Here is a 72,089-nt window from a genome sequence, read left to right on the forward strand (position 1 = left end):
AACCATGCTAATTTGAAGGGTTGCCCCAAACTTGACCAGAACATCTAACCATGCATCTGGATAGGGTCGGGGCCATATGAACTGTACTAGCCCTAATTAGATCGGATTATTGAATCATTAAATTTTTTTAAAAAACCAATGTGGAGGCAGAATTGTTAATGCCTGAACACCGAGTAGCACTTTCAGCGTTAAATCGTTAATGCCTGAACACCGGGGAGCACTTATTTCAGCGTTAAATTGTCACAAAAGGGATAAAAAGGATGCCTGTGAACACAAAAGATTGTTATCAGTCAACAGTACAAATAGAGATCGTTGATAGTAAGTTTAACAAGGGGTTCATTTGGTTAACAGAGATCATTTATGTTGAGAAACGGTGGACCAATAACAGGGGTTTATTTATCTATTGTAAACGGTAAGTTTAATAGCAATCTAGAAAATAGAGATCATCAATAGTAAGTGATGTGGCATAATCTGGTTGCTCCTTGTTGGAGACGATCTGGCTGCCAGCAATGATGGGGACTGGGTAACCTGCGAGAGAGGAGTCAGAGATTCCGGTGTGGCTTACCCGGTAGGGACACTCCGATGACTAAGTTAGCACTCAATAGTAGTAGTAGAAAGCTTGAAGATGACATCAGTGAGTTAGAGAGCAAAGATTACACATACACACATACCTTCGCCCCTGGGGGGTGAAGTCTTTATATACTGGAGTCCTCGTGGGTTGGTGGAGCGATTCCTGGATCCTCGCTGTGATGGGATCCGTTTGCGTGTTAGGTGAGTAAAATGCCACCAACCGGTAAAATTGCCTGCTCCCGTCTGAACTGGGGAGTGGGTGAGCTAATATAGTCGTTACGATTCATAATCTCGTAAAATGCGGAATACAGTGGTGAGCTCCTCGAGGTTGTAATGCGAAAGTCAGCCTGACCAGGTAGCGAGCTGCTTGTAAGGTTCTGGATTGCTTGGTGACGAGCCGACTAGTGGTGAGTTTCCTAAGCTCATGCTCTTTAGATCCGACTTGATATGAATGCCGAAGTGCCTTGGGACCAAGGTGGTCCTAGTGTGACCTTGCGCCGAGGTATACTCATCCCGAGGTAGTCTTGACCGAGGTGGTCTATCTTTTCGGGTTCGATCTATAGTGAACTTGGTACCGTTATCCTGGTCGCAATCTGGTACTGAGACGATCTTAGTTCGGGATATCCTTAGTCCGGGGTATCAGGGTACCCAACGACGCTTTGTAGCGAACTGATCATGTTGAGCTGTCACTTGTGTCAAGTCACATCCACGTGCCAATCTAATCATGTTGAGTTGTCATTTATGCTGATTCTCATTCACGTGTTTCCCTGTTACAAAGTCGGGCCAAATTTCCCTTCATCAATTGCCCCACAATCCTCGAGCTAGGGGTCTTGACCTGTTTCGGGGAGTTCACGATGTGACAAGTGGATTTGGCTCAAAGTCCAGGCCTCTCTGTCAGATAGGGCGCGTGCGGTTCACGCACGGATGTCATGCGATCTATAAATTCCACGGATGCCAAAAAATGCACTAAACTGTTTTCGACCTCGAGGGTCATGCAGCCAGTTTTCTTAGGAGCCGTTAGATTGCTTCGATCTCAACCGTTGCTTCTCTGGTACAGTGGCTATAAATAGGGGGTTCACGACTCATTTTTCTCGCCATACCTTCTCAAGCCTGCTTTGAGGTCGTGTCGGAACCTCTCAGCTCACCACCCCTTCTTAGCTTTCCGAGGTCTCTTCCTTCTTTTCGGTGAGTCCGCAATTTTCTTAAGTTTGTATTTTCTTGGTTTAAGCATGTCTAATTCTAGTTTAGACAGCATTTTAGGTAGTGAGGTTGAGAGTGCCGCCGTGCAGACCGCAGCCCCTATGGGGGAGGCCAGCTCGTCACTGGGTCACTCCCCTCTTCGATCTCTAGAGGGGGTTTTGGTGCTCGCGGATGAGCCATCTCGGCTCGGGGAGACCAAGGTCCAGAAAGAGGGACCGTCCTCTAGAACAGAGGCCCCATCTTTTTCCCGAGGTCGAGACCCAGATGACTTCGGTCCCTCAACTATGACTTCAGACAGATTGATGTCCTTGGTAGCTCGCTATCACCTTCCCGATAACTTAGTTTTAGGCCTTCCTTTAGGTCAATTCCCTTGGGTTCATGATCATCATGAGCCCACTGTTTTTGAGAAGCAACTCTCTACCAGGCTGCGCTTCCCTCTCCACCCCTTCATCGTAGAAGTAATTAAGTTTTTCAATATCACTATCGACCAACTTCATCCGAACTCAATTCGGAATATAGTTGGTACGATCTCCCTTTTTCACCAGTACAATCGTCCCTTGTCCTTAGACATTTTTAGCTCAATCTGTGCCATTAAGAGGAACTCGGCTTGTCTGCGCGGGGGCGCCAGACAAAGCTACTACATCTCACCTCGGTCCGGTTTCAAAATCCTGTTCGGCTTCCGAACAAGGTTCCCTCCTGGAAAAGGAGGTATTTCCTCATTCGAATTCCTGAGGGATGGCCTTCTTCCAACTCACTGGAGGGTGGCAATCAAGGATCCCAGAGTGAGAATGGATGCAACAAATAGGGCAGTCATCAACTCGTGGAGGGACCTTGGCCTCGAGATGAAGGATTTCTTGGTCGAGGAGAAGCTTGTGCGAGCTGGTCTGAGCCCTCATGGTAGGTTTTCACCTTGGTTCTTTTATTTTAGAGTTCTTTTTAATTCGCGGCTAACCTTTTGTTCTTGCAATTGCCATGCCGGAGGTCGATGCCAGGAATCTTTTCAACAGTATGCAGAAGGCGAAGACGCCTCATCGGGAGGCCAACCCTTCAACCCCTACCCCGCCCAAGGTCCACACCACAGAGCCGATCTCCGCCGAGATCCCCCAAGAGAAGGTCTGCCCTCACCCTCCCGTGGTGGATCTAGATGAAGAAGAGGGAAGTGCTCGGTAGCAGGAACTAGAGAGCACCCCAGCGCCTGAGCCAGCAGGCACTTCCAGACCCCGACACGAGCCTCCGAAAAGGAGTATCATGACTCACTAGTTCAGGATTCACAAGAGCAAGGAGGCCATCTTCTCTGAGGAGGTCGCGGATTGGGCCAAGATGCCTACGGCTCGGCTTGGGGGTCGGGTTGCCAACCTCTGCATGGTGGTAGGTGCTTTTACCTTATACTTTTGTTTCTTTGTGAACTTTTCAAAATGTTCTTACCTCAGTTTTTCCTTGTCAGGTGAATTCCTTCATTCACGCGCTGATGTGTCAGTCGCAAATTCGTTTGAGGTAGTTTCAAGGAGCCAAGGAGGAGGCACAGAAACTGCATCGCGAACTTGATAAAGCTTGGGGCGAGGTGCTTCAGGCCAATAAGGTAGCTCAAAGTTAGAAGGAGCTAATTCTGTCTCTAACTGGGGAAAAGGAGAGACAGTAGGAGTAGATCTCTACGTTGACCGAGGAGAAGGGGAAACAACAAGAGCTAATCTCTGCGTTGACCGAGGAGAACTTGGCACTGATCGAGGAGAGAATGAGGCTTCGAAGAGAAGTTGAAGATCTCAAAGTGATGGTTCAAGAGCGAACTTGGATCTTCGAGACCGCTGTTGAAGAGGCACGAAGCCAAGCTGTTGAACACTTCAAGCAGTCTTCGGAGTTCCACGATCTCCAAGTTGAGTATGGTTCGAGCTCCTACCGCTCCGGCTTTAAATTATGCAAGTACGTGATGAGAAAGAAGTTCCCCACCCTCAATCTCAAAGCCATCTCCGCATCTAAACTTACTCTCGAGGATGTCGAGGTAGCAAATGCAGAGCCCAGCTCGTCAGACGAAGGGAGTGACGACGAGGTCCAAGAGGAGTGCCCCTCGAGCCAGGAGAATGCAGAAGATCATATAGAGACCGACCCAGCTGACGAATCTTAACCGTAATCTTTGAGCTTTCTTCTCTTTTCTTGTATTGAATGTACACCCCGAAGCTGTCGAGCTTGGGTTAGAACAAAATCTATGGACCTGCATCTTTTTGTAAATGAAATACCAATCTTTTGAGAAATCCTTTGTGCAAAAGATATTCTAAGTATAAATAACTTTCGATCTAGGCAACAAATGTGCAGATTACCCGAATTGTCAAGCTACCAAGCTGGACAATAAGTAAGGATAATCTTAATAGAAAATTTTCTAAGTGTTGGTTACCCCGAACTGTTTATGAAGGCTTAGTAGGGGTAACTCCACATAACGTACGCCGAGGTGAGCGACATCGCGGGGCATATACCCGTCCTGTTCACGCATAGGCTACTTATTTGGATGGCGGTTGTCCCTTATGGGTCCAACCTGCTCTTATGTGTCGTGGTGGGCAAGACATCGTAGGGCTTATGCCCGAGCTGTCTATGTCTTAGGTATTTGAAGCAACTTGCCTATGTCAACGAGGCCACCAGGTCTCACGTGGTGCTAAGGTCCTTGCTAGTTTGGTACTTTAGCCCTTAGGCTCTGGGAGCGACTTGTAGTCCACTCTCCTTGACTTTGCCCATGCCGAAGGGGCAAATGGGTCTTATACAGTATTGCGGCCCTTAGGCTTTGGGAGCGACTCGTAGTCCACTCCTGGATTTTGCCCATTTCAAAGAGGCGACTGGGTCTTATTCAGTATTGTGGCCCTTAGGCTTTGGGAGTGACTCGTTGTTCACTCCTGGACTTCTGGGAGTGACTCTCAGTCCGCTCCCCTAGTTCGATGATCACATGTAGTATCGCCTTAAATTGCTAATGTTCCAGCCTCAAGGTACCTGTTTTCCTTCTAACGTTTTGAGCTCGTACGTACCTTCCCCAGGTACCCGCTTTACTCGGTAGGGACCTTCCCAGTTCGGTCTGAGCTTACCTACACCGGGCTCAGATACCATAACTTTCCGAAGAACCAGGTCCCTGACACGGAAGTGCCGCTTTCTGACCCGGGCGTTATAATACCGAGCTACTCTTTGCTAGTAGGCTGCGGTCCGGATATATGTGAGGTCCCATACTTCTTCCACTAGGTCGAGGTTGGTGCGGAGCTCGTCACCATTTTCTTCTTCGTCGTGTGCTTCTAGGCATAATGTAGGTACCTCGATCTCAGCTGGGATTACTGCTTCCATGCCATAGGTGAGGTTGAAGGGGGTTTCAACTATGGCGGTCTTGACAGTGGTTCGGTAAGCCCATATTGCGCTGGGTAGCTCGTCTACCCATAGCCCCTTAGCTCGGGCTAAGCAAGCCTTCAGTCCGCGGAGTATGGCTCTGTTCGTGACTTCCGTCTGCCCGTTCGCCTGAGGGTGTGCTACCGAAGTGAAATTCTGTTGTACCCCATCTCGGCACACCAGTTCTAAAACTTAATATCTTCGAACTACTTACCATTGTCAGAGATGAGCACTCAAGGCAGTCCGAAGCAGCATACTATGCTCTTCCAAAAGAAGTTCTGTACAGTTTGAGCTATGATTGTTGCTAGGGGTTCTGCTTCTACCCACTTAGTAAAGTAATCCACAGCTACCACCAGGAATTTCCTCTGTCCTGTCGCTAGCGGGAATGGTCCAAGAATGTCAATTCCCCACTATGCGAAGGGCCATGAGCTGGTGAGGTACTTTAGGTCGACAGTAGGTTGGTGGTCGATGTTGGCGTGCCTCTGGCATTTATCGCATTTTTTGACAAGCTCGAATGCGTCTGCCTTCATCGTGGGCCGGTAATATCCTTGTCATAGCGCTTTCTGGATGAGAGCCCTGCCCCCCAAGTGTCCACCACACATGCCTTCATGAGTGTCGTGGAGAACGAGTTCAGCCTCTAAAGGTCACAAGCAGCACAAGTAGGGGAGCGTGTAGGATCTTCGGTACAGTCGTCTGTCTATCATGATGTACTTGGCTGCCTGTTGCTCTATTCTTCTGGCCGCGTTGTGATCTGCAGGTCAGGTTCCGTGAAGCAAGTAGCTCGAGAGTGGGTCAATCCAGCTCAGCTTTGCTTGTGCAATAGGAGCAACCTCTTTTGCCCCCTCGAGAATGCTGGGCCAAGGTAGGTTCTCTATGTACATGGTCTGCATGGTGTTTTTGCTCATGCTAGCTAACCGGGACAAGGCATTAGCCTCAGCGTTCTCGGACCTTGGAATCTGCCTGATGAAGTATGATTGGAAGTTGCGTAGAACTTCCCTGACCTTGGCTAAATAAGCAGCTATGGTGGGGTCACGAGCTTCGTAATCGTTAGTGACCTGGTTGACAACGAGCTGGGAATCGCTGCAGATAATGATGTGTTTCGATTGTACCTCATTCACCAGTGTGAGCCCGACTAGTAGTGCTTCATACTCCACTTTGTTATTAGATGTCGGGAACTCGAACCGAAGTGCGTACTCTAGTTTCACCCCGCTTGGCCCGTGTAGAATAGCGTCGGCTCTGCTTCCTTGTTGATTGTGTGAGCCGTCTACATGAAGGATCCAGGGCTCCTTGTCCCAAGTTGGTCTTGCTCTAACCGCGGCTGGTGCCGCATTGGTTGAAGCCTCCTCTTTGTGGTCGAGCTCAATCAGTTCGAGGCTGTGGTGTTGAAGGTGCATTCTGCCACAAAGTCAGGCAAGACTTGGGCCTTAATTGTCGTCCGAAGCTCATACCGGAGGTCGTACTCACTGAGTTCGATGGCCCACTTCGTCAATCTGCCAGATACCTCAGGCTTAAGACTTGCCTCAGAGGTTCGTTTGTGAGGACTACGATAGTGTGAGCTTGAAAATACGGGCGGAGCTTCCGAGCTACTGTGACCAGTGCGTACGCCAACTTCTCAATCTCTGGGTACCTGGTTTCGATGTCCTGCAAAACTTTACTCACATAGTAGATATATCGTTGAACCCGATCTACTTCCTTTATTAGTACCGAGTTGACTACCTCATCGCTCGCGGAGAGGTACAGCATAAAACATCACCCTCCTTGGGTTGGGTCAGAACCGGGATACTGACTAGGTATTTCTTCAACTCGTCGAAGGCGAGCTGACATTCTTCAATCCATTCAAAGTCTTTACTTTTCTTAATTGCCTTAAAAAAAGGTAGGTAGCGATTTGCTGACTTGGACATGAAGCGGCTTAGAGCAGCCATACGGCCATTCAGCCTTTGAACCTCTTTCAACTTGCAAGGTGGCTTCGTATCTAGGATAGCCTTTATCTTCTCGGGGTTTGCTTCGATGTCACGTCGGTTAACTATGTAACCCATGAATTTACCCGAAGTGGCACCAAAGACACACTTGTTAGGGTTCAATTTCATACTATACTTGCGCAGAATTTTAAAAACACATTGCATGTCACTTATTAAACAGTTTGAAAATTGGGTTTTGACGACTATGTCATCTACATAGCATTCAACCTTATTGTCGATCAACGGTTCAAATAGTTTGTTGACAAGTCTTTGAAAGGTCGCCCTGACATTTTTTAGCCCGAAGGGCATGACCTTGTAACAATACAATCCTAGCTCGGTTATGAATGTCGTTTTCTCCTCGTCGGTGGGGTCCATCTTGAACTGGTTATAGCCCGAGTATGCGTTCGAAAAACTCAGCAACTCGTGCCTTGAGGTCACGTCCACTAGACGGTCGATCTTAGGGAGTGGGAAACAATCCTTCGGGCAATCTCGATTCAGATCGGTATAATCGACACACATGCACCATTTACCATTAGCCTTTTTTACCAGAACGGGATTAGCCACCCAACTCGGGTAATGGACCTCCCTAATGAAATCGGCTGCAAGGAGTTTCCCGACCTCTTCATCGACTATCCTCCAGCGTTCTGGGGCGAGGTTGCATTTTTTCTGTCGAATTGCCCTGACTAAAGGATCAGTATTCAATTTGTGAGTTATTACTTTTGCATCTATACCGGACATCTCTGCCGCGAACCATGCGAATATATCTAAATTTTTAAGTAAAAAGCTTACCAGCCGAGAGCGGAGAGGCTCCTCGATTGCTGCTCCGATCTGGAGGGTCCTGGCTGGATCTTCTGTTGAGGTCGAGATGTGGATCGTCCCTTTAATTGGCATAGCTCGCTCCTCGAAATACTCCACAGGTCACTCTAGCTCGGGGTCGTCTGCTAGTTTGGCTTTTCCTTTGAGGGCGGCAACATAGCACTCGTGGGACTCGAGTTGGTCGCCTCGCACTGTCCCAACTCCAAAGTTCGTAGGGAATTTCATAGCCAAGAAGGTGTGCTCGAACCTTGCGATGCTAGGCCCGGTGCTGATCTCCACAAGTACTGAGATTGACCCTAGGGGCCTGACTTCTTCTTCGCTAAAGCCTACTAGTCGAGTGCTTGTTGGCTTGAGGTCGCCTTCCTGGAGCTGGAGCTTGTCGAACACGTCTTTGAACATGATGTCTGTTGAACTACCGGAGTCGACCAGGATACGCTTCATCTCGAAGTTGTTGACCCTCATATTTATAACTAGTGCAACATCATGGGGGTACTGGACCTCGCATGCATCGTCTTTCGTGAAGAATATCGGGTCTTCGGGCCTAGGTCACTTCGGCGGATTCTGCTCTTCGTGTTCTAATTTGCGAAGTAAGGACTTCCTTGCGGCTGAGGTGCATCCCGCAACTATGGATCCGTCGGTGATCGTGTTGATCATCCTGCAGATTGGTCTTTCTTCGGGCAACGGTCTTTGTAGTTGCTCGTTGCGCTGGCTGCTGGGCTCAGAAGCATCTCTCCTTTGCTCCCCCTGCCAATCTACTTGGTTTTTATTACTTTTTTGTACAAAATTTTTTAGGTACCTGTGACGGATGAGCTCTTCAATCTCGTCGCAGAGGCTTTTACAATCTTCGGTACTATGACCATGATCTCTATGAAAATGATAAAATACATTTTTATTTCTAGTGGCAGGATCTCCCCTCAACCGGGGCGGCCACTTTACAAAAGAGGCATCCTTGATCGCCATGAGGATTTCTCCTCACTTCGCGTTGAGGAGTGTGAAGTTCGTTCTTTCAACCAGGGGAGCTCGGGGATGAAAATCTGACATGTTCCCTCCCTTGGTTAGGGACCTTCTTTTCTTCCTTTTACCGCCACCGTTGTTCGAGTTGTGGTCTTCTCTCTTTCTTTTCTCTGTCGGGGCTTCAGTCCTTTGGTTCATCTCTTCTTCAGTCCTGATGAACCGATCAGCGAGCTTAAGGAATTCGGTGATGTCTTTGGGTTTGTTTGCCACCACATGCCACTTGAATTCCCTATGGGTGATTCCCTTTTTTGCTGCCGTGAGTCTTACAGTGGGGTCCAAGTCCGGGGTTAGCAAGCAAGTGTCGTTGAAGTGTTTGATGTAGCTTCGAATCGACTCTCCTTCCCTCTAGACTATACTGAGGAGGCTTTCTTGTGACCTCAGACACTTCTTGTTGGTGATGAAGTGCGAGGTGGACAATTGTACGAGTTGCACTCAAATTTTAACTGTCCAACGCGCGAGGTTTCTGTACCATGTGCGAGCTACCCCTTTGAAGGTTGTGAAGAAGGCAATGCACATGCGGGTTTCATCAGCCCTAGCAAGGTGCATTTGGGACTGGAAAGAGTCTACATGGTCATTGGGGTCAAAAGACCCGTCGTACTTATCCAGGGGGGACTCTGAAGTTCATCGACATCGGGGAGGCTAGGAGCTCGGAGGACAGTGGAGAGGGTATAGAGAGAGGGGAGCGGTTTTTGTGATTCCCGATCTTACCTCCACCCTACCTTTAGGCTGCTCAGGTCAGCTAGGTCTCGCGAGCTAGCTTGGGTCTACTGCTCGAGGTTCCTTAGCACGTCTCCTTCGCTGGTGCTTGATTGGCTCTGCAGCAGTGCTGCTGACCTATGCACTGTAAGACGGTGTCTTGGCCGGGAGTGATTCGGACTGTCGGCTACTGTGGACAGAAAGGCCTTGCTTGGAGTCTGTGGCTAGGACCTCAAACTGGTTTCCTACAAGAGTGCCTTCTGGTTGCGAGGACCGAGGTGGACTATTTCTGGTGGGTCGAGTATCTCTCGACCTACTTACTTGTTGGGAGATGGGAGGAACAACTTGTCTTTCCCTCCTACCGCGAGACGAGACCTGGGAGGTCTATCCCCGGCAAGAACGGCTGTTCTGGCGGTGAGGCTTGCATGGTGTGATAGGGCACTGAGGTGAGGTCAACTGCTGGTTCTACTACAGCGGTGGGAACTGCTGTTGGTACATGTGGTGCATAACTTGCTGTTGGTAATGCTGGAACTGCTGGACTTGCTACATTTGGGCTTGAATAGCCCGCACATAGTGTACTAGGTCACTTAGTTGGTTCGGTTCGACTCCAGGGGAAACCACAGAGGGTTCAATGGAAGTCGCACCCACTACAGGGGGAAGTGGGGCGTTCACAGTCACAGTTGGTTGAGGCACAGTCAGTGCTAGAATCCGACCCGCGGGGAGCGGTATGGTGAACTGACCTATGCAAACGGACGGGAACTGAGGTTGCCCCCGGAGATGTTTGCTTCGTTATGTTGTCCGGCGTTGCTGGAGGAAGCCATGGGTTTGATCTTGAGCTTGAGGTTTTTGAAATGGAGATAAAAGGCTTTTAGTAACGAGTTCCCACAGACTGCGCCAAATGATGTGGCGTAATCCGGGTGCTCCCTGCTGGAGACGATCTAGCTGCCAGCAACGATGGGGACTGGATTACGCATACACACATACCTTCGCCCTTGGGGGGTGAAGTCTTTATATACTGGAGTCCTCGTGGGTTGGTGGAGCGGTTCCTAGATCCTCACTGTGATGGGATCCGTTTGCGTGTTAGGTGGGTAAAATGCCACCAATCGGTAAGATTGCCTGCTCTCATCTGAACCGGGGAGTGGGTGAGCTAATATAGCCGTTACAAGTCATAATCCTGTAAAATGCGGAATACGGTGGTGAGCTCCTCGGGGTTGTAATGCGGAAGTTGGCTTGACCAGGTAACGAGCTACCTGTAAGGTTTCGGATTGCCTGGTGACGAGCTTCCTAATCTCGTGCTCTTTAGATCCGACCTGATATGAATGCCGAAGTGCCTTGGGACCGAGGTGGTCCTAGTGTGACCTTGCGCCAAGGTATACTCGTCCTGAGGTAGTCTTGACCGAGGTGGTCTATCTGTTCGGGTTCGATCTATAGTGAACTTGGTACCGTTATCCTGGTCGCGATCTGGTACTGAGACAACCTTAGTTCAGGGTATCAAGGTACCCGAGGTCGCTTTGTAGCGAACTGATCATGTTGACCAGTCACTTGTGTCAAGTCACATCCACGTGCCGATCTGATCATATTGAATTGTCACTTATTCTGAATCTCGTCCACGTATCTCCCTATTATGAGGTCGGGCCAAATTTCCTTTCATCAATAAATTTAATAGAAAGGTAGAAAACAGTTTAACAGGTAGTTCACAAGTTAAGAGAGATCGTTTATGGTTGAGAAAGGAGTATCCTTATTTACATTGGCAAGAACTTTGCTCGATGAAGGCAAGAGCAAGAAGAAATCCCTCCATCAGCCATCTACAATGGGATGCAAAACTAGTATCGATTATGAGAAGAAGAAAATGGTGTTCGAAAAGTTGATTCACCAGAACCAATGTCGATGAATAAGAGCCCTCAACGGTAGCAAGAGATGTGGAAGAGGAAGCTGTGTCTTTCATTATCATAGACGTGCGAAGCACCAGATCAAATTTTACCCGAAGTGGCAACTTGCCAAGTCGGGTAGCTGGAGCCACATTGGATTACCTTTCTCAAAAGGTGTTTCAGCTAAAAGGTGAAATTGAGAATTTTGAAAGCAAAAACGATTTATGACCGTTTCTAATCCAAGCACTATTTTTGTATCGATTCATTTATTTGCTGATGTATCTTATCATTCATATGTCATATCAGCAAAAACGAATCGATTGTGAAATGCACAGCGGCAAACACTTTATAGGTGATTCAATCCATTTCCAACCTTAAGTAAATGGGCAGGTTGGGTGGGTTCAATTACTCGGGTATATGCAATTGCCACCCCTACCTAAGAGTTAAATTGTAGTAGCACTAGGGGGTATTCGGTGATTGGTACAGTGGTATTGTGTTGCCACTTGCCACTAGAGACTCCTAATTTATAACATGATCAGTTGCCCGAATTCGGACAGGTAGTTAATTTACTATTAGCCGAAATGTCTTGAGTAAGTTGAAGAAGCCCTGAGATGCACAGATGCGTAGTCGATCGTATCAGATCCTATTTGGTCGAATTTGGATGATTTTGTTTAGATTTTCAGATCGTGAGCATAAGATCGGATTCGGATCATCCTCTATCCAATCTGAGAAGATTCGATCTGATATATATTATGTTTATTTATATATATATATATGTATTTATTTATTTATAAATATTTTTTATATTATATTTTTATAAATTTATTATACTATTTATTTTTTTAATAAAAAACATGTATATATATGACAAAAATAATTAAAAAGTATTTGTATTTTTTGTTCTTACTTTATTTAAATTAATATATTTTATTTTTTTTAATAATTCACTAATTTTTAAAGATAATAGGTTGGATTGGATCAGACTTAAAGATTTGGCTTATCAATAAGATTCGAATTCAAATAGAATCATATCATATTCAATTGGATCTTCGAATCGGATCAGATCCGACATGAAACAGTGTCATATCGAATTTGAATATACCTTGCTTCGAATACAATCCAATCCATTTGCATCCCTACAAATATATCTCTTTGTTTTATCACAAAAGTCATTTTTTACAAGATTGATTAATTTGGGATGCAAGTTAAACAGAATATACCCTGCTTTGAATCCGATCCAATCCGTTTGCATCTCTACATATAAATCTCTTTATTTTATCACAAGTCATTAATTTTTTGCAAGATTGGTTGCTTTGGGATGAAAGTGGAGCCAAGTTAGGCTGGGTTAAGGTCAATTCCGATTCATTCCGAACTATTGAATTCTCAATAAGGCTGTCAATGGATTGGTTTTGGATTGAATTCCTTGCAGTCCAAAATTAATTTGGACGAATTGGATGGACCAACAGGACATATTGGATTGGACCAATCCGGTCCAAAATATTTATTAGATTGGATTGGACCTGATTCATCTGTAATAAATATATATTGGATTGGGTTGGATTAAACCAATATCTGATCCATTGATATAAGATAAAAATATGTGTGTCAATGGACCGGGTTTAGGTTGAAACCAATCTAAATCAAAATGAACTTGAACAGATTGAATGGTCCAAACATTGAATTGGACCAATCAAAATTGGTCCAAAACATTCATTGGATTGGATTGGACCTGATCCATGGACTCACACTGGACTGGATCGGATTGGACCAAATCCAGTTCAATTGACACCCTTTATTCCCAACCATAATCCTAATCCTTTTCTTAAAACCTAATTTTGTATGTAAATTTAAAATTGTTGAAGCACGTAAGATGTATGTACGGCATTATCTTTGATGGTGAAATATAACAGCTACAGAGAGTTGATTGCGGGAGTACGTAGCTACAATGTCTATTATTAAGAGATAGGATTTCCCAGAAGCAAAAATCGTATACACACACACCTGAGAGCTCATGGCATCATCAATCCTTTTCTTTTAGCTGTCATCATCAACCCTGGTGCTATGCCTATATATTTCACGCACACACGCCTGGTTCGAATACGTGACGCGGTGATTCCGATGATTACGCAGACGGCGCAATAGGTTTCCATAAACAATGGTTCATGCTGTGTTAATATCAGAAAACAAAACAAAAAATCTGTTAACCGCGTCGGTGCTATATTTTATTGTAAAAAAGCTATAGATAAACCCGCCCCAATACCATCGTCTAGAGAAAGATAATAGCATTTATTTGGGAAGGAAATAAAGAAAAGATAGATGGAGTAGTACTTGTTGTTAAGAGCTAGCAAGGGACCAGGTCAGGTCAGGCCAGGCGGCCCAGTCCCAGTCCCACAGGACGAGCAGCTTCTTAGCGGCCAGTGACGTTTAATTGTTATATTCCACCACGCACATGGTCTGTTGCATTACTTGTTTCGAAAGTTTGTTTGTTACTCGCTATTAAAGCGAGTAAGCTTCTTCTCTCTTTCTTACTTTGTTTTTATATTATTTGGTATCAAGATTCATTCAGCAACAATGATTATGATCAACTTATATAGGGAAACTATTGTTGAAACAAGCAAACAAATAGATGAAGGAAGAAAGTATAATGATAAATGTATTTTTATTCTGCATTGATCATTGCCTTCTCTAATACGAGACGCATCGTACTACTGATCTCTGTTTTTGGCACGAGTGACCAACCCACTCTTTACAGAACAGTCGGAACTAATTACTTGTACAAGCTTCTTAGACCCGAAATTTCTAATAATTATTGGACGTATCGCATGTACAATGCATCAAGACACCACCTCGTGAGACCGATACTCTCTTTTGATTTGGGCCACCTGGTTTCATACTACCAAAAATTTAGGGATGCTGGCACATATTTTTAACCGAACCGGAACCGGTCCCTTGGTTTTTTGAAAAGTGCCAAACTGAATTAGACGGTTAATCGGTCAACTGGTTAATTAATTGATCGATTTGTTTTTTCGGTGTATATATAGAAAGAGAGAAGTTCAGTTAGCTGTCGACTTTACTTCTAGGTTAATCGAAATTGAACCAAATTTTGGAAAATAAAATAAAAATCAAATCTATCGGTTTGTTATCCACAACTTTTGGTTCAATTTCTCGATTCGGGTCGATTTCTCAGTTTTTTGGGTTTTCATGAACACCCAGAGAAAATTGCCATATTGTCTGTAGTGCGGAGCAGTGCGAGAGTTGCAAAATTCCTTGGTCTGTTAACAAGTAAGAAAGAGAGGGATAACTTGGTAAATATAAGATTACTTGTGTAGTAATTGGTAAAACTGCTAGTAAGTACACCAGACACTTATGGGGGACTGCCGGATTGGCTTCAGCCTTCCGCTTGACTTGAGTTCCCTTTTTTTAGATCACTGACAGCTCATAGCCCAGCCCCTCTTCTCCCGCGTACAAAAGCCACTACTGAGGAAGAGATTGATTATTTGAGGCTTCTCACTCGCCTCTCAGTCCATGCATATTTCTCGGTCTCGGTCTCGGTCTCAGCAATCAGAGAGACACTGAGAGAGCATTTCGATATTTATTTCGTCTTTCTTTCTGCTGCATTGTTTTCCCCTCTCCCGCCTTTCTCTTCAATTCCTCTGAGCGCTGTAGGGGCTTTCTGCTTCATAGATCTATCTCTCCATATATTTGAACCCCATTTTACCATCTTTTCCAGAATCAAAGGTCGAAAGCCCGTTTCCCTGAAATCTGATAGAGACAACTGGAGGACGTAAATGGGAGACAACAGGGTTCTCTGTTCTCACCTGTTCTTCTTCTTCTTCCTCGTTTCTTGCATTAATGCCGAAGACCCTTACAGATTCTTTACATGGAATGTCACCTATGGCGACATTTATCCTCTTGGAGTAAAACAACAGGTGCATCCTTCGTTTTCTTTAATTTTCTCTTGTTAATCTATTGACTATAGATTTGAATCTCTTCTTCTTCTTTATTTTTTTCAAGAATATCCTGGCTAATGTGGGTTAACGTTGCAGGGGATTTTGATCAACGGCCAGTTCCCAGGTCCTCTGATCGATAGCGTTACGAATGATAACTTGATAATCAGTGTCTACAACAGCTTGGACGAGCCATTCCTCATCTCATGGTAACTAAACCGAATCTTTTTCTTGTTTTCTCTCTTTCTTTCGTCTTCCTGTTTTGTAAATCTTTGCTTTCTTCTTCTTTTCTTGCTTGAGAGTTTCAATTTGCCATTGGAGAACAGTTTTCTAAAGATTCCATTTTGAATGGTCGAATTTCTAACGCTGGTTTTCTTTCGGGAAAAAAATTGACAACGTGTATGACACCGGAAGAGAAGAAGAGGTGAAAGAATTTCTTGTGCAGTAGGGTTGTTTCGGTAATTGACACTCTGCACTGGGGATATTATTACAATTTGACGAAAAGGGAGGGATATGAGAGGATTACGATATTTTCTATTCATAAGGGTGGTACTTTTTAGAGTTGGGTTGTTAAGCGAAGCAGCCAAACCCAAAACACGTTTTCGCTTTCTTTCACTGAGGATTTGGTATCTCGCGGTTTACTGTTTTAAAATGTTTAGTTTTCTCGCGGCATAACTTACGGCAATGTTAGGCTGCCAATTGCCCAATTAATTCATCGTTTGTGGATCTGGGATCTGGAACCAGCTGGACTAATTTACTTTGTTAGCTAGATGGGCCCACCATCTTCTTAATGGAGATGGACGGGTCAACGCGTCTCGTTACCGATCATGTCATGTACGAGTATAGATGAAAGACAGATGCATTTAGAACTATTGAAGTAGTAAAAGGAAAAGGATTCAGGTTTAATACAAGGCCACTGGGTTGAATCATTCAGCAGCTCTTGAATCTTGATCAGAACCCACAATTAATTGCTGAAATTGGCTGGTTAAACCTGTCACCCACCATTAATGGTTGAATCATAAAAGCCTTTGCATTTGTTTGGCCTCACCATATATATACAGCATGTACAACTCGACCCACTTGCTAAACTGCTACGTCCTACAACGAGTTTATGCAGCTTTAGGTACTTCGCCCTACCGACATAATGTGATCGATGAAAAGACGCATGCCAGACAGAGCTGAAGTCTCTGAGCTGGAGATGTCTTCGTGGGTCACACTTGGGGTTGGTCTGTAGGGGGGAGCAATCCAAGAGTTGCACAAACTCTGCTGTTTTTTCTTGATGAAGTTACCCATTGTTTTACTTTTCCTTTTACGTGAACGGAATTCAAGAGTTATACTCGGATTGGATTGAACAGGAATGGCGTTCAGCAGAGGAGGAACTCGTGGCAGGATGGTGTGTATGGCACCAACTGTCCTATTCCCCCTGGCCAAAACTTCACTTATGTGCTTCAAGTCAAGGATCAAATCGGCAGCTTCTTCTACTTCCCGTCGCTTGCATTCCACAAGGCTGCGGGAGGATTTGGTGGCATCCGGATCAACAGCCGCCCGATGATACCCGTCCCTTTCCCTCCTCCTGCTGGGGACTACACGATACTGGCTGGCGATTGGTTCAAGCAAAATCATACTGTGAGTATAGATTGGGTGGTTGAATATAATATGCTGAAGTTGCTATTCATACTGTAGATGATCTCTGAATTCCAATATTAATCCGATGCTATTAGGAAGCTATTCTTTGTTTTGATAAAATTTTGAATTTGGGATAAGTATATCATCAAATAGCTTAGGGCCATCTATGAATGAACCAAGAGTAGTACGTGACTTCCACTGGCAAATGAATGAAAAAAAATGGTTAAGTAAATAGTAAATACATGTCAGGTTAGATTAAGTGCTGATACCCAGCACTTGAAAACCTAGACACTTCCGGTGTGCATTCACCCAGTGAGAACCAGATATAGAATTGCTTGGTTCTGTGTACGGCAGACCTGAATTCATTCATTCTCATGGCACAACCAAAAGAGGATGAGAACAAGGTGTTGAATTAAAGTTGAAATTTTCATCTCGTTGGAGACTGAAGATTTAGCCATTCGGATATAATTGGGACTATCTGCTTATAGTGTTAATTTGTGAATGCTGAAACAAAGTAATGGCAAATAGTTCAAAAACAGATCTGAAAATTATATGACTTTGATATGCCACCTTTTGATTCACAGGATTTGAAAGCAATCTTAGACAGTGGTCATGACCTTCCATTCCCTGATGGTCTTCTCATCAATGGCCGTGGTTTGAATGGTTACACGTTCACAGTTGATCAAGGTAAAAATACGCTACCTCCTTTCCAAATCACACTTCTCAGTTTACAGGTTTGTGTGTTCATCTAATTATACCATTCACATAATCTTACTGTCTGTAAAACTTGTTGGGCAGGTAAAACCTACAGGTTCCGGATATCAAATGTGGGGCTCACAACATCCATCAATTTCAGAATTGCAGGACACAAGATGACTTTGGTAGAGGTTGAAGGGTCACACACACTGCAGAACACATATTCTTCTCTTGATATCCATCTTGGACAGTCCTACTCTGTCTTGGTTACTGCCGATCAGCCTCCCCAAGATTACTACATTGTTGTTTCCACACGCTTCACAAGCCCTGTGCTCACAACCACAGCCATTCTCCATTACAGCAACTCCGCTGGACAAGTTTCAGGTCCTCCCCCTGGTGGTCCAACCATTGAGATTGACTGGTCTCTCAACCAGGCTAGATCTATACGGTATTTCCCTAATTTCACTAACAAATGAGATCTACCCCTTATATTTATGTATTATCGCACTGGCAATTGTCTGTATTGTTTGAATGTTTTCATAACTTATTTTTCGGTGGAATGTCTTGTCACTTTTTAACTACTCCCCATTGTATATGTGGGAGATGTGGTCATGCAAATCAAAAACACAATGCGTGAGCCATTGAAAGACAGAGGACAACTGACTTGGTCTTATTTGCCTGGATTTGTTGTTATGATGAACTGTTTGGTTGAACTTTCCTATAATACCATAAGTTCTTATTTAGGGTTTTGTGCTTTCCCGAACCAGATGGAATCTGACAGCAAGTGGTCCAAGACCCAATCCTCAAGGTTCTTACCACTATGGGTTGATCAACACTACCCGTACAATCAGGCTTGCTAACAATGCTCCTGTCATCAATGGTAAGCAGAGATATGCTGTCAACAGTGTGTCCTTTATTCCTGCAGACACACCGTTGAAAATTGCTGATTATTACAAGATCCCTGGTGTCTTCACCCTTGGGAGCATTCCGGACAATCCAACTGGCGGTGGTGGTTACCTCCAGACCTCTGTCATGGCTGCTGATTTCCGGACTTTTGTTGAGATTGTGTTTGAGAATTGGGAAGACACCATACAATCATGGCACATTGATGGTTATTCCTTCTTTGTTGTGGGGTAAGACTGTTTACTGAAATCATTTCCAGTGTCAAGCTCCCTATTCTGCTGCTTCTTGATTTCTGAAACAAGAATTTGTCGCATGAGCAGGATGGATGGAGGGCAATGGTCACCTGCAAGCAGAGACACTTACAACTTGAGAGATACAGTTGCTCGTTGCAATACACAGGTAGGAAACGGATATCTGGACTCCTTTGATGCATAGGAATGTGCATATATAAATACCTGCCTCTGTAACCACTCAGCATTGATTTTCTGCTAGTTCATCAAACATTCCATTCGTTAGAGTTTGTATATGGTAGAGTTAACAAATACTGGCAATTTGTAAATGCCAGATTTCTTTGGCAAAACATGATACTCCAATGCTCATTCTATTGGTGATGGGATAGCCTAAACTGGATCACCTGGATGCATCTTACTGGCAGATGATTGAGCCAATTCGGGACTTATGTGCCATTTAGGAGGTGAACCTAGGAGATAGAATAGTATATGGGGAGCATCTGTCTCTCGGTCTAGTGAAATACCAAAGGCTTTGCAGCTTTCTTGGAGATCCTACACTAAGAATGGCTAGAAAATATCTTACGATGTTAAATTTGATGGAGTGCAGGTCTATCCCAAGTCATGGACTGCAATTTACGTGGCATTGGACAATGTGGGGATGTGGAACATCAGATCTGAGAACTGGGCCAGACAGTACTTGGGTCAGCAGTTCTATCTTCGTGTTTACTCCCCTGCAAATTCATGGAGAGATGAATACCCTATTCCAAAGAATGCTCTTCTATGTGGTCGGGCATCTGGACGCAGGACTCGGCCTCTCTGATTCAGCCGATCCCAAAAACTTGTCACGAGAGGGTGACATGTTCTTGTATGTGCATTATTAGGAAATGAGTTCTATACAGGAAAATATTGACAGATCTCAGCTTGAGCATGAATATTTTATTTTATTTTCTTTTCTTTCTTTTCGTTCATTATTCTTCTGGTATTTCTGGTTTTTGGTGTCTAGATAGTAAACATTAATATTTTAATGGTGTGATAAATGCAATGCAATTCAAGAAAGAATTTCAAGTTTCCGCTGCCTCAAGCAATATGGACTGTTTTTTGCCAGTGTGGTGGTTTCTTCGAGGTATATTCCTCGAGACAACATGAAAATAGTGAAAACTGTTCTTTGTTGTCTGTTTTCATTTTTCAGAAGCAGGTTCCACACGTAAAATATATCAACGATTGGCTATGGCCAATTCTAATGGAAAGTTTTAGTTAATTCAAAACAAAAGAAGCAAACTAATAAAAAACATCCCCAACCCAATGTGATAAACATCAACTAAGTCTGTGTTTGGTATGCTCATTGAATAAACGCTTGTATTTTATTTGTTGGTAAAACCGAGAAATGCAATAATTATAAGTGTTTATGACAATTAACTGTCATTAGGGGCCACTAGGTGCCACCAGGTTCCACATCCGCGTAACAATGAAAAAACGCATGGCCGTTTGTGAAAATTTAAAAAAATAACTTCCATAATGGCTGACATGCACATAAACTAAAGTTGACCTTTTCATTTTCAATGCATGCAAAAGAGCAAGAGAGAGAAAGTGTTGAAGTGGTGCCTATTTGGCACCCTCAATAAACTAGTTATAGACAATGATTAATACCAAAAAATAAATAAATAAACCAGTTATTGCTTATTCTAGATTTTGGAAACATATTCTGAAATCAGTCTATTATCAGCAAAGCAAATAAAAAAAATTCTAAACTTGGAATAAAAGATGAATCAAGATCCCAACTAGTCACATTAAAGATGTCTATCTTACAAAGTGTGCTTACCAGTTAAGATGTATATCTTACAAAGTGTGCTTACCATCAAGACCTTAACAACAATGCTAAAGATGTCAAATGTGATGTGCCTTTTTTTGACTGGTTGACATTTTTTTGCTTCATGGTGCGGCTCATGCGCTATAAATTTTGCCATGATATAATGACTATAAATGATTAATGGTTTTCTGCACCTTTGGTGGAAATTCAATGTGGACAACAAACCTCAGACAAAACAATTACAGTCACAAAGGAAAACATATTGCTCATTTCAGTCTGCTCTTTCTATTGTTATCGCATGAATGATGAAGATACAGACTTACTTGATTGGATTTGCATGTGGTAATTATTAATTATTATCAGAAATTCAATCCTAAACTCAATAGTAATACTCATCTCAAAACTTTGACAATAAATCAATCAACCCTTCTGGAAACACAGCTTTGATTCTCTCAGCAGGGATCAACAGTAAATCACATGGCCTCTAATTAGGTGGAAGTCTGATAATGTCCCAATTATTTAATGATGTGCTGTTTGAAAAATTGAAGCTTTTCTTTCAGAGCAATGGAGACTGATTTCCTTCCTCCTCCCTGAAATACTTTTTTCTTAGGCCCCAAACTTATTCCACTCTCAACTGCTACTTGTTCTGATATTAATAATTTCTTAATGCAGACAGCGGTAGCAGCAAAGTGGAACAATATGATCCATGGCAGCCCAATCTCAAATTGTTTCTTATGTTGCCCTCAAGGCTATCCCCCGACATGATGGTGCTTAAGGGTGTCAATAGACTGGTTTTGGGTTGGACCCGTCCAAATAATAATCAATTTAGACGGATTGGACAGACTAAAGTAGATTTATTTCCTCTTCATTTATAGGCAGTTACAGAAATGTGCCCCATAAAACCCACCTCCCCAAATAGATTTGTTTATATAGCTTCATTGCAAAGATGAGCAACATTCTACTTTTTTTTTTCTTTCTTTTGGTTACTTAACATTCTACCATACCTGGTAGTCGTAGAAAATTTTCTACCAGTTAATTAGAATGTACAAAGAATCCGCATTGTGACATGAGGAAAATCCAGAATAGAGGAATGAGGAATCTACTACTGGTAAGTGGAATTAATCGTTATCATTAGCAAAGACTAGGTGCAATTTAAGTTTGGAACCATCAATTATGGAGGTGTTTCCTATCTACCATGTGAGTTGGACCTACTTTTCCAAATACACTATTCTCAATCAACATCTAACTGTTACCATTCTTCCCACTTCACGGGGTGGAAGAAGATCGACCTAAACCTTCACATGGTGAAAGAGGAGAAGTTGATATTGCATTTGGCAAAGCTAGCTCGATCCAGCCTAAGGCCTACCCCACTTAGGCTGCATTTTGCCATTCCTTGTTTTAAGAATTTATCTCCCTTTTGCAGTTAAGAACTCTGAATTCATATGAGTATTTTAACAGTAAAAAGGAGATAATCCTTAAAATAAGGAATGCCAAATGCAGCCTTAGTCAAGCCCCAAGAACCAGCTCATTGTAGAGAGGATTAGGACTTGGGAGTGGGCAAAATGTAAATCCGACATTGAAATTGGCCCAGCCCAAGATGTCCACGACTATGATACCAGAAAAACTTGGAACCAATCAACGTTTGATTGGTCCAACCCCTTTTCATATCATGTCTGTCCCACAACATAGATTTTTCCTATAAGAAGTTATGAATACAAACATAAATTATAGGGTAAAATACAAAAAACTCCCCTGAAGTGGTTGATAATCATAAAGAACTCCCTTATAGTTTCACTTTAGCAAAAGCCTCTCCTCTATTTTAGAAAAATTCAGCAAATACCTCCCTTCTATCAATGATCAAGATGCACATTAATTATGGAGTGCACTGCCCTTCTGCTGGTGTGCGTCGTGAGGAAGAAGATGAACAATGTTTGAGCAGATTATGAAGTTGTTGAGATAGGGCTATTTTAGTAAAAACAAATGCACATTAATTTGTAAAAGGGTAAAATAGGTATTTTGAAAAAATAATAATCTCTCTAAGGTTTTCCCATCTTTGTCATTGACAGAAGGGAGGTATTTGTTGAATTTTTTAAAAGTAGAGGGGAGGTTTTTACTAAAGTGAAATTGTAGGGGAGGTTTTTTATGATCATCAAAAACTTCAGGGAGGTTTTTATATTTTACCCTGAATTATAATACACATTATTTTTATACATAATTCACCTCATCTCTTGTGTTTTTTTTTTTTTGGTTGTATTTGCATCTCTCGCGTGATTTAGTTTTCAACAAGACTACAAAAGAGTTTGAGAGGAAAAAAAGGCCCAATCTGGCCCAGAATATGAATTTGGGTTGGGTTCAACAGGCTTGGGCCTGAAGCCCAAATTTTGACCCAAATTAGCATTGTGAATAACACATAGAACCAATGTTTTTGAACCGTCGTTGATCCAGACAGTTGAACCTTTCAGCCTGGGAATTGTCTAGGTAACTGATTTTGTTTTACCCTCAAGGCCCCAAAATCGCTCCCTAGCCAAAAAACATTAAATTGGTCAATAACTCATTGTTCTGAATGATTGAACCATTGACCCATTGACCCATTTGACTCATTCAATATTTTTAGCCATTTTTTTATTTTTATTATTTTTATTTTTTTTGCAGAACAGATCCTCCATTCAAACCGGATGATTGAACCATCAACCCAAAAACTGATGCCCAAGACGATTCCGGTTCTAAATCTGTTATTAAAACACTGCATAATTTGCATAGAACTCTCTGCATTCACACTTGCCATTTTGTGGTTCGAAATTCGAAACAATCTACCAAGGGAACGACACAAACATCCATTTATCCAAAATCCAATCAATCGAATATAGGGTCATCCGAATTTGATCCATTATAACATAAAAAGTGGTGAAACCCTATCCAATCCGATTTATATTTAAATATATTTGCTTTTATTTATATAAAAATTATACTATTATTATTTTTGGTAATAAAAGAAAAATGCACAAGGCATTTTCAGTTATTTTTAATTTATTTTTTGATAGTAGATAATGTTTTGATCTTTTTAACTTTGATATTTAATATCCGATATCTATCCATATTCAATTCGATTTTTTTTTAAAACAAATTCAATTCGATTTTTTTTTAAAACAAATTCAATTCGATTTAGATCCGATCGATGAGTTAACAATTTTATTTATAGTTAGATATATCCGATTCGGTCCGATCCATTTGGAGCCTGCCCAACCCCCTAGATTCGGGGTCTGGTGCATGGTTTCCGGCAGAAATAGACCGGCCGGTGGGTGGCGATGATAATACCGGGAAGTCCATTGAACAAATTAGATTTTTGTCATTTTGTGGGCATCACGCTAAAAATCGTCGATGAAAAGTTGAAAACCATAACATATTAACATCAGCTCCGGTTAGACAAAATATTTCTTAATTTAATAAGAAATTAAAAACTCCGGATCTCTCTCTCTCTCTCTCTCTTCCTGCATCCTTCCTATGTACCGCGCCTCATTTTCGTCGCTCATTTAGGTTCTCTCAATCTCAATCTCATTCCACGCAGCCACAGGCTACTGCTTATTTACCAAATGGAGTCATCCTCATCCTCCCTCGTCTCCAAAGCTAAAACGGCCTTCCATTCTGCGGCAGCAAAAGCGGAGAAAGTACTGACTGACATCAAAGCAGATATAAAGAACGATCGAGGTTTATCTCTCTTACTTTCTCCATTATTTACGGTTGAAATCTCTGTTTCTATGCGATCTATTCAATTATTTATTTTTTTCTTCTATACAACTAATTCGGTCGAAGAAGAAGCCGAAGGACAATTCCAGAAGACTTCAAAGAAACTCCCTGAACACAACCCAGTATCTGGAAAAAGCGAAGGAGAGGTAAGATTGAATCCTTTTCCTTTATTTCTTTTAAATTGCATTTAACGTCGTGTTAATTTCGTTTTTGAGTTCGATTTTACTGCCATTCATTTTCTTTTGTTCTTCTCCAATGGAAATGTAGGTCCAAGTTTTTTTATTCTAATCAATTTTTGAAGATACTTATTTTTCCGTGGATTTGGATGTGTATCATGTAAACCTTTTGTTTAGGAAATGTTAATAACAGTTGGGAACATGATTCACATTACTTATTCGCTCACGAAATGACGAAACGTTTATAAATTTTAATTAGCTTATTGCTATTGTCAATTTGCCATGAAGTAGGAATATAGGATTATTTTAAAGTCTATTCAGATTAATGTTTATGTGCAAATATACAGAAGCACAATGGATTCAAGCATTCAAAATGGAAGCCTGCACCTCAAAGGAAAAAGCAAGAATGGCATGATTGGCAAGAGCGGTTGAAGAACATAAGAAAAGGAAAAACAGGAGAAGGAGATAAGCAGAAATTTGAAACCTTGAGTTTGGCCTTTCCTGCCGTTGATGAATATTTGGATCAGATGGGCGCCAAAGATGTTTCTGAATTAAAGGTGATGGATTCTCCGCATTTATCTAGAAATTTATTTCAAGTATATGTTTGACTCTTCTTTTTGATGTGTATGCATCTACTTTTATAGTTTCACTCAATATGAGACATATGACAATTATCATTTAAAATATTATGCATCTAGAACTCTTGACACTTTTTAACGTGGTTTTTTGGAGATAGTAAACTCTACCAAGTAATACACTCATTTCTACTGACAGCTATCTAGCTCGTAACTGTCCCAGATGATCCCTTTTGGATTGTTATTGTACCTACCTTCTCCTAGATTTAGTTAACTAGCACTGTATATTCTCTGCCTCATGCTATTGTTGCACTTTGAACTACTACACAAGATTCAGCAAAGAATTCCTAATCCTGAATGGGTAGACAAAAGAATGTGGACATTGGACAGGTATGGGCTATTCTCAGTTAAATCATTTTTCAACAGTTTGAACTCTTAAAGATCAGACATGTTTCCTAGCTCAAGAATTTGGGTCCCCTCAGTCCCATCAAAGGTGGCATTCCTGCCATGTTCTACTGTATTGGGTAAATGTGTTATGGCCCATAACATTTCTAGAAGGGGTGTGTTGTTTGAAAGCAGTATTTTGTGTGCTATGCACGTAGAGTACAGAAACATCTAACCACCTTGTTATGCACTGCAAATTCTCATATAAGCTGTGGACATCTGCCCTATCATGCTTTGGAATGCATGGCTGTTTACCAGAACCAGTGGAATCTCTATTCCATAGATGGTACTTGAGTGGTTTGAGCAAAAGGTGTGAACTAGAATGTGGTATGAGTCCAGTTGCAATCTTGTGGACTTTATGACCTGGTGGAAGGAATGCATGTATATTTTGAAAACAAAGCTAGTCGGTGGGAGGTAGTGCTGAGGAGACTGGATGGTACCATATTGCTCTTCTTTTAAATACTGATACTCTTTTTTGTAAACAGCAATGATGTTTAAGATATACATTTGTATGTTCCCAGTTTACAGTTCTTTGTGTACATGACTGATGTATTTAGATAGATTTATTCAATACGTCACTTAAAAAAAAGAAAAAGAAAACATTACTTTTTCAAAAAACAAAAAATTGTGCTCATTGCTCAAGTACATAAGATGATTTTGCCAACATTTATGGAGATTACAGAATTCCTTTTTCTACAAATTTCCTTCATCTTTGAGTATCAACATAGTATTAGTACTCTTACAGGTTTTAGAAGGTAGTGGCATTGTGGAGGAAAATTCAAATGCTTCTGGCAGACCTAACATTCCTCCATCATCTATCCTCAAGCAATTGGCAACAGTTGTTGAGTAAGTTCATCTTCTTAACCTGACAAGCATTGTCTTGGATACTTAAAACCTATCATAGAAAAAAATGATAGTCTTATATCTTGAAATGCTTTTAAATTCTTTTAATTTCTGGTTTTTCTCCTGAGCTTAAATTGTTGGCTATGACAGGCTGGTATCTGATGTTGAAATTTCCAATGCCTTTTCACGCACATGAAACCCATTGTTTTGAATTGTTGCAAAGTCTTAAATTGGTCTCTGAATTCACTGGACTGATATAACAAGATTTGTGTAACTGAACACGCAAAAAAAGGAAACAATAGTAATGTGGATGATGCACAACATTCTTTTCATTGGCTTTTTTAGGTTTACTTCATATCATAACTTGTTAACTGTGTTCAGCATCAGGGGCAGAAATTACATTGGTTTAGCAATGTAAATGTGTATTGGCCTGTGAATTGTAGCTCTCATCTATAGGAGCAGAATTGATGGTGGTGTAGCAGCATAAATTGCACTGTTCACCTTTTTTTATCATCTTACTTAATGTATTACATGCTCCTGGTTCTGGTCTTGTTTAAATTACGCTACAACTTTATCATCTAAATTATGCAAATTATCCTCCTCTTTCCACTTGTGGAAATTTAGACATCAAAGAACTGCCATTAATTTATTTGTAGAACTTCCAAATTATTTCTGTTTCACAGCAGGTTACTTCACATGGTACTTCAGTTCTTCTCAGTTAATAGTTTATATCCTTCAGATCCATTTTTTAAAAGCCTCATGCACAATAACTTTCTGCTTCATCTTAGTAGTCAGTAATCATTATGGAGTCTTCTGTCTTTAGTGGTAAGCTTCAACTGAATTAACTCTTCCAGTGTTAATTTAGAAGGGACTAATTACAGGTTTAAGCACATCACTAATATCATCATCTAGAATCTGTAATCATTTGCAATAGAAAGTATGAGTATATATAAACCACTCTTGACATTTTTAAGTAAAGTGCATAGAAAAATAGCATATCTGTTGGCTCTCTTAATTTCTCAAGCTTTAGAATTTGGGAGTTAGTTTTGAATTGCATATATTGGGGGTACTTAACCTTGTAAGTAGATAATGTAGCCAAGTGGTTAGATTTGTCTTTCTATATTGGATAGCTAGCTACACCCCAACTCATGTAATAGATTTTAGATTTTGTTTCTAAATTTAGTAAGCTTATTCTGATACCAGTGGTAAGTCTAGTATCTATAACAAGGACTTATGCCTATGGTACCTGTGAGTAAGGTGGTTAGGCTACGTACGGGGGTTTTCTTGAAGGACAAGGGAAAGTCGAGAGCAGGAAGTAGGCTAAAGGCTAGGGCGAATGAAGTGGTAGAATGATCCCCTCATTATGATTCAGGCCCCCATTTATAGGGAGAGATCACGAGGTCCCGAAAGGAAGGAGCCAAAAGTATTTGATTCCCATTAGGAAAGGGAATCTTAGATTCGGTGTCAATTGTCAGGGAACACTACTAGGGTTTCGCCATGTGTCTTACGAGATATCTTAAGGACGAACTTTCCTTTCATCTAAGGATTCTCATAATACACGTGTGCTACTTTCTTTCGTGACCCTTTTAAACCGACGTGGTGCGCGTACGTCACTATTTAGCTCGCGTGTCCTCGTTAGGCCCACGGGGAACCTGTTTCGGGCGTGAGTTCATCGCAAATGTACAATGAGTTATGAACTTATCACAGGTGTGCGATGAGTTATGGACTCATCGCAAGCATTCTCATAGTATTAGTTTGACACCTCCTATGTTCTGATGGTCTTAAGTGACCACCATGTACCTACAGTACCATTACAAAACATAATTCTAATCTCCTTTATTAAGGGGAGGAAGAAAACAAATGAATATTCCCTTTAAGTCATAAGAATATATTTTTTTTTTCTTTTTTTTTTTTTTCTTTTTCCCCCTTTCCTCCTGCAGCTTCATGGGTTCTTGTCAAGTTGAACTTTTTTACAAGTCTGTGGGTTACAAATTTTCTTTTGCTTTTCTTCTTTCTTTACAGGGTTGGGAAAAAGTATAAGTCAATGAATGATCTTCTTGTATCATCCAGAGATTCTTCACCTGTAAGAGAGAGGACAGGCTTAAGTTTCTCTGCAGTGAAGTCATTAGTGCTTCGTGAAAAGGAGGAGAAATCAAACTCTGAATTTGGAAAGGATGATGATATCCCCTCGTTAGTCCATTCATTATTTGATGCAGGTATGCTTTTTAATGATTTGATGAAAACTATCCTTTTCTAGGTTGAATTTCTCATCTTTAGCTTCTGCATTATCCCTTGATGATTTTTTGCTTCCATTGTAATATTTGCAAGATATTCGCAGAGGAACATTCCCGCAGAAGGAAGAATGCAGCTCTGGTTCAGCAACATTTACAATGGCATCTTTGCCAAGAGATGTTCATGCTGCTCCTCCTGAAAGTTTTGTTGTTAGGCTTTCTGAAGTCATGGGGAGCTTCAAGACCCTGCGGAAGATGGCATTTTTTTGGTGCAAGGTGGTGGATGAAGTAAGTTCATGTTTTTGAATTTATCTGAACTACAAGAAAGACAATATTCTCATTGCATTTTCTAAATCGTATGACAATTATTCTTTACCTCTTATTGAACGCTTCTATTCTTACCCTGAAAATTGACATGGGTACTTGTTCTATATGTCTTTGCATATCAACAAACTTGATGCCATGGCTTTTTCCCTTCTCTTCTTTTCTTTTATTATTATTATTTTTTTTACGAGTACCATTGCTTTTTCAATGAACATGTTTGCATATGCTGCTGTAAGAGCGCACAAATTGATATAGTTTTTCTTCTCATGGGAGACGATTTTTGCATGACTTTTTCAAATTTCTTTTTATGCCTGTCATTTAAGCATTTTATTATTGCCCATTTTTGCACAAATTGAACCAAAACACATAGAGAACAAATATCTTTCCTGGAAATAAGGAATGTCTTTGCTAGATATAATCATACAGGATGATGAAAACTTCTTTCCTTGAATAAAAAAATCTCAACCTGTCAGACAGTCAGAGAAATCTTTTAAGGTATGGTAGAGACATGGGCATCTCTTTTGATCTTTACTTCTGGTACTAAATAGTTCATGATGTTGATATGCATTTGGGTCTCTTTTAGGCTTCTACTCACAATGCAATCAAGAGAAGTCTCATGCTGATTAGGTTATGTATGTATGTGTTAGAGAATATGAACCTATTCAAGGACCTCACCTAACAGCTTAAGCTTTTAGGTTGAATGGTTCTTTGAGATGGTATCAGAGCCATTTTGACCAAGTGGTCTAGTGTTTGATCCTCGTTACCCCCATTATAATTAAATAAATTTCAGCACAAGGTATGGGTGGGCCTGTGCTTGTTCACGCTTCAAGCCCAATGGGCTTTTGTGTGGGGGGGCATGTTAGAGAATGCCAACCTATTCAAGGACCTCAGCTAACAGCTTAAGCTTTTAGGTTGAATGGTTCCTTGAGAGTATGTATGTATGTATGTATGCATGTTGATTAGAAATGGTAAGTTTCATTATCTAAAGGATTTCAAAGTACAGCTGTCAAAACCACCCTAGGCTGATTGGGTTGAATATCTAACATGGAGTCCATTGAGTCTATGTTCACAACAAAGTTCAATGTTTCCTTGAGGCCTCTCAAACTTGGGCTATAAACTAGGATCAATTTCCGGCCATTATCATTAAAAGCTGAAGGCTTCTTTTTCTGGTTAAAATAATTTTCTCACAGTTTGAAAATTTCAGATCAATATACATGTTGAGATATAACAATTGTTTTTTATAAGCAATTATTTCAGTCTTGGTAGGAGTTCATAGTCACTTGTAATGTTCTTTTCCCTGACTAGTAACAAGATCAGAAAAGCTTTATTAATAAAAGCTGATAAAAAATAAAATCAATCAAACCAAACTTTTCAGCAAAAGGATAACTACAGTATTGAAAAATGTAATATTAAAAATAGAGCAGCAGAAACCTTTTTCAGGCTTAGATGCACCTCTATAGAAAGGGGCTCACCCTACACTTCTTGCTAGATATCTGTTAGAGAGTTTGCTGATCTCTGTAGCCTTTTTTTTATTCATAACAATCAAAACTTGTATTAATTATTCAGAATACAAGCATATTGCAATGATAAGAAGGGCAGATAGCCTCAGACAACCACCTTTGGAACCCTTTAATTAAAAATTCCTGTCAGACATAGCCCCAAAACATTTGTTCTCTTGTTGCTCCTTGTTTTGCTAGACCCTCTGCTATACAGTTAGCAGGCCTGTACACGCAAGATGCCTTGGCTTCAAGCTCCTGCATTAGAGATTTAGTTTCATGTAATAGATGTCTATACTTCCACTGTCCCTCATTCTGTTTGCATACAGCCTACTACAACCCTCAAATCCCCTTCTATAATTAAGTTCTTGTAGTTCAGTTGTTTTGCTTTTTTGGAGTCCATACAGCACTGCTTGCTATTCAGCCCTTGTCAAGTCCCCATGTAATTGGGCCTGAGAACATGTCTAGAAAGTCTAGGGTTGTCTATGCTGCACCCATCAAAATTTAAATTGAGGTGTGAGGGAAATGGTGCTTTTTACTTGGCTCCTACTTTTGGACTGCTTGATGAGGATTCTGACACTAATTTCCAATTTCTTGTAATATCATACATTGTGAATAGAGCAAAAATGTCCAAGCTCCAAGGTCATCACCCAATGTGCTACCTTCACTGTTGTATTATCTACCACTTCTACCCTTCTTATCGTATCTTTGAAAAGTCTAGCATTCCTTTCTTCCCAAACACATCATAAAACTGCAGCTCTGACACATCTCCATAGAAAATTTCCTCTTCTTTTTGTAGGGAAAAAGAAGGAAGTCTCTAACAGGTTTTACAAGTCATTTGGTTATCTCCACCTGCACCCGAATAAAGAAAATATGTGCTTCCAAATCATAGTCACAATATTACAAGAGATTAGCAGGTAGGAAGAATCTTCACCATTTGCTTTGCACAAGAGGCAGATATGAGGAGAGAGAGTCCAGTTAGGTCTTCTCCATTGGATAGTCTCACAGGTGTTGACTTTGTTGCAGTAGTTCTCCCAACAGAAAGCTCTAATTTTCATTCTTCAGTGACACTGGACCCTTCCAAATGGCTTTAATGGTTTAGGAAGGGGAGAATTAGGGTTCAAAAAGAGAGACTCTCAAAAAAAGAAGAGCAAGAAAGGAACCAGAGGATGTGAGAGTCCAAATTCTTGAATCCTGTTTGCAAGAGTCTAGGAAAACCCCTTTGAGATTTTTTTTTTTTTTGTTTTTTGTTTTGATCAGCAAAATGAGAATTTCATTCACTTAATAGGATTAAAACAGAATTACAGCAGAAAGAAACAGACAATGCATCAGAAAAAGTTATAATAAAGCCCAAAAATGCTGTTGCCTTTGAACTCCCTGTTTAGCTAGAGAGTCAGCCATTCCATTTGCAGTTCTCCTGATCCACATGAACGAGGCATTAAGTTCCCTTGCTATGATTAGTATCTCCCTTATCTGTAGATCCAAGGGACACTGCTGCTAGAATTGGTCCAAGATATCACTGTTTTTGAGTTTCCTTCTATTTCCAAATTCTTAAAATCTGCTTGCTTGGCAATCTTCAACCCTTGTAGCAGAGCTAATAGTTCAGATTTTAAGGAATCACCTTCCCCTAAGGGTCCTAAGTACATAGCCAACACTTTGCTTGAGGAATCTATGATTATTCCACCAATACCTGCCATACACGGGTTTCCTATAGAGCTCCCATCGAAGTTTAACTTAATCTTGTTGGGACTTGGCGACTTCCACTCCATAACCTTTCTTTCTTTCTTCTTAGCAGTGTGTGCCACTTCATTCCAAGCTCTTACTATATCAGTAGTTGAGAGATTTTGAAAGAGCTGGAGTGATTTTACCCAATGTGCAACTTTTATCTTCATGGCCTCCAGAATATCTTCTTTTGACCTATGCTTCTTGTTGAAAATTCTTGCATTCATTTCCTCCCATATTGTCCACTCCATCGCTGCCCTTACTGATTTCCACATAACCCTTCCTCTTTTTGTTGGCTGCCTTAGAAAATTTGGATCGAAGAGGCTTACTACATCCTGTGGAGCAATCCACCTGCAACCAAAAAGAGAATCAAAAGATTCCCAAACAAAAAGTACAAAAGGGCAAAGAATCAATAAATGGGGTAGGGATTCACCATCTGTAGAGCAAAGGATGCACATATCAGGGGAGAGGCATTTATTTGGCTTCCTTTTTTGAAGCATGTCACAAGTGTTCACCTTCCCAAGAAACACCTTCCAACACAACTTGAATTTTTGGTGGGATGGGCTTGCTCCAAATCTTTTTCACAGGGAAATTCTTTATTTATTTTTTTGATTAGTAAAAATCTTTCATTAATAACAGAAAGATTAAGATACTTTTTTTTTTTTTTTGATCAGAAACGATAACTTTCATTAGAGAAAAATTAACCTGAAATACAGAATTCAACCCTTATTAGAAAAGGTTGATCCAATAAACATCAAACATTACAGCACTGCCCAAAAAAGACTCTCCCTTGCAGTCCCTTGTTTTGCTAGGGCGTCAGCAAAACCATTTGCTGATCTCCTTACCCACTTGAACCAAACACCCACCTCCCTTGTTATGCTAAGAATTTTCCTATCAACTGTCTATATTGCCAAATTCCCAGCTGCCCTGATTGCATCCACCCAATTACCAACTTAGAGTCTCCCACTATCTCAATCTGCTGTAGCCCCAACTGTTTGGCCAGTTTTACACCTTGATGTAGTGCCAAGATTTCCGCTCTTACGGAATCTCCAACTCCTATTGGACCTGAAAACAAAGCCATTATCTTGCCTTCATTATCTCTGAAAACACCTCCTATACCAGATGGGCCTGTATTACCTATAAAGCTTCCATCAAAGTTCAGTTTCACCCTTTGTTGTGCCTGTGGGGACCAAACTTCCTGTATCATAGCTTTGGAAGTAGTAGTAGATGCCACAATACCCCAACTTCTATAAATGTCTTCAATTGAGAAATCCTTGAAAAGATCACAAGATTTCAACCAATGGATAACCTTAGTAGTTATTCCTTCCACAACCTCTTCCTTGGATCTACATCTGCCTTTAAAGATCCTATTGTTTCTTTCCTCCCACACTGACCACAATATAGCAGCTCTAGTGGCTCTCCACATAATTCTTCCACGAACCGTTGGTTGCCTGTAAAAAGTTGGATCAAAGAGGTTCACCATGCTTGAGGAGGGAGTCCACCTGTAGCCAAAGAGAGAAGAGAACCAAGACTAAATAAAGAACACAAAGGGACATGAGATTAGTAAATGTGAAATTGTCTCACTAGAACCCAAACAGAGGCAACAAACATGGGGGGAGAGGCACATATTTGGCCTCTTTTTCCGCAATAAATCCAAGGTGTTGAGTTTTTGGAGTACCACTTCCCAACAAAAGGCTTGAGTTTTAGGGGGTACAGGGCTACCCCACACCTCTTTTGAAGGAAAGTTCCCTAAAAGTTTAGAGGTCTGAAGCAAAATGTTATAGAAAGAAGAGCAATTAAAAAAAACAGAAGGGGAAGTTTTCCAAATTCTGCTATCTCTACAGGACTGATCAAGAAAGACTTCCCCTAACTGAGTGATCAAATCATCAACCATCCCCATTTCAGAATCCCTTAGACCTCTTCTCAAGCCCAAATCCCAGGAGTTATCAACAAACACTGAAGAGATCACTTTTCGTTTGTTTTCAAACAAGGAGTAAATAGAAGGAAATCTATCTCTAAGGGAGTTTTCACCAACCCAAACATCTTCCCAAAACAAGACTTTATTTCTAGCGCAGACATCATATTTGAAATAAGGAAGCATAAGAGGCAAAACACCTTGAATAGCTTTCCAAGGAGAACACTAAGAAGCTCTAGGGTCGAGTCCTGCATCCCAGCTGTTATCCACCAATCCATGAATACTAACAATCACTGTAGACCAAAGTTTGTCTTGTTCCATCCGTAGTCTCTAAATCCATCTCCCCAGCAAAGCCATGTTTCTTAATCTTATATTTCCTAACCCAAGGTCTCCATCATCCCTACTCCTAGAAACCACCTCCCACTTCACTAAGTGATCCTTCTTAGTATCGTATCCCCTAGTTCCCACAAGAAATCCCTCATTATCTTCTCTAACTGGTCAACTACTTTCATTGGTACTAAATTGGCAGGTTGGCTAAGGTTGACTTGATTAAGGTTATCCTACCCCCTAATGTAACTCCTCTTCCAATTTGCTAACCTCTTGGAGAATCTTTCAATTACAGGGTACCAAAAACTCTCAACTAGTTCCCTCCCAGTGGTAGCCCCAAATATTGTAAAGGCCAGCCCCCCCACTTCACACCCCAAAATCCTAGCTAGGGAATCCACCTCCTCTCTGCCTAGATTGAGCCCTGCCACTCAACTTTTTCTCCAATTCACTTTAAGATTGGACTTCCTTTCAAATTGAAGCACTAGACTCTTTAAGTTCCGTAATTCCCCTTCCTCCCCGTCACAAAACAAGATGATGTCATCTGCAAATTGTAAGTGTGTGACCACCACCTCCTCCCTACCAATCCTCCAACCTCTTATCAAATTGTTAGTATCGGCCCTCGAAATCATGGCACTCAACACATCAGCTACTAGGGTAAAGAGGAATGGGGACAATGGATCTCTTTGCCTAATACCCCTCTTTGCAGGAAAGAAACCCCTAGCTACACCATTCACCAATATTGAGAAATGACATGAAGAAATGCATCCCTTTACCCAACTGCACCATCTCTCCCCAAACCCTCTCTGCTTGAGAACCTCTAGTAAAAAATCTCAGTTCACCATGTCATATGCCTTTTCAAGATCCAATTGGCAAACCAACCCCTTTTCCTTTCTCCTTCTCTTCACCTCAACACATTCATTGGCAATAAGTATTTGATCTACAATTTGTCTTCCTTCTACAAAAGCCCCTTGATACAGTGAGATTAGAGACGGGAGGATCTTTTTTAATCTTAGCGCTAGGACCTTAGAGATGATCTTAATATGCTTCCCACCAGGCTTATAGGTCTGAAATCCTTTGGTTGGAGAGCGTCATTCTTCTTAGGAACCAAGGCAATAAAAGTTGCATTTGCTCTTGAGTTAAATTTGCCTCTCTCATAGAACTCTTCAAAAACCTCCAACAAATCCTCTCTAATTATCTCCCAACAATCTCGATAGAAGGCCATCGAAAAACCATCAGGCCCAGGAGCTTTAGCTTGATCCATGGAGAAGATTGCATTTCTCACTTCTTGGGCCTCAAATCTTCTTTCCAAAGATTCCAATGAGACACTATCTTCCACCTTCTACTCCAAGTCCTCTAAGCTCTCACTAGGTCTCCCTGGTTTGTCATACACTAATTTGAAGTGATTAACCAAAGCTTGAGCTATATCATCTTCTCTTGTCAGTAATTGCCCATCCCACTCCAATTTTGAAAAAAAAATTCTTCCTTCTCCTCCCATTTGCCAACGAATGAAAAAACCTTGTATTGATGTCCCCTTCCTTTAGCCATTTGCACCTGGATTTTTGCCTCCAACTTATCTCCACCTTCCTAAGAAGATCTTCCAGTTCCTATTTCAAATTCCATCTTTCCACCCTACCCTCTTCCCCCAGCCTTCTTTTAGCTTCTAGTCCATCTAGCTCCTTCACTCTCTGATTGATTTTTACTTTCCTTTGTTCTAATCTACCAAAAACCTCTTTATTCCAAATCTTGAGTCTACTTTTCAGGAGTTGTAGTTTCTTGTAAAACCTATACCCTTTCCATCGGAATTCCACTTGGTCCACTTCCCACCATTCTTTTACCTTAGCTAGAAACTCTGGATGAAGTAACCACATCATGGTTTCAAATGTCGCCAAATGTCGCTAATGTCGCCTGACATAATGTAATATAAAAATTACATTATTTTGATCGACATTTCCTATATTTCGGAAACGTCGACCAAATTGGTCCAAATAACAAAAAAAATGCAGTTTTTCCTATTATGTCGACAGGATGTCGACTAATGTCGACAAGATGTCAACTAATTTCGACAAGATGTCAACTAGTGTACATTAATAAAATTTCCATTAATAATTTCTATTTAATATTTCAAACAAATTATTTATAAAAAAGAATTAACAAATTATAAAAACAAAAGAATAAATTAATTACTTTATAACATAAAACATAAAATATTAACTAGTTAGTATTTTTTAAAATATTTATTAGAATCAGAAAATGTTTATTAAATTTTATAATAAATCATATTCTACATTTAATATAAAAATCAGAATAAATTTAATAAATTTTATACTAAATCATAATTTATTATAAATTTAGTACTAAAAATCATAATAAATTCATTAAGTTTTATAAGAAATCAGAATTTATCATAATCTTAATACTACAAAAAGGAGAATCAGTTTATTAAATTTATAATAAAACATAATGTATTATAACTTTAATATTTAAAAAATCAGAATAAATGTATTTCTGTTTACTAGTGTGAAATACATATATTAGAATTTATAATAAATCAGAATTAAAAATAAGAAAAGAAAATATCAGATAACCTTGTAAAAACAAAAAAATGCATTGATCTTAGTTTCTTAGCTTTATATAATGGTTGGGAATAAGATAATAGTTTAGAAATATGTATTCATGCTTCTTTTATCATTTTACAAAATATATTTGCATATTTCCACATATTTCATAATATTTCCACAATGTCTCTAATTTTTACAATATTTCCCCTCGACATTTTCGACATATGTCCTATATTTTGGTATGCGACATTTCTGACATATGTCCTATATTTTGGTAAGCGACATTTCCACCAACATCGACATTTTATACCTTGAACCACATGTTTTCAAACCTAAAAGGGCACGGGCCTCCATCTAGTCTTTCTTGAGACAACATGATTGGGCAATGATCTGAAATAGGTCTCGGCAATGCTGTAACACCTAAAATCTCCCATTCAGCTTCCCAATCCACTATAAAGAGGAACCTATCCAATCGACAACAGGTAGGGTTTTCTTGGAAGTTTGACCAGGTAAAATTTGCTTGCTGAAGAGGGAGGTCCCGCAATGCAAAATTCTCCACAAAGAGATTAAACTTCCTCATGCTAGATGTAATCCTACGACTGGGGTTATTGGACTCGTTTAAGAATCTTATTACATTGAAATCCCCACCCAAACACCAAGGGCCATCCCACAAACCCCTAACAGCTGCTAGTTCTTCCTAGAAACCTTCCCTTTCAGTGTAAGAGGTGGGACCATAGACATTAGTTAGCACCCAAGCCCACCCATCTTCCTTTCTCTTCAATATTATTGACGCCGAGAAGTTCCCAATTAATCTTCTTCACACTCCCAGCCTTCATTTCTCCATAAAGTAATAATTCCCCCTGAAACTCCCCACGATTGTGCAAAGGCCCAACTCAAATTTCTTGTTGACCAAATGCTCCTCACCCATTTCTCGTCCACCTCAGACAATTTTGATTCTTGTATTAAGACCACATCTGGCTTTTCTCTTCTCAAGAAGTCTTTGATCACTCGCCTTTTCGTTGAACTCTCCAAACGTCTTACATTCCAGCTTATTAACTTCATGGACAAACAATTCAGATAGCCCCAACCAAACCACCCTCTTTACTCCTTTTTTCTATCCTTCCTACCCCCACTCGCTTTATCATAAACCACCCCACTCTTCAACCTCTCCACCTCACTTAGCTTTTTCTTTAGAAAGCTCTCCTACCTTCTTACTAGACTCTTCCACCTCAATTCCTTCTAGTTTCTTACCTGATCCCTTCTTCTTTTTCCGTTGTCCTTCTAATTTTCCACTGTATCCACTTTTCTCCACTGTATTGGGAAATTGAATAATCTCCTCCTCAACCCTACCTTCTTTCACATTCAGCTCCTCTTCCATTCTGATTCTAAATAATTCCAGGATCAACTCCCAAATTTTGTCCCCTAGTTCTCTCTCTTCTGCTTCTGAATTTATCTCCCCCACTACCTCTGTCACTTGTCCCGAATCAAATGAATTGGCAGACTTTAAAGCTGGGCTGGAATCACCTGTAGGACAGACACACTCAGGACTTGAGGCAACAGAGTTAGTAACCAAAAACTGAACCTGAAAACAATCCAAACCTTGGGAGGAAGAAGACGCAATATGAGTTGCTGGAATAGCCTGAACCCTTTTGTTTGTCTTTCGCTGGGAATAGGACCCGCGAAATCAAGATCTGGATTGATTGCAGTGGGAAGCGGGCAGTTTATAGCTCTGCTTGGAGGAACCGAATTGCCAACGCACACCGTACAAGCACCCATTCCCTGGTCTTTACAAAGGGTTGAATCCCCTTTTCTCCCTGTTTCGGTTTTCTCCTCACCCGAGCTTGTTTTCTTTCTTTCAAACTCCTTTCTAGGCCCAACCAATTCTCCTTGAAGTGTACAAGCCTCTTCTTCGAACAGTAACTTTAATCCTGGATCATCTTCCTCCCCAAACCTTGAACGACATTTACTCTGTATACTATCATAGCTGGATTCTTCAACATACAACTCCTCTTTCAGAGACTCATCATCTACACTTACCCAGTCTGAAGCAGAATCCTCTTCTAACCTTGTGCGATTATATCTCGGATTAGGTTTATCTGGGCTAGTGGAGTAAGAGACCAGTCTTGGCTGCCACGCTAAAGTCGGACCAGACAAACGTTTTTCTTTCGAGCCAGTTGCAGACCAATCTGAAGAGGACGAAGATATACCACAGCGAATGTCCATAGTCTTTTGAACCTTGTTCCACTTCACATGCCTATTTAAGTGGTCACCTGATTTATCTATGGGCTTACTTGCTGTTGGAGTCTTTTTTTCCTGGCCCATGCACTTGAAGTTTAAGACTGGGCCCACCAGTACCCTCAACCGTTGGCCCATCCTTATAATTTTGAACCTGACCCAGTCTTTTTAAAAGTTTAGTATTGATTCCCTGACTGCAGGCCTGGGCCATATCAAATGACAATCCACCTGTTGCTGTTCCAATCTACCTCCACCTGTCCCCACCTTTGGATACTTGTTCAAATTCAAAAAGTCTTCTGACAGACTTTCTCCACCTTTCGACGTTACTACCTGAGCAAAAGTCTTAGTCCGATCCTCTGATTTGCCAATTAAAGTAGAAGACTGGGGTACTGCTTTCATATCCCTTGCTTTTACAATTTCCTTCCCAGTGTTAACTCGAACCTTGGAGTCCACGTCATCTTTGTCTTCCCCACTCCTCCCCAATCTCCACCATCTAGCTTCTTTTGAAGTTGCAATCCAAACCCTGAGTTCTACTTTGCCTGAAGTTAAATCCAAAGACCTTGGGGTAAGCTCTGGCTTTGCTCCAGCTACATTAATCTGCATGGCACTCAGGTTGGAAGCATCAAAGGAAACCATGTCGCCTCCACATAGCTTCGCAACTTTCCTGAATACCTCCATCTTCCATAGATGGAAAGGCAACCCAATAATTTTCAGATTGATAAGTTCTGTGGGTTCTACCAACTGTACATTGCATAAAGGCTTCCATTTCTCCAACACCACCACACCTTGCACTGTTACAGCCGAAACAGTAGCAAAATCCAGAGGAATCCCCCGAAAATACACTACAGCCTTGTGGTCGTCATAGGGAGAAATCTGCAACACCTCTGTAGTCTTCAATATCTGTTGGACTTCTTCACCTAGTCTCTCCCAATCTTTTACTTTCTTGTTTACCAAGAGGACAAGTTTAATCTGCCAATCCTCTTTAGGTTTGTTCACCCACAATTTCACCAAACCTAGTCCAGCATCAATCTGCAATTTACTTTCCGTCCTATCTCCTCCTCTCCTGGGATCTCCCTGAAAACTTTCCCTGACTGCCCTTCAGATTGTTCCTTAATTTTTTGACCATCTTTTAGGGCACTTTCTCTGTCATTAGTTACCATCATAAACTCCTGAATTGCTTTTGCTAACTGGTCCCATCCCGAGGCCTCCCTTCCTTCAGGGAAACAGGTAAACTGCTTCAGCCCCTCACTAAAGTGTTCCTGCACTCCCAAAAACCTCCCGTACTTGTTTTCTTTTCTTTCAGCCACGTAATTCCTGTTCTGTTCCAATAGACAACACCTCCACTCCCTTGATTTTTCTGTTATTTTAGCTCCACCGAGAACTCCTTGGAACCATGGTATCGCCCTTCCTTCGAGAAGCAAAGAAGCTTTCCTCGATTCTACAATCTTTAGAGAGTCCATTTCTAGTCCAGATTTCTTCCAAGATGAAAGTCTTCGCTTCCACCTTCAACATTTTCTTCCATCTTTTTGCTCGCAGGAACTGACCTTCCCTCCCTCTTTCCAAGCTTCCCCCGCTGACCTTCATGTTTTTCATAACTCAATGCAGTTTGCTGATCCTAAGACTGCATTTTTTCATGGAAATCAGTAGTTCTTGTAAAAGCATAGACGTGTAAAGCACCAGACACCAGAGACAGATGGGCCCAATGACCAGCTTCTCGAAGAAAGACATGTAAAGCACCAGATACTTTCACAGGGAAATTCTCACCCCCAACAGGAGTTTGTACAAGGTATTGAAGAACGAAGCACAAGTAAAAGTGCCATAAGAAGAAACAAACCGTACTCTAGTGTCCTCCAAAGATTGATCCAAGAAGGCTGACTTAAGAATATCAATCAAACAAATAAGGGACTCACACTCATTATCCCTCAAACCCCTTTTGAAGCCAAAATCCCAACTCAAACTAGAGTGAGAAAAGGTGACAAAATTTGAAACGAGTTGTAATTTGTAACTAGAGATTGAACAAAGATTGGTGAAAAGGGAGCAAAAAGGAGTATCACCCAACCAAAGATCTTCCTAAAAAAGCACCCTAGAACCACAACCCACATAAAATCTGATGAGATTAAGAAAGATAGGATATACCTCTTGTATTGCTTTTCATGGAGAACTCGGGGAAGATGTGGGGTTACCTTTGCATTCCAGCCATTGTTCATCAGCTCGTGAATTCTTGTGAACTAGATTCCCCAAACCTAAACCTCCCTTTTCCTTTGTTTTGCTAACTTGTTACCACTTTACTAGATGATCCTTCTTTTCTACCCCAGGTTCCTAGAGAAAATCCCTCATAAGTTTTTCTATAAGTCCTACCACTCTAACTGGAATTCTAAAGGTTGAAAGGAAATAGACTGGCAGTTGGCAACCTCTCCACCACTAGCTTGCAAAAGTTTTCTGATCTTGGATTCCCTTCCAAAGGTAACCCTAAGTACTCCAATGGTTATTGTTTAACCTCACACACTAGAATCTCAGCTAGCTCTCTCAAACTTTCATCTTCCAAGTTAATCCCTGCTAAACAACTTTTTCTCCAATTTACCTTCAACTTGGAAATCAATTCAAAGGAAGTAATGAGCTCACGCAAATTTCTTATACTCTTCTGATTACCTCCTTCACAGAATAAAATGATGTTGTCTGCAAACTACAAATGAGTGATTGCCACCTCAAGTCTTTCTACCTTCCATCCTCTAAATAGGTTTCTCTGATCAGCCTCCATGATCATCCTACTTAGGACATCGGCAATTAAAGTGAATAGGAAGGGGAAAAGGGGATTCCCATGTCTTAACCCTCTTTTTGCTGGTAAGTAGTCTTTTTCCACACCTTTAATCATGATTGAGTAATGCACTAAGCTAAGACATCCCTTCATCCACATTCTCCACCGCTCTCCTAGCCCTATTCTCCCCATAATTTCTAGGATAAAAGACCAGTCCACAAAGTCATAAGCTTTCTCTAAGTTCAATTTGCATACCAATCCCCTCCCTCTCCTCCTCTTTTCTGATACACATTCATTTGCTACCAATACCCGATCAATAATCTGTCTTCCTTCAACAAAGGCACCTTGATGCTGTGAGATGACCAAAGGTAATACCTTTTTTAGTCTCTCGGCAAGAACCCTTGCTATTATCTTGTAGAGGCTTCCCACTAAGCTTATTGGTCTGAAGTCCTTTGGACTTTTTGCTTCTTTTTGGGAATTAGGACTATGAAAGTTGAGTTTATACCTTGAGAAATTTCCCCTTCAGCGTAAAACCCCTTTGAGATTTTATCTAAAAAAAGGATTCTATCTCTCTTTATTAATAAAATTTGATTGTTACTGTTAAAAAATAGTCTAGGAAAATTCCATTGAGATTTATAGCCATTTGAATATCAGATTTGTAGCCGTATGATACCCTGATCCCCGTATATGCTTAATGCACTGGTGTCAGAAATGGTATATACCTGATACGACACAAGAGACTGGATGGTTTGGCTGTTGGCAGAATGCTGTACATGGGGTGTAGAATCCCCAAATTTACAATGGTATAGTTACAAAAAGATGGATTCTGGATGGTTTGACTGGATGGTTGTGCATGATTTCTTCTATGTGAGAGGATCTGGCTTCAAAAAATTTTGCTGTTCCTCTCCATCCAAATGGACAACAGAACTGCTGCAGGTATCATATTCCAGATGACTCTGCCATTACTAGAGAGACCTTCAATTCTCCAGCTGTTAAGAAATTTCTAGACAGAGCTAGGAAAGACCCAGCATAAGTGCAGGTTGACCAGCATATGGTTCCAAATAAGCCTGCTGACTGAGCAGTGCAGAAAAAGGTGGTTCATCTTCTTGTGTAGCATTGCATAAAGGACAATTGGGGGATGTGATAGGGATACCTCTCTTGCTAAGGTTGTCTTTGGTGAGGCATTTAACATGGGCAGAAGTCCAAACCAGGAATGCAACTTTAGAAGGTACTTTCCGTGCCCAAATAACCTTGTGAGGAAAAGTGGGCTCGTCCAAGTTAAAGTGCTGAACCATGTATTTGGCCATAAAAATCCCCTTCTTGTCCCATTTCCATATTATACTGTCCTCTTCTGATAAAACAGGCTGGAATGTTGCAGGTGAAGCAAATCTTCTAAACTTTCAAATTCTCACTCAAATAAGTTTCTTCTGAAAATAGGGGATCAATGGCCATTAGCTCCTTCATTAGTAACATCTCAGCTAGAGTTGCCTCTTTGTTGCTGGCTGCATTGAAGAGGCTGGAATAAGATTCTGCCAATGGTCTGTCTCCACACCAAAAAGCCAACCAGAATTTCAGCCAGGAGTCATTACCAGCTTGTTATCCATGCCTTCTAGTTAACCAGCTGGTACTCTGACTCGAAGGCATATTTGAGATTATAATGGGCCTATATGTAATTTCTGGTACTCTAAGTTAAAGGCATATTTAAGCCATTGATTGTATTGGCTAGGGTTTGAGAAAGTCTGAGGAAGGTCACTTCTAATTGAAGGTTATTTCTTCTCCCTTTTGATAATGGATTGATCTCTCCTGTGGATGCATGCTTTCTAGTCGAACGACTTGAACCACATGAAACTTGTATATATCTATCTATCTATCTATCTATCTATCTATCTATCTATCTATATATATATACTCTTACTACTTATTTTTTGGTTTGTTGTTTCAAGTTTCTTTGTGTTTGTGATTAATGGCTTCTGCCTACGCATTCTGGGTAACCTGACTGTGCTGTCCAGCTCAGGTTAAGAGCCTATATCAATATTTTTATTCAGGATCTTAGGAAATGGAGTTCTTTCCCATTTCTCATTTGGACTGTGGGTAGACATTTTTTTAATCAATAAGTGGGTAGACATATCTGGGCATCATAATTGTAGAATCTCTAAGATACTGACTAAAGCTAGTAAGGGAGCCAAACACCAGGTGCTTTGGACTAGAAGATCATCAAATAGCATGGTTGATACTTCAGTTAGACAGGACACCACTAAGAAGCAGTTGTTTTAGGAGAGTGTTGAGAATGAATGGGAGGATGGTGTATAAAAATTAAAAGTGGATTGATAACAAGAGTTCAAAAACTTTGTAGGGGTGTTGGTCTTGCTTGTACAGTCTTATCTGTATATTTTTTTATTCTTTCCACGTTTAATAAAATTGATTTTAATTGCCAATTGAAAAAAAGAAAAAAGAAACATAAATGATGGAGATGAAATCTCCATGGATCTTCACATTCATCTCTAAACTAGCCACTTACTATTTATGAACCCCCTTCAGAAGGTACCTGCTGAGGCCTGCAAACTATCATCAATCTTGTTTGAACAGCATCCCCAGAACCATTTGAAGTACAAAAGAATTGTACTCTAGCCAAAAAAATGCTTCATTGTCCTTTTCTTTTTTTTCTAGATGATAAAGGTGCAATGGTTTTCTGGCCTACATGGGTCCGATGAACTAATTGCATTGCATAGCTGACAATTCTCTTTGACATCATTAATGAATTTTCACTCTTATGCAGCTGAGAAGACGGTGGCCTGAAGGACAGCCTGTACCTGGTGTGCCACTTGATGAAAGTCCAGACCTGAATTCATGTCTTCTGCATCAGCAATTGCAAGTTATTAATTGTTGTATATCCAGGAAGGAACGCCGTATTATTGCCACTGAGTCACTGGATTGTGTTACAAGAATGGCCAATCCAAATTCTGAAGAATCAGATGTTTCTTGTGACGTGGTTTCTTCAAGTCCTATTCTGTATGCTAGGATTAGCACTGGTGAACCTGTTCTCCGATTAGGAGCTGATCATCCATCTGAAAAGAATTTAACCATGCTAGAAACAGGAGAACCTGTATACTCTCCTGTTACTCAGGTTTATGATATTCCTAACTGGATGAGCTTTTGCTTTTCTTCCCTTGTGATTCTATGCCGAGACTATTATTGAAGCATATCTGCACACATGTAGGAGGGTCCTGTTCTAACTGAAGAACTTATTAGAGAAACAGAGGAGTTTGTGCTGCGAACTGGGAGGTTAGTCTATTTAGTAAATACATTTAATTCCATTTTTTATTCCAAAGAGATTCTATTTTCATTTTGTCTTCATATAACCTGTGTTCTTTCTTTCTTTTTTTTGGTTTCAAATTTGAAGGACAATACCACTAATCACATGTAGTTGATCAAATATTCAAGGGAATAAAAACTGCAAACACATTGTTAATTTTACCCGAAACCAAGAGGAACTGGTTGATCTCCACTGGAGAGTTGGGATTGAATATGCACCAAGCATTGCAAGGAAATAAGAAATGGAAGAAAGATGAGAAATTTTCAATCATACAAATATGGATAATTTTCTTTCTTTGACCAACTCAATGAAAGTGTAAGGCAAAAATGCGCTTCAACAGTAGTAAACAGATATCTTAATTTTGGATTCTGGATTCTTTATTTGTCAAAGAGTTGCTTAGATGCCTCCTTTGGCATGGCCTACCTGACAACATGTCCTTAGGGAGGTGCCTAGCTTGAAAACCATGGTGCCTGCCTAGGTGACAAAAATTACAAGGCAGACACTTTTATTATGTTATTAGTTATTGCCATTGAAACTCTTATTAGTATTTCTGTTGGTACATCCTACAATACACTATATATTTCTTATGTTTTTTTTATTTATAGGCTCTTAAATACAGGATATTTTAAGTCACTTTTTATTACAGGTCTTCATAATGTTTGGAATTAATGCTAGTCAATCTCTTTTAGTGTTAATTTTAATTTAATTCCATGATAAGCAGAAGGCACCTATTAACAAATCATTATGTTTTTCCTGTTATGCTCAGTGTTGGTCCTGGATGTTCTCAACTCCTCTCTGACATGCAATCCTTCAAGGTGAAATTCAGTAATGAAGCTTTTACATTTTTATACGTTTTCTAGATGATTATGTGCATTCTAGGTTTGTGATGTTATTAATATATGTACTACTTGCTTGTTCTTTTAAGTCAAATTGATCAAGCATCATGTAATAGGCTGCAAATCCTGGATGCATATTAGAAGATTTTGTAAGGTGGCATTCTCCTCCAGATTGGATGGAAACTGAACCATGTAATGAAACTAAAGACTCCTCTAGTGGTGGAGATGCATCATCTAGGAGAGGTCAATTGAGTAGTCGAATGCAAAAAGAAGGTCACATCTCCTCATTTGTCATTTAAGAGTATTTTGTTATTGTCCCTAGCCTAAAATCGTAATTAGTTCAAAACTGCACAGAAAACATAAGTTCCTAAAGCTTATCCTTTTTTATGTGCCTAATAATCATATAATTTATGCTCACCCATGCGTAGGTAATTTATGGCGCGAACTGTGGGAGAATGCTAAACCATTACCTGCTGCAAAACAAGCACCACTCTTTGATGAGGATTTGGCAGTGTAAGTAGGAAGGTTTCTTCTACAGGTTGTTCCTGCAACATCCTTATATTTATATGACTTGCAATTGCCCCATGTCAGTTCTTAGCAATAAAATGGCTGAAGTTCCTTTTCACTCTAGCTGTAATTTTTATCTCTATGATGTTTCTAAAAGTTTGTTTTTGACAAGAATAATTTATTATTTTAGTTATGTAGGGAAGGCATATTAAATTCTTCTGAGGACATCCTTCTTTTGACAATAGCTTGATTGTTTTAATTTTCTAGGGAAGGCATATTGCAAGCTTTAGAGGATATCCAGCCTTCTGAGCTTCTTAAACAGCTCTTTATTTCATTGGTGAGTTCTATTATGTGCCTTATGAACAATGTCTTCCTGTCTTCAATACCATTTCTTGTGTACTTTGCAAATAGAAACTACTTATGCTTTCCTGTCGGCAATCTGGTATTGGTTTCTCTAGTTGACTGTAACCTTTATATCTAGGAAACTGCACTTAGTTACCAAATGCATTTTTCCTGTCCTTGAAATATGTGTACACATGGTAATTTTCAGAAAAAAATTGTAAATATGTGGAAATTATTATAAACTTTACTGCTATTATTTATTCAACTTTAATAGTTCTCCCTGATAGATGACTGTTGAAATCATGTAGCAATATGTGAACTTAATAGAAAATCTGTTCATTTGCATTTTTCATTTTTTAATGGTCCTGTAAAGGCTGTGCTCTTTACAGGCATATACCCCTTTGTTCATCTTTTGGGCTTGTGTGGAGGAAACCTTATCCATTTATTTCACATTACCTTAAAGTTTTAGTTTATGAAACAGTCTGTACGTTGGGGAGTAACAGTTCTTAACAGTCATGTAAAGGCTGTGCACTTTAGAGGCATAGACCCCTTGTGCCTTGTTCTTCTTTTGAACCTCCTGCTTATTCTTCAAGAGCTTCTTAACCTATTTCTTCTTGTCTTGATTCCATCATAAAACCAATCTTCCAACTTCTAAGTAATTGACTGAAACAGAGTAGGATCTGAGCCATGTTTGATTCTTATATTCAGTACTTTTTTTGTGTAGTACTAATGCATCATATTTTTCCTAAATGTGCAGCTGGTTTCAGGATTTGTTATTTCTGAAGCTACACTTTCTACAAACAATCATTTTTCCAAGCTGTTCTATGAGTGCAAGGACTACATGGTTGCCATGTGCCAGGGTGAAATTTGGAGTGAAAATCTTGATGATTTATGCCAGGTAGTCCCTAGATTTATTGTCTATTTAATGTTCATTTCCAACAAGGCAAGGCCTATTTATTTGGACCACTAAACCAAGTCAAAGAGTGGGTTCCAGGCAGGGAATATATATATATATATGATGGATTCAGATTAGATATTCCCTGATCTGGGTTATATTCAATTATATGTTTTGTATATTTGGATTGGTTCAAATCCTACTAACTGATTCAGATATTATAGTTTATATTTATTATTCATTTATACACACACATAAATGATCTGGATTCAGTGCCTACTAGTCATCAAATAAACTAGAGGCCAAAACAACGTCATCGGCCTACAGCATTGATAACACTAATCAAGACTTTGATCATTGTCAACAAACATGTGTAAATTAACCTTCTTGGATTTTAGGTCTAGTTTGATCCCAAGCTAAGCTTTATTGTGCCCCTTGCACATAGGTTTTGACTTTGATCTAGAAATTCACCTGCTTTTATGTTATCATAAATTGGACTATATTTGTACTAATATAATATCTTACATGTCACTCATGCTGGTTGGGGTGATCCTCCATTTAATTGATACTGTCTGGTCTTTTAAAATTAAAAGTGAATCCAGTCGAATGGTCATTACCATCTATTTACTTTGTTTTGATAATAAAAAGTGGGCAGATAACAATTCAGAAATAAATATCTAATAAGACTATCAATTTAGAAAAAGTAGATGATCAGGGAACTTTTGAGAAGCTTTTGACCTAAAAGTCTTCGTTGTGAGGTGGCAACCATGGTGGATCCCTTTATATCTCCACCACCTGCAACAGATAGTGCTTCTTGCTAACTTCCCACCCTAATAGAAATGCTCACTCTTAATATATTAAGCTTACCTTACCTGTTAAAAAAATAGAAATACTCTTAACATATTAAGCTCAGCTGCTTGAGTTTGGAGTTAATTACTAATGTAGTGTGATGAAATGGAGTTACCTGTATTGTCTGTGGTAAAACAGATGCTTACAGAGGGAAAATGGTGTATAGGTGTATGAAACAGTGGAGACGATCTTAATTCATCCTGAGGATAGCCTAATAATCATGAACCAGTCTGAAGAAACCACAGGTGAGCCAAAAAGTCGGTTCATGAAACTCAGCCTCAACTTTGGTGGTAGGGATAGGAGAAAACCTGTCTCAAAAGACCAGAAAAACATGGATGACACTTCCACACGTCAGGTATTCTCTAATCTGTTCGATGGGAAGCCATCTCTATTTTCAAAGAAGCCTCCCAAACCCAGCACATCTCAAGCTGATGCATCCCCTTGTGTAGATGAAAATGATTGGACTGTTGTTTAAGTATACTTTGTTGAGTGATTTTATTGCCGATTGAGGAACATGTAAATAACTTTTTGGTGAAGTGCCACACATGTATCTAAATTGTTTTTACAATGTTTTGAAATTATGATTGTAAAGTTTTTGACTTTATACCATACGTATTTGAAAGGGTGTAACTAAAGAATCTATGTATAACTTTGTGTGATTTATCAAAAAACAAAAGCACGACTTTGTGCAATTTTAACTAGATTAGCCTTTCTTTCCACCATATTTCTCTTTCCGTCTTTTATTTGAAAGGGTGCAACTAAAAGAAATGGAAGCCAAGTTTGTGAAACTTAGTTTTATTCAATCGGCTATTATGCTCGACTTCAAGATCTCAGCACAAATATCTCTGGTTGACATGAGCGAGAATACAAGTTTGAGTCTGAGAGAAACTATTTTTGTGCAAAAAGAAATGTTATTTATATTCTATGCTGCCGGAAGGATATTGACCAATCAAAACCCCCATGAATTTTGATAAATACCATCTGATTGGTTTAATCACTTTTATGACACAGGTTACAAGTTTTTCTTCTATCATGACCCGTACCTATGAATTAACTTTTATAGCAACATAAATTTGGAACGTCTATATGGCTAAGAATTATTCTTTCTTCTGGTTAGTGAAAAATGTTGTCTCTTTCCCTTTTTCAGTGTAGTTACTTCCTACATGCGTCCCCCCGTTTGCTTAGTTTCTTCCCCTTTGTAACCCCCCCCCCCCCCCAAAAAAAAAAAAAAAAAAAAAGGAAAAATAGTAACAGCTACTTGAAATGAATGCAGTGTTAATTGTTTTTCTTTTCTTTTTTTTTTTTTGAGAAGTTTTCAAAACACTATGTTGGTTTTGACGGAAAACTAGCTAATGACCACTCGGTACTTGGGTACTATTCTCACAAATTGTTTGCCAAATGCTAGGAACAGATAGTGGTATTTAGGTTTGTTGGTACTTTCTTTTTCCTTGGCTTGTATGGGCTGGGTTGAGAGTGAGAGAGAGTTTTGTAATCTTTGGGTAAGGCAGGCGACGTTTTCCTCTGTATTTTTTTATTATCTTTTATAAAGGTTCATAAAATTTAAAGTGGCTGCCTCTCTTCCTGGAGTATTAAAAAAGAAAAAAAAGATTTTATCTATAAGAACGAAATCCACACCAGATATTTAAAGCCTTTATACTGATTTTTTGGTTCAATTGAAGGCTTTTGTAGCAGATCTTTTATTTGAGTTAAGAAAATAGCAATATTCTGATTGGTTACCTTTTATATTACACTGGTGTTAATTGGTTATGAATTTGTTTTTTGGTATCATGCCGTTCTGGTATCATAGTGTGTAAAAAATGATTCAATTAAGTGAAATTTCAATTAGTTGGGTCTCACAGCATGTTGGAGTAAAAATTAATTAGAAAATCTGGTCGTTATTCCACACCATTTGAAGTGAGTATTTTCGAGAGTGATTTGGAGATGAACAAATCAATATTCAACTAGCCGTAACTTTTTTGAGAGTGGAGGGAACTACATGTTTAATAAAATTGCTTTCAAGATTAGTTACTTTTTAACTTCACATATATAATACATTTATATAAATAAAATTTTGGATTTATTAATTATAAACATAATGTATATATATATATATATATATATATATATATTTGGAATCCATTGACAGTCCTACACCCATCAGCCTCTTGTTATATCTCCATGCTCATAGGACTCGCTCATTTTCCGCTAAAAATGGGGGATAAGTGGGTGGGTTTCAAAAAATTGCAATAATTCTGCATTTGGCCTCCACTATAATGGGCCCATGAGGTTTTTATTTTTCCCGGAGAGTAATCCTGGTAACCCTGCATTGCAATAATCCTGGTAACCGATATCCGAATAACCAAAAACTCAAATCACATGGATTCTCATGCCTTGGGTAACGCTTTGTACAGCCAAATTCTGTATTTGTGAGTATCCAAGCAATGTTTTTCCAAGAATCACTTACCTGGGAAAATGCATTACTTGGATGTAGAGTGCATAACCTTGTATTATGTATTATTTTAGGCTCAGTTTGGAAGGAGTGCAAATACAAATATGTAGAGTGCATAACCTTGTATTTTGTATTATTTTATATGTATTTGCACTATACATATATGCATTTGCACTCCTTCCAAACTGAGTATTATGTTTCTCCATCTAATGGCTTTTAGTATTAATATTATGCTAAACCTATTAAAGCATAATATTAATGTTGTTCAAAAACTCTACACACACCATGAAAGCATAGGAATGCAACTGTATATTGGAAAGATTTCTACACGAATTTAGCATACATGTTCAGAAGATATTCCTGATGTGTGACTGGATGCTGTGTGACTGAAGTTCTGACTTCCCATAGAATTGTACTTTCACTTTTTCATGATTCATAACACCTCTTCTGATTGTTAGATTATGATCATGACTTGGTCTTCATTTGGTATTCTTTATTTTAATAACTTATCTCATTTTTGCAATTAAAAACTCAGTATTGCTTGGGGTGTATTAGCTGACAAAAAAAGATAAATCGAATGCCAAATGCAGCCTTAGTGGTAAAGAAGAAGAGGTAGCTTAATGAGTGAAGTGGGGAAGGCGTTGAAAAATGAAGTCGCAACTCGCAAGCAAGAAAAGATCATTCATGAAAAAGTCCTATCTCTTAGGTCAACAAAGTGATCAACTTGGGTGAAGCTCTCTGGTGGGTCTCTTTTGAAAGGTGGCAGTTGGGGTATATTAACCATCCAGCCGACCCGCCCTAACACGGAATTTTTGTGAGATGCGTGTAATTGTAACCTTCTCAACCGTCCCCTTCCGCAAATTAAAGTGTCGATCGAACGTCTATATAATCCCTCCGTCGAAACTCCACTTCTCATCTAAAAGAATCACTACTACTATTACTTAGTGCCAAATAAGATGACTACCAAACTTCTTCTCCTTGTTTTCCTTGGTGCTCTTGTTTGCAACACTAGCGCCAGGAAGTTCGTGGGTAAAGAGAGTACGTTCAAGGATGAGAAGATATTCTTTCATAAGAGATTCGGTGGTGGTCTTGGTGGTGGGGGTGGGGGTGCTGGTCTGGTTGGTGGATCTGGGTTTGGTGGTGGTGGTGGTGGAGGCTTTGGAGGTGGTGGTGGATTTGGTGGTGGTGCTGGAGGAGGCTTTGGGGTTGGAGTTGGTGGTGGAGCAGGAGGTGGCTTTGGTGGAGGAGCTGGTGGTGGCTTTGGTGGTGGATTACCTTGAGAGAAGAGATAAAAATAAAATAAAGGCTTGCTTATAAGTTATAACCATGCATTTCTTCTACTGTTTGGAGTAACTATGTATTAAGGTGTGTTATTTGTTTATAAAAAAAAGTCTGTTATTTGCTGATCAAAAGAAAGGTGTACGTCTGTTATTTGTTTTGTGATTGAATTTTACATAAACCCTTGTTAATGTATTCCCATAATTTTACATGTATGGTGTCGAGCTCATACTGTCATATTCGCTATATCATCATCTTCTAAAAAAAACAAAAACAAATTCTGAACGATTTTTTATTCTTTAAAAGGTGCAACTACGTATGCATTATATGTGGATAAATAAGTAAAATAAGCATCAAGATTCAAAATATCGTTACGCTCAGGTGTATTTATAGTTTTTTTTTTTTTTTTTCAAATCAATTCGATTCAGAGGAACTGATTTAAGATCCGTCCATCCCTTAAATCGATCAAAACCCCAATACATCCTAAGATTATATATCGATATGTATCAACCAATACGTATAGTTAATGTATAAATGTATATATATATATATTCGGAATTATTCTAAAAAAATTAATCCATTTGGATAAAATAAAAAAAATTACACAAAAAATAAAAACAGAAATTATGAGAAAATAAAAAAAAAATGCAGAAAAGTATAGAAATTATAGGAAAATGTAAAAATGCAGAAAATTAACAAAATTTTCAAGAAAATATAACAGAAATTATACAAAAAAAAAACAGAAAATTAATATATATTACATAAAAATAGAAAAACAGAAATTGCATAAAACAACAAAAATTCAAATGATACAAAAATATAAAAATACAGAAATGAAGAATAATTAACCAAATTTACAGAAAAAAAGAAAAACAAAAAATTTAAAAAAAAAATAGAAATTGTAGAAAATATAAAATTGCAAAAATAAATAATAAAAATTATAATAACAAAATAATGGGAAATTGAAAAATAAAACAGAAAACAACAAAAATTATAGGCCGCAAACAATTCAACTGTTTACGAAAACTAACTGAAGAGGCCATGATGAAGATGAGGTCGAGGGGGATTAAGAATAGTCATCAATTCAAGACTTTGTAAAACTTGCAGCCACATAAATGGAAGAACAGAAAAGAACAAATTAGACTTTATAGAATTAAACAGAAAACTTGCTTTAATCAAGGTCACTGATACAAGTTTGCTTTGGTCAATTTTCTTAAACTATTGTAAAGAGAAGCTGATTAATATCCTCTATATCTGCTTCTCTGTTCTCATTTCCTTAAAGCTCCTATTCCCAACTAGAGTTGTCCTTGCCTAACCTATCAAATCCAGCTATCTTGCGAAAAGCTCACGGCAGTGGTCATTTAAGACAACAGTGGTCATTTAAGATATTTTGAGAATATCTTCTAGCTCGGATAGTCAAAAGACGTATTGAACTTTCAACATAAAATCTAAGCAGTTTGAAGAACGTTTGGCATATACGTGTCTTTCCGTCCATTATTTCGGGTCTTTCCATGTAAGATTAAAATGTGAAAGACACGAGAAATTTCACTTGGAGCTTCCCAAAATCAGCCCAAAATGGGTTTCTTAGGTCTTTTTGGCACCCCGTCTTTTGGTGGCTAGGTCTTCCGCATGCCAAATGAGAATAGATAGATTTTCTGTCTTTCCGACTTGTAAACAACCGAAAGACCGCATGGAAAGATACGCCACGGGCCCTATATTTATTGGATTTGCATTTTTTGTATAGATATTTTGGAATTTCTCCTCCAAATTGTGATGGACAACAAATAGATTGATCAATGTTGCTTTCAAATTAAGGTAGCAAAAAAATTAAGATTCAATTGGAGAGAGAGAGAGAGAGAGCATGAAAAAAATAGTGAATACATAGAAGACAGGGATTCTAGGCTAGAAAACCTTTTTTCCTCCACCATCTTAAAACCTCCATTGTTGTGGTCTAACGTAAACGATAGTTTCCATGGCTACGCAAGCAAAGATTAAGCCCAAGTTCAAGATGGAGTCTGAGTCTAATAGGAGCCTATCACCATTTGGATGACTAAATACAAGACTCTTGCGTCTTATCTTGTAAATTCTTACGTCTTATTCTCATTAGGGATGGCAATTTCCCCCGTAAAATCAGAGCCCTACCCCGAACAGGGTAGGTTTTCCCTGACCCCAAACGAGGATGGGGCGGCGATGGGGAAAATACTTTTTCCTTGAACCAGGGATAGGGCAGGGATGAGTTTTGTATATAATTCTCCGAACCCGCCCTGAACTTGAAGATAAAATTAGTAAAATATCTCTAAGTTTAATATTGATATTTAAAATATCTATAAGTTTTTCCTAAATTTTTAAAATCTTAGAATTCCATAAATCCATGTTTTAAGTACCCTCAAACTATTATAATTCAATTCTTAAAATACCCCCAAATTCTTATATTATATGTGTAAATTATCCACAAAATAAATAATTTTTAAGAAGTTGCCTTGGAGCGGGGAAAATTCAGTTACCCATCCCCGACGGGGAGTGGATGCCCCACCCTGCCACCGAGGACGAGACAAAGTATCTTGACTTCGAAGTGGGGACAGAGTGCCCCACCCCGTTACCATTCCTAATTCTCATAAAATTGATTGGTGAGAATTATATGATGTGGCATTCCCAGTTCATGTTTATTTGCAAAATATATGGTCTGATGAGTATTGTTGAAGGCAAATCAGAGCCACCTCCAATGGAAATTGCAAATGCCAATGACAAGAAACTTTGAAACCCAAATTATGAATACTGGCTTCACACAGGTTGTTCACTTTAGCATGACCATTTGATGGAAAGTGTCTTGTTGTAGGTTGTTGGATTATCTACTTCACTAGAAGTTTGGTTCACTTAAGCACGATCATTTGCTTCGACATCAAGAGCACAAGTACTCCAATTGCATCTTTAACTTCAAACTCTAAAGAAGGCACCTCTTCACTTTTTGAGTATTTTCAAAAGGCTCATGCTCTTTGATATGCTAGCAGCCATTCAAGCATTGATTACAGAAGAAGATACGGTCTTATACATTTTATCTAGCCTTGAGGCTGAATTTGAGTCTTTCATCACAATGAACTCAAACTAGAGGACCTTCATGGACTTCTAGTCAGCCATGAGATATGGCTTGGACATCAATGCCCGCCATTAGTTTCTAATCAGTCTCAATGGTTAGCACTTCTATCCAATACTTTGAACCAGAATTCTACCCATTTAGGAGAGCTTGAATAGTAAAATAAGAGAAGACTCAAGAAAAACTCGCAAGCCAATTTGTATTGATTGATATTTATAGATGATATACAATGATAAGTTACACGAAGTTTTAGATATACAAAAAACACTGAGAAGATAAGGTATAGAGAACATAAAAAACAAAACTCTGATAACAAAATGCTTATCTTGTAGGTAACAAAGTCGTTATGGTGCATGCTGACTTTTCATGCTTATCATGTAGTGTCCGGGGTATATCTCCAACATCCCCCCTCAAGCTCAATAGGGAAGGTGCCATGGTGAGTTTGCAGCAAAGTACCAACTTGTGGGCAGAGGTTTAGTAATTATGTTGGTGATTTGCTTCTCACCAGAGATGTGCTTGGCAATGAGAACACTAGCAACAACCTTCTTCAAGTTCTATGTGCTTCCTTCATGCATGTTGAATGGGATTCAAAGATAAGTAAGTAGTAGAGAGATTATCACACCAAATAGTAAGCATCATAGGTGGTGAAAAGCCTAATACTCGAAGAATCATACAAATCCACAGGAGCTTAGATGTTGTAAAAGCCAATCATCTGTATTCAAACTCTGTACTAGACCTCACAACAGTGGTTTGTTTGCGAGAACTCCAAGATATGATATTAGGTCCCAAAAAAATAATAAAAGCCACCTTGTGAACAATGGTCAATGAGGCAACTAGTCCAATCAGCACCTGAATATGCCTTAATGGAGAGAGAAGAAGAATGCCATGTGTTATAGTTCCTTTGAGATAGCGCAAAATGTGCTTAACAAAATCCCAATGGAGAGACTTGGGGTTCTACATAAATTGGTAAACTTTGTGTACAACAAAGGAGATGTTGGGACATATCAGTGTGACATATTAAAGTGCACCAACAATATTCCTATAATAAGATGGATTATCAAGTGAATCACCAAAATGAGCGTCAAGCCAAGTAGAGGCAACCATGGGTGTTTTATTGGGTTTTGCCTCCTACATCTAAGTGTGTACAAGGAGATCCTGAATATACTTGGGCTAAGAAAGATGTATCCCACAGGAATCATGATGAAGTTCAACCCCCAAGAAATAGTGAGCAGGTCCAAGGTCATGTAAGGCAAATTGAGAGGATAATTGGGCAAGGAGTGACGAAATAGCATGGGGATCTGAGCTAGTAACCAAGATGTCATCGGCATAGACTAATAGTAGGATAGTCGAATGACTATCTTTCTTGATGAGTATTGAAGAATTGACGTAGGAATCACAAAAACCAATTGAGAGAACAAAATTTCTGACATACAAAATCAGGGTGCCTGGGGTCAACAAAGCTAGCTAATTGGCGCATATAGACTTTTTTTTGAGAATACCTTGCAGAAATATGCCCGTATATCGTATCGGTATTGGCCTTATCCGGTACACGATACACTACGACTGGAGGTGTCTCCTTTCAGTGTGTATCGGAGCGTATCGGGTCGATATGGGTGCGTATCACCATGTATCAGTAGGTATTGGTCCGATACCATGCGATACAAACATATACGCGCGCTGACTCGAACCTGAGTCCCCCAAGTCCCTAGATGGCAAAAGCGTTTAAAGCAACTTGTAAACCATTTAGGCAACTTTGCACTTGTGTAATTGTCTAAACCTAAATAACTTTTATTACATATAGCATCTAAATAGTACATGTAATTCAAATAAATAATATATTTATGTTCAACAGTTTTAGATAAAAATTGTAAAGAATAATCTTCAAAATTGATATTTTATAAACCTATGGAATAAATAATCTATCAAATTTACATTAAAACCAAAAGATGATCTTAATCTCTAAAAATTTATGCAAATAAAAATATTAATAATAAAATAATTATTTTAATACATAAAATTAATATATATATATTAAATTATTAATTAATTAATTTTTAATTTACATTACATTAAATAACAACATATTAAATATTTACAAAAATAAAAAATGTTTAGAAAATATTTGAGAGTATATTATTAAATAGAATCTATCAACTCTACTAATCAACATTTATACCAAAAATGATTTTAATTTTAGATAAAACTATAGAAACAAAATTATCAATAATATAATAATTATATTAGTAATTAAAAATTTGCATATTATATCTTAAAAATTTTAACAGATTTGATATATTTTAAATTGAAATTATTTTTTTTTTCAAACTATTAATTGATATTCTAGTTTACATTTGAGAATTTAATATTTAGTTGAATTTTTTGTAAACATAAAAATTAAAAATAGTAAAATAGAAAATAGTTGATTGATGCATTATCAATAAAATTGTGTGATATTAATGCATCATGCTAAATTAATTGTACTATATTTTATCATATATACCATTAAAATGTATATTTCCTTTGTATTTATACATTATTTGTGACTATTTGATTTTAAATTTAGTGTTATTAATATATTTATGGAATTTGTATATGTTCTCTAGTGTATCTAAGCATTTCCATTTTTTTCGTTCATATCCATGCATTTCCAAAGCGTATCCATATTTGTATTCGTATTCGTATCCAAGTTGTTCGGTACGATACTTGATACTGATACTTTGATCTTTGTTGATAACATCTAATTGTCGTACAAACCCATTAAAGAAAGCTGCAAGAGCAAGGACAATACGAATTGTATGGCTTGACTATCGGACTACAAGTCTCATCATCATCAATACCAGCCTCTTGATTGTAGCCACATGCTACAAGACGAGCCTTAAATTTGTCAATAGAACCATCAAGGCGGCACGATCTTATAAACCCAATAGTTGTTGTTAATGGTTTTCCCTTTGGGTAGGGAAACCAAAGTCCACGTTTCATTATGTAGTTAGGCCTTATACTCATTTGCCATTGCAACAACCCACCGTGGATCCTTACGGGGCTAAGCATAGGAGGGGGTTCAGTTTTAGCAAGATGACTAGCCTGCATGGCATATCTGGGGTTGGGTTTGAATATGTCGTGCTGAGAGCGAATAGCAATTCGAGAGGGAAGCTCAGTAGTCATAGTAGGTAGCCGAATAGGTATGGTACAAGGCCCAAGTGATTGAATATGTGAGCTGAAGTTGATGGCACAAGTGAATTGGTAGGCCCATTGGAAGAATCAACAGTTATAAGTGGTGAGGGAACTAATGGTAATGAAGGCCTGGAAGCACCACTGTCAGAACAGGGATAGGTAACCGGTGGCACACCAACTGGCAATCTAATAGTGGACAAAGATGGTTGAGAGACCGATAGGGTTGCAAAAGGAAATTCTCCCTCATCAAAAATAACATTTTGTGAGACAAATCTCTTCGATACGAATATAAATACATCTATAGCCTTTATGGTGAGGGCTATATCCCAAATGAACACATTTGAGAGATCTAGAGTCCAATTTGGTTGGTGTTATGGGATGCAAATTCAGGTAGCATGCACACCCAAAAACCCGAAGCAATGAAGAATCTGGTGCAGATCCATAAAGAACCTCCCATGGAGATTTCATGTGAAGTAGTGGCATCATACCATCAACCTTTGGGCATAAAGGCAATGTTCAACAAGGTGAGACCCATTTCAACAATTTGTCAATGTCTCCTTTCAGCAGCACCATTTTGGGCATGGATATGTGGATACAAACATCTATGAGTAATACCATATTAAAGAAACAAAGTGGTGAGAGACTTATATTCACATCAGTTTATAAAATTTTAATCCTTCGCTCAAACATATTTTCCACATTATTTTTGAAAATAGGAAAGATAGATGCGACTTCTAATTTATTTATCATAGATATGCCCAAATAAATTTATTGTAAGCATCAAGAAATAAGAGATAATATCTGTAACCCTCAACAGAAGAGACAGGGGTTGGTCCCCAAACATTAGAATAAATGAGTTCAAGAAGTGCATGAACAGTAGATACACTATGAGAAAAAGGAAGATCGTGGCTTTTTCCCATCACACATGGACTACAGAAATGAAAGTCATCTTTGGATATAGGCAAGTTGAAATGAGAGAGAACATGTGTGGTGATTATGGAATTTGGATGTCAAAAACACCTATGCCAAATCAACTTAGATGATCATTCTCCAACCATGGCTGATGGGGTAATAGTCTTATTCATTGGTGTAGTAGTTTGCAACTAATAAAGTTCATTCTTAATTGGACCGTCCATAATTATTTTCCCCATAGTATTGTCCTTAACATGAAAACCAATAGCATTAAATAGAAAAGTAGCAATGTGATCTTTACAAAAATGACTCACAAAAAGCAAATTCTTGGTGATCTTAGGTACTCGTAATATATTCTTTAAAAGAACAGGTCCATGAGATGTATTTAACTTAGAAGAACTAATGTGTGAGATAGGAAGAGTGGTACCATTTCCAATAGTGATGTGATCAGATCTAGAATATTCATCATGAAGAGAGAGGTTATTCAGGTCTGATGTCAAGTGATTTGTTGCCCCGAAATTTGGATACCAATTTGTATTAAAAGGTTCATGACTAGAGGTTGCAATAAAGGCCTTTCCCTTGCCACTTATCAATTCAAGATACCTGCGACAAGTAGGATCAATATGTCCAGTATAACCACAAAGCTGGCAAATAACAGGGTTAGAACGATCACCTGATTTGGGGTTGTTGCCTTTTGGATGTGTTGTTGCCATTGTTATTATTATAGCTCTATTTAAAACAATTGGTTAGTGAAGTCTGTTGTGATTTTTGTTTGTGAGAAGGGTATTGATTGTGAAAGCCTGTGTTTGTATCCTTCTTTCGAGTTGCAATATTGGCTGAGTGTATATCAACTCTAATAGACTTATGGTGCTGCTCAAGTCTCTTCTCATAAGTGATGAGCAAACTCTACACATCTAGTAAAGCTAACTCATCGAGACGAGTGGTTACTGAGATGACAAAAGTGTCATACTCAGAGGGAAGTCCACCCAAAAGATAGTGAATCAAGTCATCACTTGAAACAAAATAGTTGCAAGCTGCAAGTGCATCAGAAAGACTCTTTTCTTGTTGAATGTAATCAATTACGGATAGGTTTCCTTTCTTGAGATGTGCAAGTTCAACATTTAGATCATGAACTCTTGACTTGCTAGATGAGGAAAGTAATCTGCTAAGCCTATCCCACAGTTCTTTGGAGGTGGAGCAACCAATAACCTATGCAAGAATAGGTTCAATTAAGGAGGATAATAACCATCCAAGATTAACCTGATCCTACTCAACCTAGGTTGTGTGTGTAGGATTTGGTTGTCGGTTGGTGTTTTCATCAATAAAGTTTGACGGGCATGGAAAATTTCCATTAACGTAACCCAACAATTTGTATCCCTTGAGAATGGGAACCACTTGAGTCTTCCATGGTAGATAGTTGTTGCGGTCCAAACATACTGAAATAAGATTGGTAAAATTGGTGATGGTGATCATTGATGTCATATTCACACCATTGGAGGCTTCTCCCTATTGGCCAAAGCTGGTAGCATTGCTTTCTGTTGCCATGGTTGGGGAATCTAAAAGGACTATTGACGTTTGTCAAGTTCAAGGCTCTAATACCATATGAGAGCTTGAATAGTAAAATAAGAGGAGGCTCAAGAAAAACTCATGAGCCAATTTGTATTAATTGATATTTATAGATGATATACAATGATAAGTTACACAAGGATTTAGATATACAAAAACACTGAGAAGATGAGTTATAGAGAACAGAAAAAATAAAACTCTGATAACATAATGCTTATCATGTAGGTAACAATCATTATGATGCATGTTGACTTCTCCTGCTTATCATGTAGTGCCCGGGGTATATCTCCAACAGTCTTTGCTCCTAATTAATCAAATAATAACTAAGGAAGAGGCGGATATAGCAATAGAGAACGAGGCAGGAGTCATGGTTGGAACAATTATAACAACAACCAGAATTTTCAAAACCATAATCACCAGGTGAGGTTCCAACTTTGCAACAAGTTTGGTCATACTGTTCTTACATGTAACAAAAGGTTCGACATCTACTATCATGGTGAACAACCCAATCTTTATAGCCAGAAGAAGCTTGGCTATTCCAACTTGAACAAGATTCCCATGAGATTTGTCAGCATGATTTATGAGTGCATGATTTTTTCCAAAAGCTTTGTGCCATCAACAATTTGACCTAAACTGGTATCTTAATTCAAGAGCTATAGCCCATATGATACCAAATCTGAATAATTTGCAAACTCAATTTGACTACCGAGGTGGTGATCAAGTACAAATCAGTAATGGGAGTAGGTTTGAATATCCATCACACTGGTTTCTCTCATCTTTATACTAAAAGCAACCAGTTTCTTCTAGATAATGTTTATCATGTTCTAGAGCTCTCTAAGAATCTCTTTCTATCTCTTAGTTTGCCAAGGACAATAATGCTTATTTTGAGTTTGATTGACTCCATTGGTTTTCTTATGAAGGATTGTTCAATGGGGAGAGTGCTTCTTCAAGGGCCACTTAAAGATGGCCTCCATCAACTTCAAGTTTGAGAGTCTTCTACACAAGGTCCAATTTAAGCTTAAATAGGTGAGAAGGCATCTATGGAGTAGTGGCATGTAAGGCTAGGGCATCCTTCTCTTTGTTTAGTCTTCAAAATTGTTTCTAGTTTTTAGTTGCCAATATACAAGTCAATGTCATCACATATTTATAGTGTGTCAAGCAGCTAAGATCCATAAGTTACCTATTACATATTCATTGTTGGTGTTTACTACACCTCTTCAGTTAGTGTATTTTGATATATTTGTGGTCTTGATCCTATTGTGTCTAGTGGTAATTTTTTCTATTATATGCATTTTATTGATGATTATTCCAAATTTACCTGGATTTATCCTCTTGGCAAAAAGTCTGATGTTATTGATGCTTTCTTGAAATTTAAAGCTCATGTTGAAAACCTTTTTAACACCACCATCAAGTATTTTCAATCTGATTGGGGAGGAGAATGTAGACGTTCCTCTACCTACCTTGACCATTTTGGCATTGACCATTGCTTGTCTTGTCCCCATATTCATCCTAAAATGGTACAACTAAAAGAAAATGCCAACACATCATGGAAACTAACTGACATAGTTTTTCTATCTAACACATCCATCCCTAAACACTTTTGGGACGAGGCTATACCAAATCTGTTTTATTTGATTAATCACTTGCCCACTCCCCTTCTTAATTATTAGACTCCCCTTGATGTACTTTTTGACACTTCTCCATATTACTCTATGCTTAAAATTTTTAGGTGTGCTTGCTATCCTTATTTGTGCCCATATGCCAAATACAAGCTTGATGACAGGTTTATATAATGCATGTTCTTGGGAAATAGTAATTTTCACAAAAGGATACGGATGCCTTCAGCCTCACACCCGTAGTATATGCATTAATTGAGATATCATCTTTGGTGAACAGTATTTTCCTTTTTTCCAATTTATGCAGCCTACTTCTTTTGCCTCAGTGTCGTTCACACTTCCATTTCCAATCACATAACAAGCAAATTGCCTATTATAGCCACACCTCCCACACTCCACCTACTTTAGATCATGATAATAAGGGGGTGTCTCCTCCTCTACCTCGCATGTGCAACCTTAAGAAATCTATCAACATGGCCCTCGGCTAGGTTTCCATGACACACACATCCTATGGTTACTTGATCCATGAGCAATGTTGTATCCTTTCATGCTCACCTTATCCCATTCTGATTGCAATGTTAAATGATGTAGACCTAATTGAGCCCATTTCCTTTACTCGAGCATCCAAATCTCCATAATGGTTATCTGTTGTATCCACTAAATTTGAAGCTCTTATGAGGAATGGAACTTGGTCATTGGTTCCCTATGGTCCCTCCATGCATGCTATAGACTACAAGTAGATTTACAAACTTAAGCAACATGTTAATAGTAGGGTAGAATGGCACAAGGCTAGGTTAGTAAAAAAGGTTTTGCTCAAATTTCAGGTGTTACCTATGAGGATTCATTCTCCCCAGTCGTGAAATATCCCACCATTTGTTGTGTACTTTCACTTGCATTATTTTCTAATTGGACTATATGTCAATTAGACATCCAAAATGCATTCTTATATGGATTTATTGACAAAAACTTCATCATGTCTACAAATTACATAAGGCATTCTTACCCAAGTTCTAGATGGAGTCTGAGTCTAAGTCTAATAGGAATCCATCATTGCTTGGATGACTAAATACATGACTCTTGCATCTTATCTTGTAAAATTCAGAATTGTATTTGAACTCTACTTAGTGTGTGTGTGTGTGTGTGCATAGTAAGACGGTCCACGTCACCTTGCTTCTCCTTGCTCCATTACCCCAATCTTGCATTCTCCTCCATCCCACCACTCCTAGTTTTCCATCTCAACGCCCTCTCTCTTTATTCATTTCCCTTCTCATTGGGTTCTCTCTCTCTCCCCCCACAACTCATGTCTCTCACTTTCTATAACAACCTAACTTCTCTCCTTAATTAGCTCAATATATATTTTATCCTCTCCTTCACTTCTATCTCTAATTTCCCTATTTTCTCTCCACTCTGCCAAAAAAATAGGGCCATAATTTATTAATATTTGGTTTTCCAAATCAAACAAAATTTACATCTATAGACATGATTTCAAGCAAAACGAGGGGAATATGGGGAATTTGATGTTTCTTATATATGTGTGGCACCTTCCATTATTGTTAAATAATCTATTCTTAAATAGTAATCTATTGTTAAATAATCCATTATTTAACAAATATTAAATAATTTAATAATATACCAAAAATTAATAAACAATCCATTATTTAATAATTTTTGGATTATTAATAAATGTTCAAAATTTCAATATTTAGCATAATTTAATAATTCAATTAATTTTTACAATAATAATTTATTGATAAAAGATATTACTAATTAGAGTAATTTACTAATTTCTATAAAATCAACAATTATAGTTAACAATTATAAAAAAATTTAGGGAAACTCTTTAACTAATAATCCATATTTATTTTTTAAATAAGCAATTAAAAAATTAAGAAATTAATCTATGAAAAAATATTCTCCAAAACTAGAGTGAGAGAGTACTAGATAGGAAAACAAATGAATGAAAAGCAAACATAAAGTGATGGTTATTACCACAGGACACCCTTGACCCAACCTGTCCAATTCATTAAAATTCAATTTATTGGGTTATCCCACCCATTAATGACCCATGATTAAAACGTACAACCAACTCATTAATAAATGGGTGGGTTGAGTTAGTTAAATCCAACCCTAGTTTCCACACGATTGGGCCGTGATGTGAGGTTTGTGTGGAGTAGATCTAAACTCTTTATCGACTCTAAATAGATGAATAAAGCTTGAATAATGAGGATAATGATGAGTCATTCTCCTAAAAAATTAAGGCCATTTTCGCATTTCGGTAAGTTATTTATCCAGGTAAATGCACTTACTAAAGTAATAGTTTCCCAAGAAAGATTTACCCAGGTATGTAAGTGCATTTACCCATGTTCTTTTATTTCCCATAAAAATAAGGCAATGACCATTTTATCTATAAAAATCCATTATTACAAGGGGTATTTTTGTCCCTTTCAAGTGTTGGTAAAGTTATTTACCCACATAAGAGATGGGTACCAAGAAAATAAACTTTCACTGGTCCCCACATAAATTCCATTGACCAACATTCCACCAGTCAAAATCTAGAAAAAGAACATCCCCTAAAGATTTCCTACACAGGGTCTGTGTTCGGATTTCCTCCTCACACCCCCTCAAAACATTTGCAATTGCACAGAAACACCTCTTGTATTTGTATGTTTTCATTCATGGGGAGATATTCCTATTGTATGGCTACAAGTGGTGTGAGGTGGGTGTGAAGAGGATTATGTGATAAAGAAATCGTGGGTCTTCGATTCCCTTCGTTATCCAAAGTGTAAAATTGAATGAAATGTATAATTATATTGTACATATAATATTATTTTATATCTAATTTAATTTTATTTCTGTTTTTTATTTTTTATTTTTTAAAAATGCTAAAATTGAGATTTGAGGCCAAATAAAGTAACTTGTGATTCATGACCAGGTGTTATATATATAGATAATATATAAATAATATATATTCGATTAATAGAACTTTTCAGTTCGACCTGGTTTTTCGATTTTTTTGATGAACTAGAATAGGGACAGGTTAAAGTAAAGCTGTAGTTGGCAGGGCCCAGCCAGGCCCAGCCCATTGCCTACGATTAGAATTACCAGGAGCACTGAACGCTGAACCACGATGCGAAAGATGTCAAGATGAGATCGGAACGTCGGCAGGGTTGACCGCTTTATTCACTTGCAAGCATTGACTTCGGTTCTCATTTATTGTTCCCGCCATTTCTCCAACGGTTTAAACGCGTCATGAATTAACACTAATAAATGCTTGAACGAGTGAAGTAGACGGAGAAAGAGGTGGTGCATGCTGGGTGAAGCTTATAAAAGGAGGGGACTGAGGGGCGGGGGTATGGACTTGCAAAGCAAGCAACAGCAAGTAAGCTGGAGATCTAAGTTTTGCTTTGCACATGGGAATCATGAGTGTCTGTGTCTCTACGAAGAAGCTCTATGGGCTTCTTCTTCTTTTGAGCATTGCCTTTCATTTGAGTTCTAGCACTCTTGGCGATAATGGTTGTCGTTTTGGAGGTCGGCGTTGTGGCTTTGGTCATCGTGGTGGTGGAGGATTCGGAGCTGGGGGTGGCGTTGGTGGAGGTGGTGGTTTTGGCGCTGGGGGCGGAGGTGGTGTTGGTGGTGGGTCAGGTCACGGAGGAGGTTTTGGAGCTGGTGGTGGTGTAGGAGGTGGTGCTGGAGGAGGCGTTGGTGGAGGCGGTGGTTTTGGTGGTGGTGGCGGAGGTGGTGTTGGCGGTGGGTCTGGTCATGGAGGAGGATTTGGAGCCGGTGGTGGTGTAGGAGGTGGAGCTGGAGGAGGTGCCGGTGGAGGTGGTGGTGCAGGTGGCGGTGGAGGAGGTGGTGCAGGTGGAGGATCCGGCCATGGTGGAGGATTTGGAGCAGGTGGTGGCATAGGTGGTGGTGCTGGAGGTGGTATTGGTGGAGGTGGTGGTTTTGGTGGTGGTGGAGGAGGTGGTGCAGGCGGTGGTTCCGGTCATGGTGGTGGCTTTGGAGCGGTGGTGATGGTGGTGGTGCTGGAGGAGGTGTTGGTGGAGGTGGAGGCTTTGGTGGCGGCGGAGGTGCTGGTGCTGGTGGAGGATCAGGCCATGGTGGTGGATTTGGTGCAGGTGGAGGAGTGGGAGGTGGAGCTGGTGGTGGCAGTGGCATTGGTGGAGGTGGTGGTGCGGGTGGAGGTTTAGGACGAGGTGGTGGGAATGGAGGAGGGTTTGGGATAGGTGTCGGCGTCGGTGTTGGAGTTGGAGTCGGCAGTGGTGGTGGAGCAGGTGGTGGAAGTGGAGGTGGCGGTGGTGGACGTTAAGAACCATTGAGCCAAGGATACACGTACAAGTTTCATACAGTATCAGTTATTTTAAGATAGAAAGCATTCCGAAGTGTTGGATATATTTATGCTATGCTCTTTTTATTTACACTTTTATGAGTTAGGTTTAGGCACTCTGTATTCCTGTAAGCAGCATTGCTGAAGTTATTAGCATGCGCTTTCTGCTATTTCCCATGGGATCTGTTGCAACTTGCAAGGATAACAATTGCAAACTGCCAAATTTTTTGTTTCATCGATCTTCAAGCTTCACTGATTTTATGGTACCCCTGATTCTTCTTTTTAAAACAGAACAGAAGCAAAACCCAGGTGTAAACCGAGAGTCAAATATGTAGTTTAGGGAGAAAGCAAAGAAGCAGTTTGTTCATCATCTTATATTGTTGTATCAAGAACTTTGCATTTTTAATTTGATCAAATAAAACATTTGAAAATTACGTACTTCTTTTAATACTGATCAATAATATCAAAATACCTTAATCAAAAGGTGGAATGAGGCATTGGTTCAATCAAGTGCAGTTTGATTCACAAAAAGAATTAAGAATGAATGAAGGAATTAAAAAAGCTGTTAAGACCTCAGGTTAATGTGTTCTCACAAAGGCATTTGTTAATTGCTGAGAGAAGATTGGGTCAGTGTTCAATTCTTGATTTCGTGATAACATTTATACTCTGAGAAAAGATTTTACCAACTAAGCTAGCTAGCTATTCCTCAACTAAATGGCACATTAAGTTCTATAACCATATCATTAATTTAATGCTATTATAATTATTATTTTTAAGTTCCATACTGCAATGGATAATTAATTATGTTTTAGAAGATAAATTTTCAAAACAAAAAAAGATATTTCAAGGATTTGGTTAATACATGCTTGAAGGAGTAATCAGGATTTGGGAATCACCATTTAGGAGTCAATTAATTAATTGAATAGTAGCAATGAATGAAAATACTAAAATTGGATTTAAGAATTTTTCCTTCTTCAATTCCTTTCTTAACTTGTAAGGTCACTAGTAAAAGTGTAGGTGCCTTGCACGTCATAATATCAAATGATAATGATGATAATAGTCAACATACAAATAACTTTACTGATTGAACCATTAACCTATTTAACCAGGAAAATGGACTATGATTAAGACATTAATTTATTTTTTTCTTTGTATTTTAGCCATTTGTATCTTTACAAACAATAATTCTTATTTTTTAAACATATTTTTGTTTAATATGAAGAATATATAATATTAATGCATGCTCAAATTTTTCTATCAAATTTATAAAAAATTCTATACCTTTATTTTTTATTATTTAATTTATGAGATAATAAAAATTACTTATTTAACAAGAGGTAATGCAATCCCAACATATTGTATCAATATTGGTTTTTAATATTGTGGTCAAATTAATTATTTATATATATCATTTATATTCAATATATATATTATTTATTACTTATTTATAAATATGTTATTTATATTGCATTTTTGTAAACTTCTTATATGATAAAAATAGTTGAAAAAATACTTATATTTTTTTTTGTTTTTCTTATTTCAACTATTATATTTTCTTTTCCTTTTAATAATTTATTATATTTTTAAATTAAATTAGATCATATCAAATTCAGACATCCAACATCTTGATCAGATTTAGATTCGAAGCAATATTTATGAGATCTGATCAAATCTTTTGATCGAATTGAATTCGAATATTACCCTGGTTCAAATCCAATCCTATCTGTTTGCATCCCTACTAAACCACTTGCCTACAATGACCTAGCTCATTAAACCATTGAACCATTTGACATGGTTAGTAAGGTCATGTGTTATACATTAATTCTCTTTATTTTTTATCATAATTTTTATTCCATTTCAATCATTAATGAAAATATTTCTCATTAATCACACTTTTTTATATGATAAATATATAATATTATAGAATGTACCCAAAATTATCTATAAATTTCAACATTTTTTAGAAATTTATGTATTTTATTATTTAACAATAACACCAAGTATTGATCATTTTGAAATGGATAGTTGAACCACTAACCTAACACTTGCATGAAAATACTATTTTTTCTTTTTCAGTTGATTTTAAATCATGTATTCCATTTTCATCATCAATAAAAGTAATTCTTATTTTTGCATTTATGTTTGCATGTGGTAGTATCAAATGATGATAATGATAATAATCAACAACCAAATGACCTTACTAATTGAACTGTTAACCTATTTAACCAGGAAAATGGACTATGATTAAAGACATTAATTCATTTTTTTCATTGTATTTTAGCCTTTTTTTTATCTTTACTAACAACAATTCTCATTTTTCAAACATATTTTTGTTTAATATGAAGAATATATAATATTAATGTATGCTCACATTTTTATAAAATTTATAAAAAATTTTATACTTTTATTTTTTATTATTTAATTTATGAGATAATAAAAATTACTATTTACCAAGAGGAAATGCAATTCTATTATATTATTTGAATACTGGTTTTTAATTTTGTGGTCAAATCAATTATTTATATATAGTATTTACATATAATATATGTATTATTTATTATTTATTTATAAATATGTTATTTATATTGCATTTTTGTAAACTTTTTATATGATGGAAATATTTGAAAAAGTATTTATATTTTTGTTTGTTTATTTCAACTATTATATTTTCTTTTTCTTTTAATAATTTATTATTTTTTAAAAATTAAAATCATATCGTATCATATTTGAATATTTGACATCTTGATCAGACTCCGATTCAAATCAATATTTATGAGATCCAGTCGAATCTTTGGATCAGATCAAATTTGAATATACCCTTATTTAGATCTAATCTAATATGTTTGCATCCCTATCAAACCACTTACCTACGATGACCTAGCTAATTAAATTATTAAACCATTTGGCATGGTTAGTCAGGTCATGTGTTAGACATTAATGCTTTTTATTTGGTATACTAATTTTTATCCCATTTCTATCGTTAATAATGAAAATAATTCTCATTAGTCACACTTTTTTATATGATGAATGTATAATATTATAGAATGTACTCAAAATTATCGACAAATTTCTAAATTTTCTAGAATTTTATGTATTTTATTATTTAGTAATAACATCATGTATTGATCTATTTAACATGGATAGTTTAACCACTAACCCACCACTTTGATGGAAAAACCATTTTTCTTTTTTGGTTGATTTTAAATCATGCATTCTATTTTCATCACCGATAAAAGTAATTCTTATTTTCACATTTATTGTTGTTTAATATGGTGAATATATAACAATAAAACTACATCAAAATGTTTTATACAAAGCTTATATTTTTCTTTGAGTTTATGTATGTATATATATATATATATATATATATATATATGTATGTATGTATGTATGTATGTATGTATGTATGTATGTATATAATATTCCTTAGTTATGACATCATAGATTGACCCATTTGACCTGGAATGTTAGATCATTGACCTACCTACCATCTAGATATGGAAATGGTTTCATTTTCAAACTAGTTTTAAATTTTGCATTTCATTTATATCATTGATAAAATAATTATTTTTTATCATCCTTATTTTTATTTATATTATTAGTATATAATATTATAGATGTGTCCAAAATTGTTTCAGATTTTTTTGCACTACTCTATTTAAAAAATAATAATTTTAATTATACATCACGGCCTAACCTATTTGACTTGAAAGGTTGAACCACTAACCCACCCTAGATAAGAAGATGGTTTAATTTCCTATCTGTTTTAAGTTGTATCTTTGATGTTCATCATCAATAAAATTATGTCTATTTTATATATTTATTTTTTAATATGACAAATATATAATAATAGAAATGTGTCCAATTTTTTTCAAAATTTTTTTTCTATGTTTTTGTATTTCTTATATGTATAATTTTGTATTATTTATTTATGACATCATGAAATTATCCATTTGACCCAAATGGTTGAAGTACTTACCCACCACCTAGATGGAAAATATGATTTTATTTCTAGCTGTATTTTAAAAATATAAAATTTTATTCCATTAATAATTATTGTGTATGGATTTATTAATGGAATTTAATGAAGATAAACAAAAGTATTTTTTATATTTTAAATTTATATTATTTATTTATAACATCATGAAATTACCCATTTGACCCAAATGGTTAAACTACTTACCCACCACCAAAATGAAAAATATGATTTCATTTCTATGTTTATTTTAAAAGGATAAAATATTAATACTTATTTTTATGGATATATTAGTGGAATCTAATGATGTTAAACAAAAGTATAAATGTTAGATTCAATGAGAGAGAATGTGATTTATTTTAATGACTTAAATGTGAGACTTAATGAGAGTTAATTGAATGTACTTTATAGTATTCTTTTAATTACATTTTCTGCCCTTTCAATGGAGATGAACTAAATTCAAGAAGAGGGGTATTTTTGTAAGTCCAAGTTGTCTTTTAGGGATTTTGAGTCATTAAACTCCAGTTTAAATGCATGTCATTATGTTTAATCTGGAGCCTATCAAGTTGGCCTGCCCAGATTAACATTTGTGCATCATATCATAGTCTGAAAATACTTGGCTCCTACCCAAGGATTAAAATATGGATGCGAGTGTCTCACAATAAAGAAATGGTAGAGCATGACTCAGAACCCAAGCTAATGAATGCCCATTACCCAGGTACGCATGTACATTAACCACAAAGCCATTTGTTATTTCATATTAATACATGTAATAAAATAATTTTTATTAAACTTATGTTATGTTTTGTTTGAAGGAAAAAATAGGGAAAGGAAAGGAAAGTTAGGGAAACCTTCACAAATCTTGTATAGGTTTCCTTAACTTTCCTTTCTTTTCCCTACCTTTTCCTTTAAACCAAACATAGCCTTAAAGTTT

The 72,089-nt window shown here is 38.4% G+C and overlaps 3 protein-coding genes across 6 annotated transcripts; 2 read left to right on the forward strand and 1 right to left on the reverse strand.

Annotated features, from left to right (window-relative positions):
* Positions 1-14,807: 14,807 nt before the first annotated feature.
* On the forward strand, positions 14,808-19,943 carry LOC148878285 (protein SKU5 SIMILAR 14-like). The gene is made up of 8 exons (XM_088952187.1): positions 14,808-15,402; positions 15,520-15,629; positions 16,776-17,046; positions 17,631-17,733; positions 17,845-18,190; positions 18,510-18,875; positions 18,966-19,044; positions 19,483-19,943. The coding sequence occupies exons 1-8, from the start codon at positions 15,262-15,264 to the stop codon at positions 19,693-19,695; spliced, it is 1,629 nt and encodes a 542-aa protein (XP_088808313.1). The 5' UTR covers positions 14,808-15,261; the 3' UTR covers positions 19,696-19,943.
* A 3,965-nt stretch (positions 19,944-23,908) lies between these two features.
* LOC148878286 (uncharacterized) lies at positions 23,909-49,470 on the forward strand. Of its 4 annotated transcripts, none has more exons than XM_088952200.1 (14): positions 23,909-24,387; positions 24,496-24,572; positions 24,950-25,159; positions 26,367-26,467; positions 28,487-28,680; positions 28,793-28,983; positions 44,804-45,151; positions 45,245-45,309; positions 46,107-46,155; positions 46,293-46,449; positions 46,605-46,689; positions 46,951-47,020; positions 47,783-47,923; positions 48,936-49,470. In XM_088952200.1, the coding sequence occupies exons 1-14, from the start codon at positions 24,273-24,275 to the stop codon at positions 49,242-49,244; spliced, it is 2,112 nt and encodes a 703-aa protein (XP_088808326.1). In that variant the 5' UTR covers positions 23,909-24,272; the 3' UTR covers positions 49,245-49,470. The 4 variants fall into 4 exon arrangements, with proteins under 4 accessions (XP_088808326.1, XP_088808320.1, XP_088808331.1 ...); XM_088952194.1 differs by having other exon boundaries at positions 24,100-24,387; positions 24,493-24,572; XM_088952205.1 differs by having other exon boundaries at positions 24,100-24,387; positions 24,493-24,572; positions 28,535-28,680.
* Positions 38,303-39,262, reverse strand: LOC148878287 (uncharacterized). The gene is made up of 2 exons (XM_088952177.1): positions 38,637-39,262; positions 38,303-38,561 (listed from the first exon to the last, which is right to left on the reverse strand). The coding sequence occupies exons 1-2, from the start codon at positions 39,258-39,260 to the stop codon at positions 38,541-38,543; spliced, it is 645 nt and encodes a 214-aa protein (XP_088808303.1). The 5' UTR covers positions 39,261-39,262; the 3' UTR covers positions 38,303-38,540.
* Positions 49,471-72,089: the final 22,619 nt, after the last annotated feature.

The sequence above is a fragment of the Nelumbo lutea genome, chromosome 1 (genome assembly GCF_056320005.1).
Source record: "Nelumbo lutea isolate HS-2025 chromosome 1, American lotus-T2T, whole genome shotgun sequence".
Lineage (NCBI taxonomy): Eukaryota > Viridiplantae > Streptophyta > Magnoliopsida > Proteales > Nelumbonaceae > Nelumbo > Nelumbo lutea.

Excerpts from the sequence above, each read along its gene's own strand:
- LOC148878285 (XM_088952187.1), top strand. The coding sequence starts at position 15,262 with ATGGGAGACAACAGGGTTCTCTGTTCTCACCTGTTCTTCTTCTTCTTC. Across the intron at positions 15,630-16,775 it reads GAGCCATTCCTCATCTCATG|GAATGGCGTTCAGCAGAGGA; the intron begins GTAACTAAACCG and ends TGGATTGAACAG. Across the intron at positions 19,045-19,482 it reads TTGCTCGTTGCAATACACAG|GTCTATCCCAAGTCATGGAC; the intron begins GTAGGAAACGGA and ends GATGGAGTGCAG.
- LOC148878286 (XM_088952194.1), top strand. The coding sequence starts at position 24,273 with ATGGAGTCATCCTCATCCTCCCTCGTCTCCAAAGCTAAAACGGCCTTC. Across the intron at positions 26,468-28,486 it reads CAATTGGCAACAGTTGTTGA|GGTTGGGAAAAAGTATAAGT; the intron begins GTAAGTTCATCT and ends CTTTCTTTACAG. Across the intron at positions 46,690-46,950 it reads TTTGATGAGGATTTGGCAGT|GGAAGGCATATTGCAAGCTT; the intron begins GTAAGTAGGAAG and ends TTAATTTTCTAG.
- LOC148878287 (XM_088952177.1), bottom strand. The coding sequence starts at position 39,260 with ATGGACATTCGCTGTGGTATATCTTCGTCCTCTTCAGATTGGTCTGCA. Across the intron at positions 38,562-38,636 it reads TGCGTCTTCTTCCTCCCAAG|GTGATTCCAGCCCAGCTTTA; the intron begins GTTTGGATTGTT and ends TCTGTCCTACAG.